Genomic DNA, 72,089 nt, shown 5'->3' with positions numbered 1-72,089 from the left:
AACTATTGTCTTCCCGTACTGTAATTCGTCAAATTTGTCCAGCATGCAACGACCTCAACTACAAAACCAACCGTTAAAACTCCGACCATCGCACAGTGCAAGTGCGAGGTGAAAATCGGGATGAAAGATTGTAAATAAACGTTCAATGGAAGGTGGATAGTAATAATCATTCTTAATAAACAAAATTAATACAGCAAATACAGATTCAAAAGTCATAAATCGATTGAGAGAAACATCCGGGTTACAAACTCAAATCGAGGGAAACACATCAACTATAAGAGGAAAACAACGGGAAAAACAGAAACACTGAAGTGTAACAAAAACAAACGCTAATGCAACATACATAGACACTAACTATTTGATAGAAATTGACAATGAGGGTCGATTGAAAACAAAACTTTACGACAAAAGAGATGATTTCAGCTTTCCAATTGTGAACTTTCCATTTTCAAGTAGCAACATTCCAGCAGCACCTGCATACGGTGTATATATCTCCCAATTGATACGATATTCCCGTGCTTGCATTTCCTATCATGATTTTCTTGATAGAGAGTTGTTGCTCACAAGGAAGCTATTATATCAAGAGTTCCAAATGGTGAAGTTGAAATCATCTCTTCGTAAATTTTACGGACGCCATCACGAGTTGGTTGACCGTTATGGAATAACCGTTTCACAAATGATATCGGATATGTTCCTTACGTCGTAACTACAATACCCTTCCCTTTCATAAAATATTGAAAACAATAGAATTTAATTAAATGAAAATTAAATTAATTTATTGAATTAACATATACGAGGGGGGGCAAGGGGTTTAACTGTTATGCTGTTATGGGGCAATTTAATTCTTTGTTATCTGTTATTTTGATAATATATTTGCTGTTAGCTGTTATTGTCTTATTCTTTGTTAGCTGTTATTGGGCTATTGGTTTTTTTGTTATCTGTTATTGTGATAATGTATTTGCTGTTAACTGTTATTGAAAATTGGAATGTTAGCATTTTTTTTTGACAGCCAATATTCGGTAGAAATTGAAGATCATTGGACATTGGGGTCTACCACTACTAATATGTTTGTCCCGTATTCAGAGAAGGATTCCATTAACATTTACCCATCACAGAAGTGAGGTCCAGGACAATTCAAGTATATCTTATGATTATCCTTTGTAATAAATTCCATTTTTTTATGAATATGTATTTAGAATTATCTTAATTTTTTGTATGAGAATAATGTTCCTTGTTTCCCGTACGAACATATTAAATTAAAAATAATTCTTAATATGACAAAAAGGAAAACATATGGCCAGGAATATCTGACAAGGATCTCAATTAAGGACTATAGGTCCTAACAACCAGTTAACCTTTTATATAATATGGTACATAGACTCAGCTCTGATTCTTTTCAAAGCAGAACCAAATGCATTGTACAATGAAAGTACCAACCATGTACTTGGGTCCAAAGCTGCACATAACTCATTACAAACAAAGATTTCTTTTGTTTCAAGCCATTGTTTCCCTACTAAACTATGTATTCTACTTACTAGTACACTTGGTACAATCAAAAACCTCAGCTAATAAAAAATTGTTCAAATAAGGCTTTTGAAAATAGTGGAATAAATTGATTTTGGAGTGTCAAAATTCGTTCGAAGTACTTGATAAATTGCATGCTTATAATTGGTGCTTTTGATTTTGCTACCCTATATACCACTTTGCCTCATAGTCTTATTAAGAAAAATTCACACACCTCATTAAATGGTCATTTAAAAAAAGTCGGAATATTCAAACTCTTTTAGGTCATTTTTTTATTAGCAACAAAGGGAGCTTCAGTCAATATATATATAAACAATACACCAACGTTTCATGAGAATTGCTGAAAGCATTTTTGAGTTATTTTTGAAAACTAGAAAATACCACCTTTTTCTAAATGAATAAAATCCCTTAACTCAATAACATAAAATCTAAAATTAATAAAAATCGAAAGGGAGTTTATAACAATAGATATAAACATTTCAGCAAAGTTTCTTGAGAACTGCTGAAAACATTTTTGTGTTAATGTCTGAAAACTGGAAAATACCCCCTTTTTAATAAATAAAACCAGTTAACTCGGAAACGTAAAATCTAAAATTTATAAAAATGAAAGTGACCTCATGTTAATAGATATAAACAATTCACCAAAATTCCTTGCTTTGTGAAAGCATTTTTGACATATTATCAGAAAACTGAAAAAAAAACACCAATTTTATTGAATAAAAACCCATTACCCAGAAACTTAAAATCTAAAATTTATAAAAAAAAAAAAAAAAAAAAAAAAAAAAAAAAAAGGGGAGCTCACGTCAATAGATATAAACAATTTCCCAAAGTTTAATGCAATCTGGTTAAAGAGTTTTTTAGTTAATACCGACATGTTGACGACAGACGGACAACAGTATACCATAATACGTTCCGTAAACGAGCGTATAAAAAAATATTATAATATATTAAGTAGTATAAATTTAAACACATTCTAGATACATAAATTAATACTAAAAACATAGTCATAGAAAATGGAATGCATTACAAAGGATTATATCGGTAATAAGAAATACTGATTTGTCAAAGACTGAATTATTTTAATATTTCATTTACTGTTATCTGTTTTTGTCCATTTTAATTCCTTGTTATCTGTTATGAGCCAAATCAATTTGCTGTTTTGCTGTTATTGGGACCCCCCTTGCCCCCCCTCATATACATGTATTGAGACTCGACAAATCGAGTTGTCCTTTACTCTTATTATGCTAATTTGAGCATGTGACAGCCGAGTAGTAAAAGTCCGTGCAATTTAACGGTCTCTTTTACCTTGAAAACCGAACGGAGAGGACGTTAAAAAATTAAGAGAAATATTCTACATACACTATCAAGATAAGTATTGTTTTAATAAGTTTATGTAAGAATTCATATTCTAAATCTAATTCGGATTTAAAGATTTTATTTATATTTTCTTTTTTGTAATAATTAAATTAACTTATTACTTCGTCGAATTAAATATGCGGTTGAGCCACGCGGTATTGAAATTTTAAATGAATAATTTTTATTAGTACATGCATTGCCTAAACATGTTTAATTTCACAGTTTATTTTATCATTGATGCAGCATGTTAAAGTATACCTGTTATAATTCGTAGAGACAGGTAGGTGCATGTTTACAGGTTAAATTAATCATAAATAAATTATATATTTTACATATCACAATTCGTGATATACATGTACCGGTAAAAAAAAAAAAAAAAAAAAAAAAATAATAATTAGATAAGAGAAAATCAAAGGAATTAATTTATTGATTTAAGCTCAAATGATTGAGTTGATAGATATGAATAAAAATTGATATTGAAGTCGATGCATTGAAACTGTTACAAAAATAAATCAAATTAAAAGACAGAATACTAGCTATGTGATGTTAGTAAGTACTTCAATTTTTAACCTATTTCGTTTATACAAATGCCTAGAATTGGTCGACGAAGAAATGGGAATGGGCGCGCACGAGTGCCCGTTGTTGAAGCGCAACCACCAGAGAGACGACGCGGAAGGAGAAACCGTGCAGTTGCTGCATCAAGAAATCAAGATGTGGGGGCAATTGTTGGTGAAGTACAAGTACAAGCACCTCTTCCTCTACAAATCCAGGCTCCTTTGCCAATTGAAAGACAACCTGCCTTGCAAGGTCCCGTAACACCAGCAATGCACGTACAAGCGCCATTTGCGCAAGTTGAAATACCAGCTCCTGTGCCAATGCCTAATCAAAATGGTGAGATAAATAATGATCCTATGCTTATACCTAATCAGTCAGAATGTGATGTTTACGTATCTCAAAATTTGAAAGAAAAAATATGGAATAGAGAATTTATAGATTTGTCATTACTTCTTTATCAAAATTGTATTAGTCAAGTTGACAGACCTCAGAATGTTATAAGTTATGATAATGCAGCTGGTTCACTTGTAATTACATCAAACAAAAACAGCAAAGTTAAATCTATTCAAAACATTGAGTCATGGACTGATGCATTGATAAATTATATGAAAATATTTATTCAACGTTTTCCAAATTTAGCTAGTGAATTGACCACTTATATGTCAATCATTAGAGGTACACAAGTGTCTTTTGAGAAGATTTATTGTTATGACCAGCAATTTCGATTAAGAATGGCAAATAATCCTACAAGATCTTGGTCTTCCATTGATGGCATTTTATGGTACACCGTCATAGCTAATGGGGAACCGGAGGGTAATACAATTCAACAGACAAGTGTAGGTAATCGACCATGCTATGATTATAATTTTAAGGGAGCTTGTAATCGTCAAAATTGTTTTTACACCCATTTATGTATGAAATGCGGAATGGCCCACCCTTTCGCTGGCTGTCAACAAGTAAATAGCAACCAGGCATATGCTCGTTCTCAAAATGCAGCCCGAGGCACATATCAAAATACAACAAGAGTTGCTAGAAATTTTGCACCTAGAAGTCAAACACATTTTCAAAGAGGAGCAAATTCGAATCAAGGATTTAGACCTCGAGGAAGCAGATTCCCTGCCCTTCGAATAGCCGCACCACAAACATTTAACAATTAAATTTTATATTTTTCAGAATCTTTAATTAATCCGTTGGACATATGGTGTCTTGGCTTTACTCCGATCAATATCACAGAATTAAATAAACTTCTTTTCAATTACCCAAATCAACATGATGCAATGATTTTCTGAAGGTTTTAGGTTAAATTATTTTGGACCCCGATGTAGGATTGAATCAAAAAATTTACATTCAGTCATCCAAAATCCTGGGGTGGCATGGGAAAAAGTCATGAGTGAAGTAAAAAATGGTCGCATAGCTGGTCCTTTTTTGACTAGACCTATATCTAATCTAAGGTGTTCGCCTATAGGTGTAATTCCTAAGAAAACGGGTGGATTTAGATTGATTACGCACTTATCTTTTCCGCCAAATTTGAGTATAAACGACTTTATTGATGAAAAATTTACTACAGTAAAGTATTCGTCTTTTGACAATGCTATTGATATGATTAAAAGATTGGGTTCAAATGTTGAAATTGGAAAAAAGGACATTAAGTCCGCCTTCAGATTGTTAAAAATTTATCCAGGGAACTTTGATCTATTAGGGTTTAAACTCAATGAATATTATTTCATAGATAAATCATTGCCTATGGGGTACTCAGAATCAAATTGCTTATTCGAAAAATTTTCAACTTTCATTCAATGGGCTGTCATGAATGAGTCCAATTCAGATAATCTTGATCATTATTTGGATGATTTTTTATTTGCTGGTAAAAGTAATACTGAGGATTGTAAAAATCTGATGAATAGTTTTGATAGAGTATGTTGTCGTCTTGGAGTCCCAATTGCTCATGAAAAAACAGAAGGCCCAACAACAAAACTTAGTTATCTAGGTTTGCTTATAGACACAGAAAAAATGCTAATACAAATTCCGGAGGACAAAGTATTGGAGTTAAAGTCAAAAATTAAATGGGTATTGGGTAGGAAAAAGATAACTTTAAGGGACCTACAATCTTTGTGTGGGTCATTAGCTTTTTGTGCAAAAGCTCTACCTGCAGGCAGAGCATTTAGCAGACGAATTTATTTGGCAAGTAGTCATGCAAAGAAACCACATCATTATGTCAGAATCACAGAAGGCATGTATCAAGACTTGTTGGTATGGGAATTGTTTTTAGACAAATTTAACGGTATTAGTTACATGCTCGACATTGATTGGACTTCAAATTCAGTTTTACAACTATTTACTGACAGCGCTGGTGGTTCAACAAAAGGGTGTGGCTGCTATTTCCAAGGTAAATGGGCTTTTCTTAAATGGCCTGTAGAATGGTCTGGTACTGAAGTTCTCAGGGATATATCATATTTAGAAATAATACCTATTGCACTATCTGTTTAATTATGGGGTAACCTTTTTCAAAAAAAGAAAATTTTATTTAATTCGGATAATAATGCCGTGGTTGAAATTTTAAATAAGAAGACGTCAAAATCTATACGAATTATGAACCTTATTAGACACATAGTATATTGGTCATTATTAGGCAATTTTCACATTAAGGCACAGTTCATTCCTGGTTATACAAATATAATTGCAGATTGTATTTCTCGTAAAAAATTTCAGAAATTCAAAAGTCTGGCTCTAACAGCAGATACACATCCAGCTACAATTCCGGAGGAATTTTGGAAAATTTTAGACCAGAAATAGCAAAGTTATTGGACGCATCGAATTCTCAGAATATATGGAAAACGTATAACAATGGACTGACTTCATTTGTTTCATTTAGATTAAAAGAAGGTTTAGGAAATACATGGCCGCCCAGTATTTCGCATTTAGTAAATTATGTTGCTTATTTATCAAAATTAGGATATGCCCCTGCAACGGTTAAGGTGTACTTGTCAGGTTTAAGCCACAGGCGCTTGGGTCTATGATACAGATTTTTTTTTTTTTTTTTTTATTAAAATATTCAATTTTCTATATTTATAATACATATCTATCACTTCTGTGCATGTCTTACCAAGTTTCGAGTGATTTAAACGACCCAGAGAAAATACCCAATTTTACTATCCATGATTTGTTTCTTAGTATGGATAGTAAAATTGGGTATTTTCTCTGGGTCGTTTAAATCACTCGAAACTTGGTAAGACATGCACAGAAGTGATAGATATGTATTATAAATATAGAAAAATTGAATATTTTAATAAAAAAAAAAAAAAAAAAAATAAAATCTGTATCATAGACCCAAGCGCCTGTGAATGAAATATGGATTATTGGTTCTTCAATAATATGCAGTGCTCGTGATCACTCGGAGAACAGACCTTCAGGTAGTAATTTAGGTCTTTTGAAAAATAATAATTGTTTTTTGCGATGGGCAGGCAAATCTGGTATGAAATGGGACGATGTTGTTGGCACAGTTAACAGCATCATTAATTTTTGCAACAAAATTCCACATGCGTTGATATTGCATTGTGGTGGGAATGACATAGGAAATGTACCATGTGGTGCTCTGCTATATCACATTAAATTCACAATAGCAATTCTGTCTCGCATGCTCCCAAATTGTTCTCTTATATGGTCAAGCATTCTTCCCAGGCGTTCATGGCGTTACTCAAGTGATGACCATGCCATGGAAGTTACAAGAAAGAGAATAAATAGGGGAGTGAGATCTTATATACTCAAACATGGAGGATACGTTATCAAATATCCAGATTTTGATGATCGTCATCTAGCGCTATATTCTGACGATGGAGTACATCTATCATTTATTGGAAATGATATTTTCTTGAATCAAATTCAGTCAGCAATAGACACATTCATAAAGTATCCACATTGTGTTGTATTTCCTCACGATCACCTCTAATTTAAAATAAACACAGTTCATACTGATAATGGATGAAAATACATGTATTTTATGAAATTTGGTTGTTATATAAATGTTGAATTCGCAATATCTTTTATTATTTTGATTGTTTAAATGTTGTTGAAAAGTTGATTGTAGAATTGGAGATAACTGAATTGTCATGGGTAAATTTTGTGGCGGATTATCATTCTGTACTAAAGTCCGAATGATAATTTTGGCGAAATTTACTTCATTTTATGCAGACTATGGATAGCCCAGCTGCTAATTCTGAAATATTGCTGAATGGACCGCCCTTCAGTACACCAGCTTTGGATCGCCCAGCTGTGATACAATGATTAGTTCAATCGTCATCAACATTTTATTGATTGACAAATATTTTGGTTGTGTACTGTTGTTGTAACAGTTGTTGTTGTTTTATGAATGAATTTTGATTAAATGTTGCCATGACAATTCAATATCCAAACAAAATCAGTGTTTGTTATTTGTTGTACTGAAATACAAATCAAGGCATCAATGGCGTCTGTTCGTCAATTCTGATAATTGGTTAATTTACACCAAGTGATATTTTTGGTCAAATGAGATATTCAATAACACGTTATTAATTTCTTGCGTAAATGTGACCTACCGAATTAGACTATTTACCGGATTTGATATCTCATAAGCAACACGACGGGTGCCACATGTGGAGCAGGATCTGCTTACCCTTCCGGTGCACCTCAGAGCACCCCTAGTTTTTGGTGGGGTTCGTGTTGTTTATTCTTTAGTTTTCTATGTTGTGTCGTGTGTACTATTGTTTGTCTGTTTGTCCTTTTAATTTTTAGCCATGGCGTTGTCAGTTTATTTTCGATTTATGAGTTGAACTGTCCCTTTGGTATCTTTCGTCCCTCTTTGATAACAAACACATCTAAAAATATATGGTATCGAGACTACATAGTAAAGTAAGGTTGCACTTATTTATTCAGAATTCAAAATTCTGGTAAGTGCCTATACTCAAAGTATTTCTTAACATGTTTCATAGTATTCACAACCCAAGGTCCATATCTTTCAACAACATGGTCAGGTCCCTCCGAACCGTACTTTGACATAAAGTTGATTCCAATGTCACCATCGAATGATGGTTCGAGGAAAAATGGTACAGAATATCGATCAATTCCAATGTCTATAACTCGATGTCGGGTAGCCTTAAAACGACCACCCATCATTCTTGAAAAGACATCTCCAATATTCATTACCAGTGTGTTTGGCCTTGGTTCAAGTTCTACCCATCTACCGTCCGGCGCCAAAATCTCCAGTCCTTTATAATTAAATGTAGTCAATAAAGTTAGAAAGTTAGAGTCTGTGTGATCCGGGGTAGTCACTACCTTACCGTCCTCAATCACTGCATTTTCTGGTGGGGTTTTATTCCAAGGTGGATAATGGATCAACCTAAACGTTGACATAGGCCTGGTAGAAAATATTGGTTCAAAGGCATGTTCGTCTATACCTAAACCCATTGCTGCAAGTCGAAGAATCTCCATAGCAGTATCGTGCATATATTCGTAAGTCTCAAGCAAAATTTTTTTAAAAGGAAATGTTCCATCTTCGTTTGGCCATACACATTTTTCATAAAACCAATTTCCAGGAGCAATTGTTTTGTCATTTGGATCAACATCTCGTCCGAATTCAAATCCTTCTTTTCGACTTGGCTCATTCTCCCCTACTGGGAAATATCCTCGGTAAACATTACTACTTTCTGAGTTCCATATATTTCTTAGCAGTGTTTTCTTTGTCTCCATTGGTAATTCAAAGAACCATTGACAGCATTCATAAAGTTGATCATAGTTCAATCCCTGCACATTTTCTATAAACAGAAATCCAGTGTTTTCCAAACCATCGACAACGGTTTGAGCAACTTCTGACCTGTGTGTTTTAGCTTTAGAGATGTCAACAGTGGGTAATCTTAATGTCTGTTCTTCCATAGTTTTTTATTAATTAGTCTGAAAAAGATATAAAATTATGAATATAATTATGTATCACGAATAAATGAAAATCCTTTAAACAATTGTGTTAACCGAACATTCCCCTATCTACTTACACAAGCAACATTACGAATGCCACATCTGAAGCAGAATCTTCTTACTGTTCTGGAGCACCCGAGATCACCCAGTGTTTGGTGGGGTTCCTGTTACTAAGTCTTTAGTTTTCTATGTTTTGTTTTGTTATATGTTGTATGTCTTTGGGTCTTTTTTTCTTTTTTAGCCATGGCCTTGTCAATTTTCTTTATTATTGTCACATTAACCTATTATGTCTGTAAGAGTTGCTACACAAGTGTGTCAATATAACGGATTTATTAACATGGCATACAAGTGGTGGGATGTTCAGCTGGCAAAAAACGGGAAAAACGTCTGGAATATGGCACTCGTTTTTCACTTGTTCCATTGATTGATAACATTGATTTCATTAGTTTGAATTTGCTTTTGCTTTTTTATCGTTATTTCTAGCTTAGTTCAAGGAATGTGTTTTAACGAGGCCCGATCTAGAACGCGTTTTTGAATATTGCGCAACTCAGGGATTTTTCGGTAGTTGGTTTAACGGTTATAACATAACACATTAAATAAATATAAACAATACCTTTTCTGATTATTTTAGGAACTAAAATGATAAAATAAATCAATTTTTGATCGTAGTTTATATTTTATTTAAATTTATACTGTTATTATTGTTTACGACATAGTTTCGCGCCATTTACGGCAATGTAAACAATATCAGACGACATGCCTAGCAGAAAGAAGAACGGTCGGTTTTTGAAAAACTGTCAGGCAGAGACTTACAACAACAGATTAGACAACATATCTAGACCCGATTTATCCACAACTGATTTTGATACACCATCTACACTCGATTTTGATACTACTTTTACACCCGATTTTGATACTACTTTTACGCCCGATTTTGATACATCTTTTACACCATGTACACCAGGTTCTTTCCAACATGATCACACGTATCAATCCTCTGCATCGTTTGATGAGATCAATGAGTTCTATTTTTCTGGAAAATTAAAGCCAATAGGTTATACCAGACATGTGATTGACATTCAAACCTTTTTTGATAATATGAGATGTTCCAGATGTGACATTACATTGAAGTTAAAAGATGGAATTGGAATTTTGCCTGCTGGTTTATGTGGTCACCTGATTGTTCGTTGTTATAACTGTAATGACTTTGTACGTGTTGCCATGGGCAAAACCCACAATGCATCCCATGGGCCAAGGATATTTGATGTCAACACCAAACTTGCAACTGGTAAGTGCAAAAATAAAATCTGCACACCCTGTATATTTATACTTTATATTCACATGTAGCATGTTTACCTAGTACCAATTCCTGGACTGCAAATAATTATGATGTCTTGCGAGTGCTGCCTTGTAGTCGCATTAGCCTACTCTTTTTCGAAATCTACAAGGGTGTCTTTAACGTGCAAGAGGAATCCATGACAAGTCGCCCCACTCCTAATCGCCCCACTTTAAAAAAAAAACCGCCCCAACCTGGATTACCAAATCGGCCCACTTTTTAAAAAATCGCCCCACTTGTGAAATGTGTTAAATCCCGTTAATATTACTCCTGAAAACTTGCCCCACTGAATGGAAAACGATAAAATCTAGATTAATATATTATTAACCAGGATGAATTTAGTAAAGCCAACTCGCCCCACTTATGGAAAAAGATGTTATCCCGTTGTATATAAGTTAAATTCCGTGAATATTACTCCTGCGAACTCGCCCCACTATGGAAAACGATAATATCTAGATTAATATATTATTAACCAGGATGAATGTAGTAATGCCAACTCGCCCCACTTATGGAAAAAGATGTTATTCCGTGAATATTACTCCTGCCAACTCGCCCCACTTAAAAGAAAATGATAATAATCTAGATTTATATTATATTTAATATTATTAACCAGGATGCCAACTCGCCCCACTTGTAGAAAAAGATGTTATCCAATTGTATATAAGTTAAATTCCATGAATATTACTCCTGCCAACTCGCCCCACTTGTAGAAAAAGATGTTATCCCATTGTATATAAGTTAAATTCCGTGAATATTACTCCTGCCAACTCGCCCCACTTGTAGAAAAAGATGTTATCCCATTGTATATAAGTTAAATTCCATGAATATTACTCCTGCCAACTCGCCCCACTTATGGAAAAAGATGCTATCCCATTGAAAACCTTATAGAAACTTCTTATATTATTCCCTTTTTTTAATATAGCAGTAAGAAGTGAGTATTAATATTTCCACTTATGAATAGTACAAGTATGAATAGAGTTAAAATAAATATTTAACATGATTAAACCAATTTCACATGTGGGACGATTTTTTAAAAAGTGGGGCGATTTGGTAATCCAGGTTGGGGCATTTTTTTTTAAAGTGGGGCGAGTTGGTGAAAAAGTGGGGCGATTAGGTGTGGGGCGACTTGCCAGTGGGGCGACTTGTCCTGCTTCCGTACAAGAGATATGACTCTCTCTTAACACGGGTCAGCCAATTTTCGTCCCCTTCCAACGGACTATCATCGTTACTTTAGTTTATTGCTTTTGGTTGGTTTTTTTTCTGTCGGGCAAGAATGTAAAAAATACAAAATCAAATTTACAGAACCAAAATCTTACATCATCCAGTGAAAAGGTACTTTACACAGTAGAATAAAATGCTTCATTGAGCGCTTATCAAACCCTGACAATTGGGGCAATATTGGACACAATATTCCAGCTTGATACTGTCTGAATTGGGATTGTGATTAAATTTGTTGACATAATTATGATATAGCTTTCAGGGCCTTTTGAAGCTACATGTAACTATGCTGAATGGGCTTTGGCTCACTGTTGAAGGCTGTACAGTGACCTTTAGTTGTAAAAACTGTCTTGTGAACAGTTGTCTCATTGGCAATCATACCACATCTTCTTTTTTATATTCTGTACATGTACATTTTAAATTTATTCTGTACTATGCACCAAATACTCAGACTATTGCCCTGATCTTTTTTATGGAACTCTGGTTGTGGCAAACCAACATTTTTTTCAATGTGGCCCCACATCAAGGATATGATATAGACCCAGAAAGAAGTCTGTAAAATGTATAAATTTTGAGCAATAACTATTAAGAAGTCATATTTTTTATTGATTTAATAAAATCTACCAACCCAACACGCATCGTTTTATAAGTTGTATTTCGTCACATTTCATTATCTTATGACACAAAAAAAATACATTGCATCCTGGACTCATCAAAATCTTTTGGGACTCACCATTTCTAAAAGTGATGAGTCCCAGGACTCACCATGAAAAATTCCTAGTGAGAACCCTGACTCTTATAACAAAACCTTTAACATCATGTGCCGCAATGTGGATATATCCAAAATCAGTGAAAATTTTGTGTCAGAATGAGGCCACACTTAGAAATATTTTGGTTTGCCAAAACCCTTAGTACCCAATCTATGCATCGAGAAAGTGGGTATATTTGTTGCTACAATGTAGGTAGGCTATTTCTTTTTCTTTTGGCTATGAGAAATTTAAGTATCAATGTTTATAAATCTTCATGTCTATCTGAATAAAAATAAATATTTTCACATTAGGACAATAAAAGATTTTTAAGTAGGTAGTATTTTCAAGGAAGGTACATGTAGCATTAGGGCAAACAAACCTATTCTTTTTTTAGGGTCTGATATAGTCTCCTTGTTCTATATATAGAAAACTGTTTAACCAGACTTTTTATATTTATATTATTTGTGTATTGAAATCATTAAATACTTTTGTTTCTTTTAAAAAAAAATAGCAATTAATTTGACAGATCAGTTGTCCAGATATATACTGATCATTAAATTGCTAATTGTTAATGAAAAAAACACCACATAAAAATTAAATTGTCTATCAGCTCAAGGCAAGATTTTAAGTAAACATATAAATTAGTAAAAAGGGCTAAGTTAGCTTTTCTCATCACTTTGCGTCCATCATGGTTTTTACAAAAATCTTCTCCTCTGAAACTATACTAAGAAAAATTTAACCAAACTTGTCGACAGTCATCATGATCATTGCGTTTATCATTATGGTATCTTGTTAAAAAGATGTGTCCCATGACCCTCCCCCCCCCCCATGAATCAAGATGGCAGCCATGGCTAAAAATACATAGGGTAAAATGCAGTATTTTTTTGTTCATTACATGTAGGTCATGTTTTATCTGCCCTTTAATTTTCAGACCATTCGGGCAACTTGTTGTTGGGCTGCTGCCCCGGAATTAGTAATTTTAGGAAAATTTTGCAGCCTTTGGTTATTATCTTTTGATGTCTCGAAATATCAATGTTATCTGTACAAGACTTACAACATGTAGAAGCAGATAGAAAGCGAGGCTGTGGCGAGAAAAAGTTTTTTTCCAGCCAAGTACAAATAAAATTTATATTTCGAAACAAGGTATGCTGTTTCACTATAAACTGCAACTCTTATAACTGATCTAATTGATGTATTTAGAGTAGAAACTATCATTTCTTACTTATAAGCCAAAGGCGTAAAATTTCCGCCAACCTGTATATTTTATTGACGTCATCAATTAAACTGTACAGAAAACCATTGTCTACGTCATATACAAGGGGATATATACATGTACGATCACTGACTGTTTATCACAGATGAATTATAGTCGATGCAATTTGACTGCTCATATAGCACAGCTGCAGTATGTCACCTTATATTAGTACTGTTGTTCAAATTTTTAGTTTTAAAATATATATATGTTAGATATAGGAAGATGTGGTGTGAGTGCCAATGAGACAACTCTCCATTCAAATAACAATTTATAAAAGTAAACCATTATAGGTCAATGTACGGCCTTCAACTTGGAGCCAACGGTCTAATCTATATAAAAATGAGTAACGAGAAACATGTATAAATTACATAAACACATGATAACTACTGTACATCAGATTCCTATATGTACATAAATGTATTGACACATACAAATACTGCAATTTTTTAAATGAAAATTAATATTTCAGGTATGTACCACAGTGGAATAGGACCAATACAGCTTAATAATTTATTTACATCACTAAATTTGCCAAATGTCAGTGAAAGCCTGATAAGAAGACGTTGTGAAGAGGTTGGGCCTATTCTTGAAAATATAGCACAACAGTCCGTAGACAATGCTTTGTTTGAGGAGGGATTGCTAACAAAAACTTGTGAGTAAATCAATGATGACTCTTTAATGACAGATTTGTGTAAGCCTGATATTTTCTAGTATTGAATATCAATCTACAAAGGATTGAACCACTCTACACATGTCATGAATATTAATGTGAATGTGATTTGTTGTGTGAAAATGAGCACTATTTTGAATGAGCATGAAATGAAGTTTAAATCATAATTAACGCAACATAAGTTTTTATATGTCAGTCTTTAAAGAAAAATAGAACTTTATTCATATGATAAACAAGAGGCTAGCTAGATCTGGCTTTGTTCACATGTAATTTGTCTATTATTTGAGTTTGTTAACTTTCAAAAAACCTGCTATGAAACAATGAACACCAAACTAAGTCTAAATTATCCTTATTTAGTACAAGGTTTGTGTTTTATTTTCTCTTTTGTAAAAAAAACATGGCTGCCATTGCTATAAATAAATCATAGGGGTGAAATGCAGATTTTGGCTTATAACTCTGAAACTAAAGCAATTAGTATATATTTGACATGGGGTCAAGATCTATATTCCCTTAAATTTTCAGGGGAATCAGACATTGCCTGACCTGTTGTAGGGTTGCTGTCCATATGTAGTGCTTTTATCTTTTAACTTGTCAATCATTTTTTCATTTCAGGTAATTTACAAGCCGATAATGACAGTGATGCAATTCATGCCATTGCTAGTGGGTCAGAAACTGCAACAAGCAGTAGTGGAATAGCTTCAACAGATAACACTAATCCTGTGTGTGGCCCTATTAGTGTAACTGGAATAACAGCATCAGCAGACGGAGCTTATCAGAGAAGGGGCTCAGGAAGGTGTTACAATAGTTTGTCTGGTAACTATATCTTTATTATTTACCTATCTTAAGATGGAAGTATTATGATCTGTTTACATGTCATACTAAAACTAAAAAAAAACTTATTTTATTCTTAAAACTAAGAAATATTGAACAGATATATCATTCTTGGAAGCAGGGTTTCCGTTGGCAGCCTCCATTTTTACACATTTTGGAAAAGAAAAAAAAATGTTTGCAATGAAAGATTCGTCGTTTGCAAAAGAATTTGGCTAAAGAAATTATAACAATTGGATTTTATCCATCTTGTTTACCTTTTACGGGTTTCTTGGACAAAATGAATACTTCATCAGACAATATTGATTTATTTGTCACTTAGGGGCCTTTAACAGTTGACTATACTGTATTGGCTTTGCTCATTGTTAAAGGCCGTACAGTGACCTATAATTGTTAATTTCTATGTCATCTTGGGCTCTTGTGGAGAGTTGTCTCATGTGCAATCATACCACATCTTCTTTTTTTTTCTCTTTTGGTTTTTTTCTAAGTAAGGAAAATTGTATGTAAAATATGTTTATGTTTGTTGGCAAAACTAAATTGAAAAAGGCATAGAGGTAAAAAAGAATATTTTCCACCAGCAGAAAAACATATGTGTATAAAAATGAACAGGGTTATAAAAATGAAATAAATTTGAATAAAAATACATTAAAAATACTCCTGGTATCAACTATTTTTATGAAGGGTACAATAATGTGAATAATATATATGAGGAGCTAGATTCCTTTTGACATGAAAGTGGGTGTAACACGTAATTAGTGAAATCCAGTAATTTAAAAAAAATATTCAATGGAAAACTTTTTTTGTAGGAACAGCTTCCATGATTGGGAAAAAAACAGGAAAGGTTGTTGGCTATAGTGCTCGATATAAGAGATGCAGGAAATGTGATGTGGCAAAATTTAAAAAACGGCTACCAACAAAACATAAATGTCGTAAGAATTGGTGTGGCTCAGCCAAATCTATGGAACCAGACATGATTGTGGAAATACTAAAAGACGCCAAAAAGAAAGATACCCCGGTAATAACACTAATAGGAGATGACGATTGCACAGCATTCAATCGGGCAAGATGTGAAGTCGACTCATGTTTGGAAAAGGTCAGTGACATCAATCATGTAAAGAAGAACATATCAAATAGGCTCCACAAAATAAAAGGCAAATATAAAGAACTCTCTGTAAAAACAATTACTGCTCTCATTAAAAGTTTTTCTTTCATGTTAGCCCAAAACAAAGGTGACTCAGACAGAATAAAGAACAGTTTACCATCTGTAGTGCTACACCAGTTTGGTAATCATGATGGATGTGGAGACTGGTGCCAAATGAAAAACAAACCCACAGCAAAGCACAGAAATCTACCATGGGGTGCAGATCTCAAAGATGAAAACTTGAAAAAAGATCTTTTAAAAGTGTTTACAGACCTTGACCCGGGAAAGATGAGCAAACTAGATTCCAGTAATCCTAATGAAAGCTTTAACAACACTGTTCGATCAAAGGCCCCAAAAGACAAGCATTACAGTGAGAGTGGAAGTTTAGCTCACAGATTGTCTGCTGCTGTTTGTCAAAAAAATGAAGGCTACAAATATGTTGCACAGGTACTAATAATTTATTTAAATAAAGTATAAATATAAAAACATTCATCAAATTATTTTTTTAAACAGAATATGGTTTATAAACTTGAAAAACTGTAAAACTGGTTCACTAATTAGGTTAAGTTGAAAGATAAACCATAATCACATGAAACTCATAGATATAAAAAAGAAGATATGGTATGATTGCCAATGAGACAACTCTCCATGAGACAAACTTGACACAGAAATTAACAATTATATATATAGGCGACTATATGGCCTTCAACAATGAGCCAAGCCCATACTGCATAGTCAGCTATAAAAGGCACGAAATGACAATGTAAAACAATTCAGACCAAACTAACCGCCTTATTTTTATAAAAGAAATAGAACAAAAAACAAATTTGTAACACTAACACATAAACAAACAACAACCACAGAATTACAGGTTCCTTACTTGAGACAGGCACATACATAGAAAAAAATATATCAAAAAGAATAATATAAATGTTGTTTAGGATGGTAGCTTTGTGAAATGTTATCATACACAATGTAAGACACAGCTCCCAAGTTCTTGTGTGTTTTTTTAGGTCCATGAAGAGCTTGGTCTTAGTCCTGGAATTGCCACAACAGTAACAGCTGCAATAAGAGACAAGGATGTTAACAGGAAAAGGACTGTAGCAAAGACTAAGGAATTTAAGGTTTGATTTAAAAGCATTTCAGAATTTTCATTCGAACACAATCTTTATACATTAAATGACTTTTAAGGAGATTGATAAATTCTAAACATAGTTTTATGCAGCCTTTTGAAATTTCTTATTTTCATGATAAAAAAAATTAAAAATCCCTGTTTAGTGGGAGTTACATCCCTTTGATCATATGATAGAAAGTTTTAAATGAAAAAAAATCCTCTAAATTGTTGGTTTTTTTTTAAATTTTATATAAAGTATTATCCTATTGTATCATTATAACTATGTGAATAAACATTAAATTTGTCATGCTTTAGAGTGTGTAGACTTTATTTTACAGTTACAACGTTTAAAACTTAAAAGTCAGAGATCTTCAGAAACAAGAAGTCATGAAATCAGGGAAGGGGACACTTACTGCTCAAATGTCATTGGTATGTATAAATTTTATCTGTACGTTTTCAATAAGAATTTAAAAAAACAATAATTGTTCCTACAACATGCTATCAAAGCACTACCCATATATAAAATATATTTCAAAATATTTGATATAAAATTATAGTTATATTAATTTGGGATTTACTATTTTCTAACAAAGAAAGATAATTTTTGTTAGAGTTTTTTGACAACATAGATGTTTGGGGAATATGATTGAACTTTCATGATGAACAACCTTTTAATATAATTTTGACAATGAAAGAACATGACTAATTTCCATTAATGAAATTGCCCTGCTAACACTATTGGTAAATTATTTATAATACTGTTACTCTCTTTTGTGGTTTCTATTTCATATAACTTATATTATGTTTTTTTTTCAAATATCCAAATATACAATTTTCAAATATACAATTATCCAATATATAACAATATCAAAATAAGAAAGAAATTTGAAATCAAAATGTATTTTGAAGATTTAACAAAAAAAAAGTGTTTCCATTACTTTTTCATATGACAGTGGATTACAACACAAAAACCGAAACAGTGTTATTACATCCCTTCTTTCTAATTTTATACATTATATTGAATTTTTCCAGATAGGTCTTCTTACAAGATATAATTTGACCTCAATTGTATATTTTAGCTGATGCAGAAGAACCTGATTTGACAGTTATTCCAGGACCATCAGAGGACAACTGTGAACATATTGAGAAAGTTGTCGTTTTTTATGATTTAGAGACCACAGGACTAAGTATGATATAAATATGAATTGGAAATAGGAAAGCATCAAGTTTATTTGTACAAGCTTTAGGAGTAAGGGAATATGCCAGACTTGCCAAACAATTTCACCTATCAGCCAAGTATTCACAATAAAGGGCTGCGCTTGAGCACATGATACGCCCGTTGCTCTTTTAACTTGTTTTTTATGCTTTAAATGAATTTATATGATCAACTAGAAATATATATACAAATCAAAAGGGATGTTACATTAAAAGTTTCATAAAATCCCCCTTTTTTAAGTATAAAAATTCATTACTTAAGAAAAACGTAAAATCTAAAATTTAAAAAAATGGAAAGGGAGCTTATGTCAATAGATATAAACAATTTATCAAAGTTGCATAAAATTTTGTGAAAGTGTTAGTTATTGTCCCAAAATTGGAAAATCCCCCCTTTTTAAGCATAAAAATTCATAACACGGAAATGTAAAATCTGAAATTTATAAAAATTGAAAGGGAGCTTACATCAATAGATATAAACAATTCACCAAAGTTTCATGGACATTAATGAAAGCCTTTTTGAGTTATTGTCCGAAGTGTTGAAAATCCCCCCTTTTTTATGAATAAAGCCCCATAAATCCAAAACTTAAAATCTGAAATTAAAAAAAAACGAAAGGGAGCTTACGTCAATAGATATAAACAATTCACTGAAGTTTCATGAAAATTGGTAAAAGTGTTTTTGAGTTATTGTCCGAAGTGTGGACGACGGACGGACAGACGGACAGACGGACGGACGGACAACGGTATACCATAATACGTCCCGTCTAAAAGACGATGGGCGTATAAAAACTTGATATTTTCTGACAATATTATATACTTATTGACTGACAGGCTATAAGGACAAATCATTGAATGGATAAAGAGTGGAAGCATAGTTAAACTTGCTATTGTTTAAAAAAGCCAGTCAATAACTATTTTTTTATAAAGAAAACCATGGCATCAGATTGATGTATTATCAGACTATGATGTCACTTTTATCCAAAGACAAAAGTTCAGGAAATGGTTAAAAACTATTTGCTGGTTAAGTCTTTTTTACTATTAGGTAAATAGTCAAGAGAAAATTTTCTAAAAAAAAAGCTTGTGTTCGTTTATAGTTCTATTGTAAAAAAAAACACACTGTCGTATAACAATGGTATTTTATTCGGAAAAAAGTTCTAGACAATCAGGAATTCATTAGTTGAGCCAAATAATGTCCTTAATGACATTGGTGAAAGCCTTTTTGAGTTATTGTCCGAAGTGTTGAAAATCCCCCTTTTTTTTATGAATAAAGCCCCATAAATCCAAAACTTAAAATCTGAAATTTATAAAAATTGAAAGGGATCTTACATCAATAGATATAAACAATTCACCAAAGTTTCATGGACATTGGTGAAAGCCTTTTTGAGTTATTGTCGGAAGTGTTGAAAATCCCCCTTTTTTTATGAATAAAGCCCCATAAATCCAAAACTTAAAATCTGAAATTTATAAAAATTGAAAGGGAGCTTACATCAATAGATATAAACAATTCACCAAAGTTTCATGGACATTAATGAAAGCCTTTTTGAGTTATTGTCCGAAGTGTTGAAAATCCCCCCTTTTTTATGAATAAAGCCCCATAAATCCAAAACTTAAAATCTGAAATTAAAAAAAAACGAAAGGGAGCTTACGTCAATAGATATAAACAATTCACTGAAGTTTCATGAAAATTGGTAAAAGTGTTTTTGAGTTATTGTCCGAAGTGTGGACGACGGACAGACGGACAGACGGACGGACGGACAACGGTATACCATAATACGTCCCGTCTAAAAGACGATGGGCGTATAAAAACTTGATATTTTCTGACAATATTATATACTTATTGACTGACAGGCTATAAGGACAAATCATTGAATGGATAAAGAGTGGAAGCATAGTTAAACTTGCTATTGTTTGAAAAAGCCAGTCAATAACTATTTTTTTATAAAGAAAACCATGGCATCAGATTGATGTATTATCAGACTATGATGTCACTTTTATCCAAAGACAAAAGTTCAGGAAATGGTTAAAAACTATTTGCTGGTTAAGTCTTTTTTACTATTAGGTAAATAGTCAAGAGAAAATTTTCTAAAAAAAAAGCTTGTGTTCGTTTATAGTTCTATTGTAAAAAAAAACACACTGTCGTATAACAATGGTATTTTATTCGGAAAAAAGTTCTAGACAATCAGGAATTCATTAGTTGAGCCAAATAATGTCCTTCCACCTTTTTAATCTGCAACTTTTTAGAATGCCTCATCAAGGAAATGTTATGAAACTTGCACAAAATTTAAGTCATAGATGCACATTTATTGGAAAATATAAAGAAAAATAATCCTGGTCTAAGAAATTCCAAGGGAGATAATTGATATAATTTAGTTAATCAAATGTGGGATGTGGAGGTATCCTTTAGTAAGTTGAGTCATATTCCTATGCAATACTCTCAGACTGCTAAGTACTATCCATACTGATCTGTGTCCACTATTGTTACTCTTGGTTTAATTATACAAAAGAAATTTGCAATTGAACTTTTACCATGACAATCATTCAATCTACTTATTTTCATCAATTTATTAAGTTATTTTCTTTTTTATATAGGTAGACAAAGTTCAATTACACAAATCTCTGCAGTTTGTGAAGAACAGGAATTTAACAGATACGCAACTCCTACTCAAGAAATTTCAGAAGATGCATGTAGAGTGACAGGATTAAAGTTTAATACAGCGACAAATGAGCTCCTTTACAACGATGAACCAGTTTCACATAAACACCCACAGCAAGTTCTTTTAGATTTCATACAGTTTTTAATGTCACTTTGTGCCAGTGACAAACACATTGTGCTTGCTGCTCATAACAATAGGCGATTTGACAGTATCATACTATTTAATCAATTAAAATTTTATAAATTATGGAATCATTTTTCAAGATATATTGTTGGATTCTGTGATACTTTACCTTTTTTCAAAATGTTGTATCCAGAATTTGAAAATTACAAGCAAGAGTATATTGCTCAGAAACTGTTGAATGAAGCTTATTCCGCTCACAACGCTTTAGATGATTGTAGAATGCTTATGTCTCTTGTAAAAAAGACGGAGAAAATTGATGTTCTCCTATCTGACTATTTTTACAGCAGTCACCAAGTTACATTTCAGGGTGTGCAACCGAATAAAGAGTCATTAGAACACTTGTTAAGAAATAAGGTCCTCTCTAGAACAATTTTCAAGAAACTTGAAGATTCAACATTGACTTACAATCATCTGAAAATTTCTTATCATAGAGATGGATTTGATGGTCTATTTTATTTGTTGAGTGAAAAGACAGGCAGTGGAAAGGCCAGAATTAGTAACAATCGTCGAGTGATCCAAAAGATAGCTGACTTTTTTTCTAATGAAGAATGATGTTATTACTGTATACAGTGACTATACACATGAACATGTATTGATAAATAGGGCAGCATTTAATATTTATACATGCGCTTTAAACAAAATAGGGGTTTACTGTTCTACCTCTGTCTGTGCCATAAATATATTTTGTTTAATTTTTTGAGGAACTTGAAGACGAGGATTTCTGATATTTTATTTCAGGGTTTATAAGTAAGCTTTAACCTGTGATGCATTTTAAGATTCCCCACTCAACAACTTCCTGTTTAACAAAATTAGTATGATTTTACATATTATAGCCAAGTTGATATTTTTTTTGTCACATTTTTCTCAGAAACTACTATATAAGTCAGCAATACCATGTGATTCTTTTTCAGATTCATCAATCAACAACATCCCATTTATCTTACACTTGTATCATTTCACACATGATAGCAATGTGGAAAATTTTAGTTACATTTTTCCCAGGAACAATTTCAATTTACCAAGATTTCTGAAATTTCAACATCTTTCTGTTTTATAAGGAAATATTCAGGTGGGGGTATCATTTTACCTGCATCACGGTATGTAATTCTGTCTGTCTATTAATCTTTCGACAATGATTTCTTCGCTTCTATGAGAGGGAATGATTTTATATGAAGCCCAGAGCTTGATCATGGAGAGTTGTAAGCATTTTTTTTATCTGGTATGCAGCCAAATTAATTACTCAGTTTAAAGTATGACTGCTGAATGTACAAGGAAATTATTTTTGTAAAGTTTTCTTGGCTTTTATGAAAGGGGATGATTTTATATTTGGCCCAAAGCTTGAAAATATTGAGTTGTAACGATTAAGCAGTTTTTAGATCTGAATTCAGCCACTTTGTGTTTGCTGATAGTTTGAAATGTAACTACTCATTGTACAAGGTAAAAGTTTGTCTTCAAAATTGTCTAAGCTTCTATGAAAGGGAATAATTTCATATTTGGTCCAGAATAGACTCCAGATCTTAACATGTTGAGTGCAATAATTAGATCTTCAGTACAGGAACTTCCTGTAAGAGGGTAGTTTGAAATTTTACTACCAATTGTATTTGTGTATAAGGAAAATTTGTGAACAAAATTTTCTTGGCTTCTCTACAAGACAATCATTTTATATTTGTTAACCTTTTGTAAATTTGTGTAATACTAATGGATATCTTGGATAAACCAGTAGGAAAACTTGAATCACATTTTCCTGAGTGACCATCTGTTCAGTTTATATTGATAAGGTATGCTTGGAAGGATGGGTACGTCAATAAACGCCTTTGCCAAAACTGCTTCCCTAATATAGTCATGCGCAGTACACATGAAAAGAATTTGAGGTCTGAAGAAAGATAAAATTTGGAAAACAAATATTAAAAATGTATCAATTAATAATTATCAGAATTTAGCACATTTTTTTAGAACGTGGTTGCTTTGTAATCTGGTCTCAGACTCACAAATTCAACATAAAAGCCCTCTTTTTTGTTTGTAAGTTTAGGACTCCGTCCAGTAAATAAGTTTAATCCTATAATGTTGCACAAAAATTACAATTTCATTTGATTTCAGTTATCAACCTTATGTTTTAGGGACTTTAAAAATCTGTTCATAAACATATATAGTTACCTTGTTTTCATTGTTGAATTTATGTTATTTGTTATATTGTTAATATTGAAATTATTAAATACTCAATCAGTAAGAGATTGTTTTTTTTATTATGTTTATCTGGCCTAGAAACCAAAGAATAGATCAGGGAGTGTTAGTTCTGTCTGTAGTAATGAACATTGTTGAAACAAATGCATGAAGTCATCACCAAGTCTCCCGGGTGCAGTAGATATAAACAAATAAGAAGATGTGGTATGATTACGAATGAAACCGATTCAGCTATAAAGGCTCACAATATGATCTGCACTGAATGACATTGGAATTGACTACTGACAGTCTGCTCCATATTGCCTCAAAAACATTTTAAAAAAACAGTTGAATACAATGGCTCAGCAAAATTTCAAGATAAATGATATGACAGAAAAAAAAAGACTCGTCATTCCAAGAGAGGAGTTCACACGGCCTTAAAAGTACCCAAGCCTTCAGACTATAAAGACCAGCTTTTAATGATTTCAACAGGATTCTGTATGAGATGTCTGTTTTTATAGTTGAACCCTCACAAGTTTATATATATACGTCTACTAAAAGTAGGGGATTATAGTGTAAAGATCTCTGTGTCCGACAGTCCATTGGTACAAAGTCTGGTTGAACTGCAGGTAGAAGTTATTTTATTTTACCATAAAGGATTGTGCTATGATATCATTATGAAAACTTTATATAAACCTATAGGCATCAGAGTATAAATAATATCATTTTGGTATTTAACCCTTCTAATCAACTTCACGGTTCATTGATTATGTAAAAAAGGTATTGCATTACATTTTATTTTTTTAGATATTCAATTTGTGTTTTGAGATGTTCCCCATTAAGATTTTTAACCAATATTTCCATTTGCAAGTCTTAACTAGGAATCTACTTTATTCAAATAAAGTGCAATTCAATTCCTATTGATATTTTCTATTTGTAAAATAAATAAAAAAAAGTTTTGAGACTCTCCCTTCAAAAATGTCAAACCCAATAAACCAAGTTTTTTTTATTTCTTTCAACTCAAATGCATTCTTTTATGTATGTATTATAAGTTTGTTTTATTTACATTTACATATTTCTTTTCAATTATTTTTGATTATTAGATTTTTGCTTGTGAAGATATGATAATAAATGACTTGAAATTTTGCACCCCCCCCCCTTCCACCCCCCTCCTTGTGAAATTTTACCTTTTAAGTATGTTTTTTTAATTAATAATTACAGTTTTGTTGATCCAGGATAACAAAGAGACAACTTATTACATTTTTAAAAATTAATTTTGGATATTTTGAGTGATATCTTGATTTTCTTTTAAAAAAATGGTAAAATGTAGGTTTTGAGAGCCCCCCCTATAAAAAATTTCCCCCGCAACACCTGGTTTTCTGACTTTGAATGGAAAGAGTGATGTTTGATGCATGTCATATGTGAAAAACAAAATTAGTTATTGAACAGTTTTTTTTTAAATTCACTTTTAGTTCATTTCAGGGCAATTTTTACTATATATCCATTATAATATTAGCCCTATTTTAGCATGTCCCTCCCGTTACTACAATAAAGGTAAGGTATATATTTTTTTAGCTTAATCCATTCATTATACATATATAGGAATTGAGGAAAAAATTCAGACATAGTTATTGGTCAGATTTTTCATAATTCTTTTAGATTGGGCCTCGTTAAGTCTTATCTCTTTGTCAGTCAGTGGGCACACACATGTCGTAAATTATAGCAACTATAAAACAACAAAAGAACTCGTCTTCTAATGTATGATACATTCTATTTGTCCGTTTGCTTGTTTCGTTTTGATATATCAAAGTCATATTGTATAAATCATTATTTTGTTTTGCTTGTCTAGTTTTCACTTGAACATTGAATGATATTGTTTTCTACTGTAATTGGCATGTCAAGGCAATGTCATTTTCAATCATATAGCTCTTATACCAGAAGACCGGAATTATGTGACATTTACTCTTAAAATGGTTATTGTGGAATACACGAACATTAAATCTGGTTTTAAACTCTGTTTTAAAGATGTTTTGTTGTTAAGAAAGGTAAAGATCATGTTGATTATTAGACTGAAATGAACACACTCTTGAATGCAAGAAATTCTATTGATTTTTCTTACCTACATAGAAACAACTTTCAATGAACAAATATATATTCACTATGGAATAAATACATACATTTCCTTAATGGTGTGTGCATTTAAACCGAATACCTTTGAACCTGTTAGATTTTAAATAAGCAAATGTGCTGATAACACATGTTACATATTACCTATCTACAGTAGACAAATATCCTAATCAAAGGTATTGTGTGGTAGATTTGATATGTTATGAATCTGAATAACGCCACACATGTACCTTGAACTATTTCTAATTTTATGATTGCAAAAATATAAAAATAAAAAATAATTAAATCGTATGAACCTTAATGTGTGATTTAATTTGAATGCAAAGCACTGCTCACAATCTGGACTTGAGACAACTATTTATCCGTAAGTCAAACTTCTGACAGTTATAAACGGTTTATGTCAATCTTCTGACTTAATGCAAACGGTTTCTCCAAACAGTTCCGACATACTGCCCACGGTCTGATGATATCTGAGCTGGTACTAGCGATGTCAAGAGACAGCTATCGATCTTTATAAGTCATACTTCTGACTCGGTTCAGATGGTTCAGATGGTTTACTAAGACATACTTCTGACTTGGTACACACGTTTTTCTGATATAACTAACAATATTTATAAGTCATAGTACACACGTTTTTCTGAGATAACTACCAATGTTTATAAGTCCTACCTCTGACTTGGTACATTCGGTTTTCTGAGATAACTACCAATGTTTATAAATAGTACCTCTGACTTTGTACACACGTTTTTCTGATATAACTTACAAACTAGTTAAATCGTGCTTCTGATTAGATGCAGTCTGTTTCCTGTGACAACAGTTTATGGGATTGAACATTTATCATGGAAGCAAACCATTTGATGAAAGTCGATAGGTTTTTCTAGGTAAAATGATTAAAACTCATTATGTATTTAGTAGTTTCTCTTAAAATTTCATGGTGAGTTTTTTTTCTCTCATCTGGAGTCATAATTCAAGATTCACGACGAAAATCCCAATATTCAAATACAAGGCGATAATCAGACTACTAGTACTTGAAAGATATTAACGATAACAAAATATTTCTAGAGTTATGATTTAAAAATCTTAATTGGTGAAACATTTATTCCAGGTTGTCATGTAATTCAGTGTACTTCTCAAACAGCAACTTAGCTAACCGTATGTTATGATTTCAATGTTTTTATTAATATTTTGTTACATATGCATACCATTGTATTTCAAAAAGTCAAAAGTAAATTAGCAAAAATACCGAACTCCGTTGAAAATTCGAATCGGTAAGTCCCCAATCAAATGGCAAAATCGAAATCTCAAACGCATCAAACGAATGGATAACACCTGTCATATTCCTGACTTAGTACAGACATTTCCTTAAATAGAAAATGGTGGATTAATCCATGTTTTATAGATTATTTGCATGACCTTAGAATTTATTCCTCATGTACAACCAAACGGACGCCTCACTTAGCAATTATTGGCTGCCGGAATGATGGAAAGTTCAGCAATCACTTATATTGGGCTAATAGTGAATAAAAACTGAGAATATGTCAAAGAAATAACAGCCCAACCCAAAAGCAGAAAAAGACCAAAAAGCCACCAATGGGCCATTGGCTAGAATTTTAACAATAGTGTATTCGACTTTAGTTATATTTTCATTATTTTTTTTCTCTCAGTAATTAAATGTGATTTGATATTTCGGTAAGGTAATAACCAATGTATGATACCCCTCCATCATTCCCCAAACCCGAAATATTTTTGTCCTAACAAATATAATCATAAAAGGTAAACGTTAGTAGACTTATATAAAAGCGCATGCAATATCAATTCAAAATACAGTTTTCTTTCATGAATTTTTATACGGATGATTACATATTTTGCTACGTAGTTGCGTCTGGCCTATTTTGAGCGAGATAATCATTATCATATGTTAAAAGATTATCGGACAGATAAAAATGTGTACGTGAATTTATAACAGTAAACTAAGTAAACAATATATACAATATTTAAAGGTAAGGATTCTTCAATCTTTAAAAAGTAAAAGAACAGACATACCGAACTCCGAGGAAAATTCTTTACAAAAAGTCCTAAAGCAATTGGTAAAATCAATAGTACAAACACATCAAAAGAATGAATAACAACTGTCATATTCCTGACTTCATATTTACACCACTGGGTCGATGCCACTGCTGGTGGACGTTTCGTCCCCGAGGGTATCGCCAGCACAGTAGTAAGCACTTCGGTGGTGACATGATTAACAATTATATGGTCATTTTTTTTATAAATTTTCTGTTACAAAACTTTGAATTTTTTGAAACACTAAGGATTTTCTTATCGCAGGCATAGATTACCTTAGCCATATTTGGCACAACTTTTTTTTTGTAATTTTTGGTCATCAATTCTCTTCAGCTTTGTACTTGTTTGGCTTTGTAACTATGAAAATGCTGGATTTAATCTGGTTTAATAGCTAGCTAAACCTCTCACTTGTATAAAATAAATTGAAAACAACACGTTTAATAATTTCATGCGTCCGAAGCGCTTTTCTGCATTTACCTTCATCAAGAACGCTCAAAGTCAAACATTTGAAATCCGAGGGATGTATAAGTACCGAAACCGTTGAAGAGCTATATGACAAAAATACCTAAAATAAATACCCAAATTCATTTAAAGTCAACTTTGCCTGAGGGAGTTGAAACCTTAGTTTCTTTATAATTTCAAATTTTATTAACGGACAATTTTAGAAAAGTTTGTTAAATCATGTCAGTACTGTCTACTGAGCTGATGATACCACGCATACAATTCTATTATACTGAAAAAGATGTGTGAACAAAAAAAACCATACATAATAGGTAAAAATGTAAAAAAAGGGGTACAGCAGTCATCATTGTGCTTTTATCTTAATCACTATAAAAACAAACAAATGCGTCAACAAATAAAACAAAAAGACATATCGACAAACCATATTAGCGAAAACGTTGACCAGAATACCAAATTTAACCACAGCACAATAACACAATGACGGGATGTACAAGTACCGAGTAACGTCAAAAGGATATTACCAAAAAAGACTAAACAGTAAAAGTAATAATCTATAAACAGTGTTGGTCCTTTTTCCTTAACAGTCATGGTTTATCATTTTGAAAAAATAAATACGATTTCGATTAATATTGCGCTTGTTTATCTATTGTTGGTATTCATGACGGACGTCCACACACCATAGATATCATAGGTCGTAGGGTGATAATAGCTTGGAATGATCACATGACCTCCAACATAATATAATCATCTACAGTCGGTTTCAATCATAACCCCATGTAGGACTGTCAGAATATATATCATAAAACAGTTCTTAAATGTTCTAAATTATATACTTAGAAGTTCTACCGTATTGTGCAAGCATCACTCATTAAGCCTTTCTAATGTTATTATTTGTCTCCGTAGCATTGTTCTGACTAGGAACTTAACAAAACCTGTGCGAAAGAGTCAATAGGATGATGTTAAACAAGTTGAATCTATTAAAAAATGAGCTTGAGGCAATATTTGTTATTATATTATTTTCAAGTTTTTTCTGTGAATTTCATATTTTGTCAAATTTCACATTCGATTTTAATTGTAGTACAGGAGTGTCTTACTACCACAATGATTACAGAGAGCACCAAACTTAACTCAGGTTTGTGATATTAACCATAGTGGTAGAAAAACGTATGCCCAATTCAAATCTTTAAATCTTTGAATTGGCATACGTTTACACAAATACTTATTATCATTGTATCTTTATCCAACTATGACAAAACTATTGGTTATTAAAATATTGATGTTTCTCTTACAATAAAACTATTGATATTAACTGATATATGTATTCATGATTGAAAGTATCGAATAATAATGAAATATTAGCTACTGGACGTTTAGCAAACAAAAAACTATCATATATATTTAAACGTTGCAACGTACGCGACGAAACTGCAATGTTCAAGGTAGAATAACGAGGCATAATTGACCTTATTTAATTAAAGACAGACTAGATATTAGAGTGAAAACAATGACATCTACCGGGGAAACGTCTTTTGCTTAGCACGCATTCATCGTTTTTCGATTTAAGACTTGTGTCTTGTGGTTTAATGTCACAGAATATGACAAAATTTTGCAACGAAAATCCGTGTTTGAATTTGTTTATGTAGACATATTTCAAATTTCTAAATGATCATGAAAAATCATGGAACGCTCTTTAAAAAACACAAATGCTTGGTTTTGTTGATCAATTTGATTTAAGAGACGCTTATTCATTACTCATTACTTGCCTGTATCAAGTCACGAATACAACAGTTATTTTCCATTTGTTTGGTGTGTTTGATCTTTTAATTTTGCCACTTGATAAAGGTTTTTCCGTAGTGAACGTTTCTTGGAGTTATGTATTTTTGCTATTTTTCACAAATTGCTGTCCGGACTGTATTGCTATATTTTGCATGACATCAAACTTTTATTTTGCAGAATATCTTTTTCATCGTGATGACTTCCAAGTAACACCAAAGATTCAACAAAACTTTAACAAATATGGTTACATTTTAGTGAGGTAAACGGTTTTTTTATGAGCGAATATATACATTGGAACAATGGATTATAAACATAATAAATTAAACGATATCGAAACACAAACTTCAAACACAATATTCCATATTCGATTTCATTTATTAGTGCATTCCAAGAGGTTTTAATGTAATCATCACAAAAACAACAGTCGTGAAAGACAAAGCTATATAAACCGCTACACAATATATAGGCTGCGATTAGAAAATAAAAGATAAAACACAAAAAACGGTGTTATGATGATGGTGTAAGGTAAAAATGGTTGAACATAACATCTTCGGGATATAAATTTTCAACTTTTTGATTTGCAGGAGTCTACTTGATAACGAAGAGGTTGAAAAAGTAAAGAAAGTATTCGAAAATGCCACATCAGAACAGATTCTTGAAGACAATGAAATGAGGGTAATATTGATTTAAGAATGATATGGAAAAAACTGCGGTAATATTTTTTGTTGTTTGTGTAAGTAATAGTTTCTACTAGCTATTTTGTCCTTTGTGGTTTTGAATGTTAGAATTTGTAACTGAACCACTTTATCTACTTGATTAGAATATCATTGTTTTCCCTTCAAAATCGATTCACAGACAATATTTGGGTATGCATCAATTAAGAATTGTGGGGTAATTATAAAATAAACAATATCATCATTTTAACAAGTGAGAGGTGTAGCTAGCTATACAACCTCTATAGGTTGCACTTTGTAAATACAGCTATTTCTCAAACCACCCCTCCTTTGGGGAGATTTAGAATATTCATAGAAAATTAATTTTGTTTACATACTGGTTCCCAGTTATGCTCTCTGTGTACCATCTCATAGAGACATAACTTGGGAATGTTACCAGTAAATATACATGTGCATATTGTTTACATTGAAATCTGTGGTAACCCTTCATTCGAGGAAGAGGTTGTTAAGAAAATTAGTGTTAGTTTAAACTCTGAAAAGTTCAGGGCATATACACGTTGAAAATATGCCGCACAGCCCTATATTTTGACCTTTGAAAAAAATTGTAGTGCAAATGAACTTTCAATTCTAGGATAAGATTTTTTTCAAAACTTCATAGTAAAAGTGGAACAGTTTTAGCCGTAACAGGAGTTCCTATGGGAAATTGCATTGTCAATATTATCAGAAATGCAACCTAGCTTTCCGTTCCAAATTTTACACGGAATTCGGTATTTTTACAATCAAAAATTACAGAATAGTCAAAGTTTTTAAAAATCTAAAAAAAACTTAAAATTGTTATTGCATCCCCCCCCCCCCCCCCCCCCCGCCACGAAGACGAAAAAATCAATATCTACAAATCTACAATTTTATTTATTAGAAATTGCTTTCTGTCCCATATACCGTCCACGAAGTTTTAATATTTACTTAAGAAATCATATCATATAAGGTTTTTATCATCAATATGAATTTGTTTGGGATAATCATACACGTTTGTGCTGACATCCGTTTTTGGTTTAGACACAGTGTTGACTGCTGTACATGTACCCCTAATTTTGACATTTTTTCCTTTCATGTCTGTTTGTTTTGTTCACGCATCGTTGTCCTTATAATGGAATTTGATACGACTGTCATACAAGTGCGAGATTAAACTAGCTATAAAACCAGGTCCAATCCACCATTTTCTCCATAGGAAAAGTCAGGAATATGACATTTGTTATCAATTCGTTTGATGTGTTTGAGCTTTTGATTTTGACATTTGATTAGGTACTTTCTGTTTTCCTCAGAGTTCAGTATTGCTGTGATTAAATTTTTATTTTTTTCACCTTCTTTGAACAAATTCTTGGGGCAAAAAAAGTTATATAAACAGTTTAAGGCTAATGTATTGAATAAATATTTCACAACGCAGTTGTTTGTTGTTTTCATGTGTTCACGTATTGATTATTTAAATAAATAACCAAGTATTAATTCTCTATATTTGAAGATATCCGATGGTCAAGGACGAGAGGCCAAGTTAATAGTATGGTCACACCCTGGAAATGATGTCAGTGGAATTGTTAGTAGGTCACAAAAAGTAGCAGGAACATGTGAAAAGGTGAGTTTGCTTTGGGTACTTACAGTTAAACAATATGTACCCATATTTTGACTATTTTATTTATTGTGTCTGTTTATTTAACGCATCAATGTAAATATAACGGAATTTGATGAGACTGTCATTAAAGTGAGAGGGTGAGCGCTATAGAACCAGGTTTAATCCACCATTTTCTACATTTGAAAATGCCTGCACCAAGTCAGGAATATGACAGTTCTTGTCCATTCGTTTTTGATGCGTTTTGTTATTTGATTTTGTCATGTGATTATGGACTTTCCGAATATTGATTTTCCTCTTAGTTAAGTATTTTTGTGATTTTACTTTTTTTTTATGTATCAGCAATCAATAAAATCTATCACTGAGACCATTACCAAAAATAACACAATGCTTATATTAAACATTTGTCGAAAGTCTCATTTAAGGAACATAAACAGCATGAAATTCTGTCTTAGCGCTGACTAAAACAATTAACAACTCGAAGTTAAATCATTTATCTTTTTAAATGAATAAATCAATGGTAAATGAGTTTTATAAGAGCATTGCTCTTGTATCCTAATATCATTCATGAATTACTTATATATTTTGTATCTTCTTTCTCTTGCAGTCATAATTTGCGAATTCTTTCAAAAAATATTCATTAACAAAATATTAGCTATAGTTCCACTTTTCAGCTGATGGGAGAAGAGGTATATCATTATCATGGTAAATTAGTGAGTAAAGAGGCAAATACTGGGGGCTCATTCTTATGGCATCAGGATTATGGGTATTATTATTATGATGATAAAACACACTTAAATACAACAGATGTTAATAAACTTGTCATATATACCAGGATTGACTTTTTTGTGTTTGCGCCAGACGTGCGTTTCGTCTACAAAAGACTCATCAGTGACGCTCGAATAAAAAAGTAAAAAATAAAATTAAAATAAAGTACGAAGTTTAGATATAGGCCTAATACCAAAACTATTGTTATCAGGTTTTTGTCCTCTAAAAGTGAATGATTTTATCTCGCTACTAAACATTCAATAAGGTATTTATAATAGTTACACATTTGCGAGTGAGTCCAATCATTAACATATAATACCACAAGAAAATTATATTTTATGAATGATTACAAAAAATGAAGCCGTCATCATCGTGTTTAATTTGTAGACGCATATTCACTAGTATTATTCTATATGATATGCATGAATTGAAATACACAATGTATTTGCTGGATGGCAAACAATCAGAATATAAACAGTCCCCTTATTGATCGTGTCATTTTCCAGATATTGGTATCAAAATGGTTGCCTGCTACCTAATATGATGACAGTTTTTATTGCTCTTGATAAATGCACGAAAGAAAATGGTTGCCTTCAGGTAAATACACTCAAATGATATGTGTTTCAAATGCCTCACACATTTAAGGAATAGTAAAAAAGAAAACGATAGCAATTCATTTATTGCATTTTTTTCTCTATAGAAACCATACCATTTGTCTCAGTCATGTCATTTGTTTATTGCCTCAAATCAATAATAATATGACTCATTTTCAGTATACTCAATCATTAAAATCATTTATCATACATTTAGTAGTAAATACAGTAGTTTTGAATATTTTATAAATAGCCTGCTGTGTAATCCATATCGCGCAACTTTGATGCGCACCCTTTATCATACCCTTTATCACACCCCTACTCATTTTTTTTTCATTTTAACATAAAGTCCGTTTTAATTTATGCAAGCTTCTTCAGATTTTTTCCCCTCATACTGGATCCTAAATGAAAGGTCATTCGGGCGTGACGCAATTTATTGAATGACGTCATTGTTTGGAATGTGACGTCAGAAACGTCGAGTTTTCATATTTCTGACACACGAAATGCAACTATAAAAAGAAATCAAAGACATACCATACAAAACACACAAAATAATACAACAAACAAAATATTTCTAAAACAACAGCACGCAAATTGTAAGGTAACCCATGTACTTCGAATGAGTAGTTGAGCAGTTCTTTTAAATCTTTAAGAACAAGACAAAAGAAGAAATGAAGGTAACCCAGGTGCTAGGGATCAGATAGCAGTTCATATATACTCTCCTCTTGAAATATATGATAAAGCGTATAAAACATGGCAAATCCGGATCAAATGCCGTATCACCCTCGACCAATATCATCCCTCGGGCCTAAAGCCCCTCTGGCTGATATTGGTATTTCGGGATGATACGGCATATCATACAGATTTTGCCATGTTTTATTCTCTATTTATCATCGATATTAACATCCATTTAAACAGATTATAGAATTGTTCCATTTTTGCATTTCCAGAATGTACAGCAAGGCTATATCATTATATGTCATCCGTTATAAAAATAAGAACAATTGTTGTTTAGTCTATACAGTTATTTGCGACAAGCAACTTAAATCATTCATTTTGAAACTAAACAAATAGCCAACGCCAACGAAAATACACACAAATGTATATTTCATTTAGAGTCAATTTTTGCTATTTCTTTGGTCTTTTCTTGGCTAACACCTGCAATCTATAACGATTTATAAAAACTAAATAATGCTAATTATACAGTTGTTGTTTTACTAATTTTGTAGATTTCGGAGTGCATATTTCCAATTCAACAATCTTCTTTAAGTTCTAGATGATATTTGAAATATTGTATATATAAATATGTCATACGCATCCTCTTCATAATGTAAAACACAAACTGCTCTCTTAGTCTAGTTATGTTTTCATGTTTTGTCACTGTAAGCCTCAATGTTGTTGTGATATTCATTATATAGTATATTTCCAAAAATTGCAATCTTTTCAAACTTAAAAAGCAGACGCCATCGTATTTAAAATGTTCTCATCAAATCAAACAAAAAACTTTACATTGAATATCATTCCCCAACCAAAACAAAATGAAACTGAAAATTGTTACATTATTGTATTCAAATGATTTTCACATTTTGCGTTAGTAGATATTGGAAGGTTCGCATAAATGTGGTAGACTCGATCATGAACTGGTGCATGGACAACAAACGATACCAGACACTAAAAGAGTTGACCAGATAAAAGAACGTTGTCCACTGATATGGTGTGAAATGAATCCAGGTTCGATTACTCAATTTCTGGGTTTACATGATATATCAATGTCTAACGTCAAAAGTAAAATAATAAAAATACCGAACTAAGAAAGACATTGAAGAGATATTCAAAATTAAGAACTAACAACACAGAGACCGGAGCTAAAACTTATAGACCGTTAGTCGATATAACACATAAAACAAAAGATTGATAACATATCCTAAAAAAACAATATTACACCCTGGTGCCTAGAAAACATGTCATAGTTAAAAAAAACTTCACTCAACCCGTAGTCTTGTTCACAGAAAGTCACACACATTAATTCTTAGACTCACCGTTGGCTGCTAGATTTGTTATCAGACAACAAATCAAAATAAATCATAATGATGACAGAAAGCGATTAATTATTATTCAATTTAACAATTACCTATCAACACAATTAATGGAAATGAGGAATTTGTCCATGGGATACTGATGATGCCCCGCTTGCATGTAATGTTATGAAGGGAAATAGCTCTAATTTGGTATTAGCGAGGACACCAAAAATCGAACTTGAACTGAGTATTGTTGTAATGAGCATCGTGTATAAGTTTCATAACATTTGATTGAGACGAACTAAAGTTTGAGAGCGGAAACAATTTTTTTAAGTCGAACGTACGGGCAGACAAGTTTAAACTTTAATGATCCCCTCATCAAGGCGGGGGAATATAACAGAGACCATTGATTTCAGTTAATTTAGAAAGTTCAATGTATACGATTTATTACAAGACTTTTGTTTAAAATAGGTGATGCGTTATTCTTTCACTCCAATATGATGCATACAAGTGGTCAGAACAGTAGTCTAAATAGAAGATGGGCTCTCCTGACGGCTTTCAATACAAAGTCAAACAATCCAACCAAAGAGCATCATCATCCATGTTATACACCACTGACCAAGGTAGTCAAAGTCAGTTATCATTTCAAAATGGAAATATGAATATAGACAAGTATGCTATAAGTCATCGAGACAGCGTATTACAATTATATCAAATTATGCACAGACTAACTATATGAAACAATCATTGGTATATGTTGTTTTTATATTCAACACTATTTGTTTATTCACAAATACACATATTAACGGACTACCGAACTGTAACATTACATCTTTGTACTATTTCAAAAATGTTCACGAATTAAACATTTTCATAATGACTATGCAAATATTATTGATCGTGGTATACCGATATTGGTAGATTTTGCAGTGTGCAGCAGCCCGAAATATTATTCGTACCCTGTAAGGTAAACAAACCAATGGTAACCTAATCAAAGTATATGTTATCTGCCTGTGAAAGTAGTAAATGACAGAAAGTAAATCTACTGAATTGATAATATTAGAAACTGTCACAAACTTCAAAAATTGCTATCAAACGAAAATTATCCTCTTATTTAACAAAAGATATACGTATATATCAAATATATGGTTTTAAATTTCAGGTTGCGAAAATTCCTTAAGACTATATCTTACTAATCAAATAAACATACACACATGTACGGAAAAGTAAATATACACACATGCATGGAAAATAAACATACACACATGCACGGAAAATAAACATACACACATGTACGGAAAATAAACATACACACATGTACGGAAAAGTAACATACACACATGTACGGAAAAGTAACATACACACATGTACGGAAAAGTAACATACACACATGTACGGAAAAGTAAATATTTTAATTTACAACAGACTAGAAGAAGATTTCATTATTTCAAGTACTGGGTCATCAATCTGTTTTGTTTTGGTGCGTATCAAAGTAAGACTATTTCCCGTTCAACCAAAAATTGAATAAAATGATTTGAGTTATCTACTTCAAAATGAAAATAAAAATGCCTCTCTGTGTACGTTATCCTAAAAATAATATTAACATAATTCCCTAATCAATGACTTGATTTACATCATTAAAATTTCTTTATTATCGTACGTGTATAAATGATAATCTACAACAATCTACCTACAGGTTCCAGACGCCGCCATCAAAGAATGTGAAAACTACACTTTTGATCTTTCACAGATGGAATTTTTACATCCAAGTAAATCACAAACTGTTCGTCCGAATCTGTCCAAAGAGCAACAAGAAGCAGCTACCACAATTTAACATTTACAGACTTAACTTTTATATTAAGTCAGTTTTAAAAGAAGTTTTTGAAAATAAATAAAAAATAGTTGATATTGATTTATTTTATTTACGTTCCATTATCTATTTGAATATGAAATCAAGGATAACGATTATCGATTATCTTCTCATTTTTTAATACCATAATTACGATTATCTTTTTTTTTCAGATTATCATCCCGAATTTTTCAACGGCAATTGTCAAAGCGTTCAGACAATTCCAGTGTACCGTTACAACTCAAATATGATGTAATGGTATAGAAATACCTTGCAGCTGAGTGACTATTGACAAAAACATGCTACATTTGAGAAAAATGACTGTAAAGATTTTACCTATATCGGCTGTCGCCATATTGGGATAGTCGTAATTCCAGTTACGATTATCTCTTTACTACCAGTGAGCCATGTTGATTATTTAACCCCGAAATTTGCATTCACAAAAACAACGTTTGTTGTTCATACGTTTGTGAAATGTTCACCAACATACTGTCGGTCACATTTAAACTGTAGAAGATACACAGCAATCGCTCTAGTCTTGCAATCAACATCAAATTTGATGAGGCGGCATGAGAAGTAACACTATTATACTTTACAACCCTGGATAAAGCCAATGAGAAAAAGTCATGCTCGATCAAAATTTATATTTTGATTTAGCCTGGGTGGGTGAGTGGTTTTATGGGGTTGGAAACGGTAGAGGTGGTATTTCCTCGATGTCAAAAATATAAGAGTTTGAATCTCGATGAGGGAAGATAAAAAAAACTTGCTTAAGCACATTTGAAGATATAACACTGTTTTGAAACGAACTAATTATATATTATATTTTGGTGGTAGGCCTGTATATTAACAACGTCTTGTGCGTTGAGAATGTCTGTTATATATATAAAAATGTACTGGAAATTGTTAAAGTAACTGTGTTTACCTAGTGATTATGTATGATTCATAAAGATTTTAGAAAAACACCGTTAAATATTATATATAAACAATATTTAAAATTTCGTATAGGGATATGCACGTTTTTTTTTATACTGAATTTATGTTTTGGATGCCTTTTACTATTGCATATGATAATAATAATATAACTCAAAGATTTTGTCCTAAAGTAAGCAAACGAATCATCAGTTTCAAAATATGTAATGCCCTTTTTAGTTCACTATGCTTCTATGAATTTTCCGCTGTGGGGAAGGCAATAAGGTGACCTATAATCAGAAGCTTCTATGTCATTTGTTTTCTGGTTGAGAATGTTTGCCTTTTTGGCAATCATACCACTTAATACCTTGATTTAATTCTTCCATAGACACAAGATCACACAAAGACCAAAATGAATTCATAAGTTATACCATGTGAGATATTTGTTGTCTACATTTTGGATGTAGGGGGTAAAAATGTGTGCCTTTGTGGATTATTAATTTTAACTCTAGTGCGCAGGGCTTGTTTACGTTTGTGCGCATTCATTTAACGGGTAACACAGATAAATATAGATATAATTTATAACAAAAAATGTAGAAAGTTATTAATTGTGAACATTGTGCACAAAGGTGTCAGTATTCACCTCAGAAACTTACAAAACCTTTGAATAGACTTATTAAGAAGGGATATAATTACGAAACTGTTGTCAAGTCATTAAAGATTGCATATTTTGGCGTTAATATTGAGTCACTGATAAGGTCTTTGCATAGGAACTAAACACATTTATTCTAAAAACAGTTGTTGGCATGACACGGGTTATGTTCTTCTCATATATGTTATGATGGTATGATACTAAACCCCTAACGGGAAGGATTGTGCCTGATGTTCATATGATGAAATCATAATCTTTCAGTCAGTTTAATTGAAGTCTGGAGCTGGCATGTCAGTTAACTGCTAGTAGTCTGTTGTTATTTATGTATTATTGTCATTTTGTTTATTTTCTTTGGTTACATCTTCTGACATCAGACTCGGACTTCTCTTGAACTGAATTTTAATGTGCGTATTGTTATGCGTTTACTTTTTTACATTGGTTAGAGGTATAGGGGGAGGGTTGAGATCTCACAAACATGTTTAACCCCGCCGCATTTTTGCGCCTGTCCCAAGTCAGGAGCCTCTGGCCTTTGTTAGTCTTGTATTATTTTGATTTTAGTTTCTTGTGTACAATTTGGAAATTAGTATGGTGTTCATTATCACTGGACTAGTATATATTTGTATAGGGGCCAGCTGAAGGACGTCTCCGGGTGCGGGAATTTCTCGCTACATTGAAGACCTGTTGGTGACCCTCTGCTGTTGTTTTTTGTTTGGTCGGGTTGTTGTCTCTTTGACACATTCCCCATTTCCATTCTCAATTTTATGTTTATTCTCTAGAAACGACATATTAATTTATTATGCATGCATTCTGTGTTCAGGACTTCTCTTCGAATTTTCCATGGTTTTAAAATTAAATTCTCACCTGTATGCATTTCCAGGTCTTGATGTTATTGCATTATAACACGAACTTATCCTGCTCTAAAACTCTCTTCATTATCTTCGTTAGTTAACAAGTGACTTAAACTTACGGAAGTGGTACTTGTAAATAGTTAACTAAATGAATGACAGTGAAATAAATAAATATGATATACTGTTTCCGTATAAGAAAATGCCTGCACCAAGTCAGGATATGACAACTGTTTTCCATTCGTTTGAAATATTTGATTTTGCCATTTGTTGAGACTTTTGTTTTGAATTTTTCTTAGAGTAGGGTATTTTTGCTATCTTTCTTTCTACCTGTGTTTTCCAGAGTTTACCTTTAAAATGAATACGCGCAAAAATAATCAAAGGCTGCACCAAACAAAATGACTTTTTTAGCGCGCAAATATAATGGTGACGCGCGTAAGGTATTGCACGCAGATGGAAGAGAGCCTTCATTTTGGTTTTTTTTTATGACATATTAAAAATTTCGTGCGGAAGGGAAACTAATATTGAAGTTGTATCTTTGATGATAAACCTGCGTGAAATTTCATGAAAACATACTTATAGGCGAGTGATATGAGAGCCAAATTTACATTTTTAATGCACCTACCTAACACACGGCTAAATTATATATCACTTGAAAGCTAAGAATGTGTACTTTCTAAATATCCCGGTCGTCAAAAGAAATTATGGTGCATTTGTTTTTAAATCGAGGTCAAAGGTCATGGGTGCAATTTCAATCCACGGATACTTCCAGTAGTAAAATCGAGTCAAAACAAATGCAAAAACGAATTTTTTTTGTAGGAATGCTGTATTACTGTTGGGAAAATATAATTCTATCATAGTATTAATTAATTTTGGTTGATTTTAACGGTAACGCATGTTACGTAACGTTTTCTCCCGGAGTCTTTGAAAATCAATCATTAAGTAACACAAATGTTTCTGTTGTCGCCCTTGCATTATCTAAATCTGATAATACCCCCATATCATATGATTGCACGTATTTACAAACATATATCTGCAAATTTGATATAAATAACCCGAAGCAAAATATTTGATGCAAGGGAAAATATAGCATATGACGTATTTTTGATTGTTTAGAAAAGTCCCACGATGAGCTGTACATTAACATTTAGGAAGCGTATGGTCTCCTGTTAGTTTGAAAGCCTGCCAACCGCTTCAAGATCAGACAACCATAGGGCAGATTTTTTTTATTATTGTAGTGCAATATGTTGAGTATGTATCATACTGCAATTTCATTTACATCACTGAATCAGATATGATAAGAGTACTAACTAACATTACTACAATAAGTAAAGTGCTACTAGTATATTTATATCAACAAATTGACCAATTTTAATATAAAACATCACAAGGAAAATAAGATCACTCATTGTAAGTCAAACTGTGTTTGATTTTACTTTAGTCGGCCGCCGTGTATTTTGAGATATCTAATTAATCAAACAACACTTGACAAAGTAGTTTGTACTTTTTTTTAGATAACGCTAGTGATGACTTTCGGCTACTTTGGCACTTATTATTACTTTTTTATATCTTGTTTCACCGCTTCAAACGGAGGACAAGGTTATCCTAATATTGAACCTTTCATTTGGCTTCCTTATGTTAAAATCCCGTTAGCGTATAACCTAAATGATCGAAACGTCGGACCAATGGGATGTTGAACCATTTAGGTGTCGGAATATTGCGATATCGGCATATTATAGCTTCATTTTAACTTCTAATCTCATCGTTCTTATCGGTTAACATATCCATACACATACAACTTCCTTGGCATGGACATATATTAGTACAGCAGAGGTTTTGCTCAAAGCGGACACAAGATCTACTATATACAGATTGAAATAAAAATTGGGAATGGACAAGAGGGATTTGTCAAAGAGACACCAACCCGTTCAAAAAGCAGGCAACGGCCGAAGACCACCACAGGGTCACCAATGCAGCAAGAAACTCAAAAACCCGGAGGAGTTCTTCAGATGGCCCCTAAACAAAAATGTACTAGCTTGAAATGATAATGAACGTCATACTAAGCTTCGAAATATACTCAAGAAATTAAAATAAAAAATCATACAAAACTAAGAAAGGCCAGAGACTCCTGACTTGGGACAGGCGCAAAATTGCGGCGGGGTTAAACATGGTTTTTTGAAATCTCAACCCGCCCCCTATACTTATACCAATGTGTGAACAGATAAAATCTTGTAGAAAGTTGGATGACATTATACCGGACGGATGTTGCCTTTTAGCCAACCAACGTCATACGGAGAACTTTTATTGTTTCTGTAGTTAGGTCGACATTGTCTTGGATAAAATTTTGACCCCCAGAAGAAAAATAATGCCATGTAGAATGTATGTCCCATTTTCAATTTTTCTAATCTCCTGATCAGTCAAACTTGTTGATAGTTATCAAAGGTGTGTCCATAAATACGGTGCATTTGTAATGATAAACCTAAATGAAAAAGTGTAAACAAAATATTTATAGATAATATACATTCTACTAAAGCCATGCATCTAGGAACTTTGTCAATAGGTATATCGTACTCTTTATTAACTGCCGCGTATACGCCATCATCCAAAAGACATTCACAGAAATGTTTTTAGAGAAGGTGGAATAATTTCAATTGAATAATCCAGTGAAATGTTTTTAGATAATGGATATTCATCTGATTGGATTACAACTTTACCCTATATCTGCTTCCCTAAAATACTAGTAGCTGCAAAAAGTGCTTGCAACCAATTTCGCAGTCACTGCTCAAATCTTTAAATTTGACAGACTGTATATCACAGTCATTTTAAACGGGTAATTTTCCGTCATTTAATACGGCATAAGACAAAATTTAGAGCTACTGTATACAATATTGGACGTAGCTTGACCTTGTTGAGGCTGTATACATGTAACTATAAATTAAGCCCGGTTAACTGTACAGGCACGTCATCTTTAATCGTCGAAATGTTAGTAAAAGCTGTTTTATGTTTAGAATTAAATAGCTCTTTACTTTCTGGTTTCAAATTTTGTAGCAAATATTTAGCGATGCAAGCTCGATGGTATAAAAATTTAATAGTAAAATTATCACGAGTTATTTTGTAAATCAGATCATTGTAGGAGATAATGTAGTAACACTCAATACAGCTTGAGTTTGCTCTTCAGAGGATACCTTATGAAGTTGTGTAACTTGCTCATAGGCTTTATACATTTGCAAAATATACAACTTGAACAGACAAATAAGAATGAGTTGTAGATCTACTGCATACCCTCGTTGATATATGAGAAGAGACTGGTCGGTAAAATTGGTACATGTAGTACAAAGTCTTTGTACAGACAAAACAGAAGATGATAGGTTGTGCTTACTTTTGAAATATTTATAGCAACTCTTATGATATTTTGTATTTTCAAATGGGATGTTTTAATTTTTTTGTTCATATTCATCGACCAGTCTTCTGTATATTTCATCTTTTCGTTTTCCCACTGCGGCGATACAACTGTATTTTCATTTAAGTGTTTAACTACATAGTTTCTATGTAGTGAATACATACATGACAGACTATGCATCTGTGTCAATCAATGGATAGTTTTTGCTTTTTAGCATAGGAAGGGTTTCATTGTGAACTGGACTGTGAAAATTTGACACGACTCGGAAGAGTTTCGACAATTTTCCGATACGATTCCTTATTTAGAAAGGGGTGAATTCTACAGAACTCAAAAACTATGTTTTACTTCGATTTGATCTTAATTTCGGACGATTTTATATCTATTTAAGCTACACCGAAGTTAAAGATAGAAATAGAACCGTTTAAATATGATTTATCGTACTCTTATAGCACTATTAAGTACACGGAAATCGACTAATATATTCAGTAAGAAAACGATAACGAAATAGATAAAGGATTCCGGAAACTATAGTGATTTTACCCAACATCATAAAATTACAGAAATTCGTGATTTTAAGAAATTTTAAGATAAAGTCTTGATCTTGAATGAAAAAACGATAACTGATGAGTAATTTGGTGTGTTCTAAAACGGATAGAGTGCAAAAGCATTTAATACAAATTTAATTGTAGATCCGAAAAGGTCAGGATTATGAAAATTTTCGTACAAAATGTCAAATATTTAGAAGGAATGCAAAAGCATGCGGACTTACAGTTGTAAATATTGTTTTTCATCATTTTAAGAATCTAATTCACTTAATTATTCTGTCTAAAAGAAGAGATACAACTAATTTCCTTTGCTTGAAAAACATGTCGTAATTTTATAATTTTCAGCTAATTTCTGAAATAAACGTCAATTTTACAAAAACAACACCGTACGATTTTGTGACGACCGGGCAAAAATCAAAGTTAAATCATTATTCTTTCATTTAAAAAAGAAATTAGCCGTGTGTTAGGTGGGTGCATTAAAGTCCTTAACTAGACGTCTTTTTCAAATATTACACTCGCCTATTACAGAGTATAGTCAAAAAGTTTTTTAGTTTACAAGTGTATCTCAAGTCTAAATGAAAATATACAAACGGATCATTATTGATGATGTTCAAAGGAAACTAAAGATTCTACAACTGTGAATTATTGATAAGGAATCGTCAAAATCTACAATAAAAAGAAGTGAAAGATACTCAAGGTATATACCAAAATGTATTATAAAGACATCTATAAAAAATGTTTTGTATGTGCATAAACACGTTTATAATGTTGGAAGAGACTCAAAGTACATACACATTACTTCTATTATTAACTTATTAAACTATAGTAAAGAGTTGAAGTTGAAAATGGCCATGGAGTTAAACAATGATAAGCCATGTTTCGCTTAGGTGAATACAAATTTATTTAACCCCTTCTTTCCTTCCCAATCCGAGAAAAAATATTCTTACTAAAATAATCATGATAGGTATGATATCTTCTTACTTTAGAAATAAGTACCAATATAACAGCACACGCTTTATAGATCAAAAATATAATTTTCGATGTTGAAATTTTGTAGGAATGATAAAAAATTTTGCTACGTAGTTGCGTCCTATTTGTACAGAGATAATTATCGTCATAAGTTGACAGGTTATCAGACATATACGATATACGAATGTGTGTATGAATTTATTACATTTATCAAAGTAAACAGTATTAACAACATTTAAAGGTAAGCGTTACCCACTCGGTAAGTTGGTGTAAGTCATTTTCCTTTAATATAAATAGCATTAATTTGCATTTCAATAACATAAAAGTTAATCAAAATTAAAACATCAATTTCTAAATTTCATTAGACCGTATCAACTCTCTTGATTTATCTTCATCAGGAACTCTTAAAACCGATTACTTGAAAGCCAACGCTAACGGTGCAATTCATTATTGCGCTTGTTTACTTCACGACGACACGAATGAAATCATTCCTTTTTTTTAAAAACAATATAGTATTTGTAAAGATATCCCAGGTCTTATCACTTTTTGAATTTGCCTTGGAGTTTGGTATTTTTGTTTTACTTTTATATGGTATCAGTTTAGATATCGACGGTCCAAGAGTAACTAACAAACAGAATAATCAGATAAATTTTGATCAGTCGTAATCCCCTGTACGATTGTCAAACTATCTAACATAAAACTGCTCTCAAATGATCTAAAACAGTTCTACCTTGATGTGCATGCTTCACCTAAGGTTTTTCTAGTTGTGTTTGGCAAATATTTCTCGGAATTATGATTCCTTAAAGCTCATTAACTGCGTTCTGCACTTGGCCTTTTTTACTGTTTTGATTTGACCTCACTGATGAGTTTTATGTAAACGAAAATCGCGGCTGGCGAAAATGCATGAACAGGAACTGAAATAAAAAAAGAATTGCATATGTCAGTAGGCGGATATTAAAAAAGCGAAAACTATTTACATGAGATAACTGCATAGGTTTTTTTTATATAGAGTTTTTATGTTTGTTTCCTGTGCATTTTAATTAAACAAAAGATTTAACTTTTTTTATTTACTTATAGGAGTGTGTCTTTCCAGCAATGGCTAAAGAAAGTACAAAGCTGAATTCTGGTTTGTGTCCTTAACAATAAGTATTTGTATCAATGTTAAGCCCAATTTTATTTTCAAATATAGATTAAAAACTGTAGCATTACAATACTCAAACATATATCTGAAGTCTATAGTATTGAGGAAATATCTCTTAATATCTAGATCATGGTAATTAGATCAATTTCGTAAATGTTTTGTTTTTCGCAGATATATTCAATTTAATATGGGCTCATTCCTTAGTAATTTGACCAATTGCGGTCCTGCTTGTATTTCTCATCACAAGCTATAAATGTATATTAATTTTGCAGAATACCTATATAACCGTGATGACTTCCAAATTACACCAAAGATGAAACAAAGCTTTGACAAATATGGTTACATTTTAGTACGGTACGTGCTTTATGAACGAAAAGATATAGGCGAGTATGGAATAAAACCATGAATAAAAGACAACATACTAAGTAACAAAACACAAAACTACATTGATAACATACACATATTAAATTTAAATAAATTCTATTGGTACATTCCAAAGTCGTTTTTATCATATCAAAACCAAGGGTTTTGCGATTCGAACCTATTTAATTTGCAACATCTATTTTTATTTTTTTGCAAGGTATATAATATAAATCGTCATATAGAACGAAGTTGAAGTTGAAAACTATTCGATTTTATCAGCTGTTCAATTTTTTTTTACATAGATTTGGGTTGTCAACGAGTTTTGGCCTCGAGTACAATTGATAGGAAACTGATTGTTGGAATATGCATCTGCTACAGTAAAATTAATACAGTTAATTTTATTTCAAAAGTGAAAAGGTAAATTTTTGTTTAAAATCATTAGAATATATTTTTTTATTTTTAGGGGACTACTTGACAATGAAGAGGTTGAAAAGGTAAAGAAAGTATTTGAAAATGCCACATCAGAACAGATCCTGGAAGACAATAAAATGAGGGTAATACATTAATGTTAGAAATTAAGTTTAAGGAACATTGATAGCAATATTGACTGTGGTGTAGAAAAAAAGAGGGGCGAAAGATACTAAAGGGACAGTCAAACTCATACTAGATCGAAAATAAACTGACAACACCATGGTTAAAAACGAATAAGACAAACAGACAAATAATAGTACAGAAGACACAACATAGAAAACTGAAGAGTATGAAAACTGAAAACTATGCTTTCCTTGTCTTTATTGTTCATTATCTATTATATTTTGTGCTTTGACGTCTTAAATACTTGTAATATTTAACATGATCCATTTGTGTACTTAGTTCAAATATTGTATTGTTATTTTTCTTTTTAAAACGTGTCACTGACAGATTTTTTGATGCACCTTGTAAATTATATAGAGGGGTGATGGGATGTAAAAAGTAAAATAACAAAAAATTATTGACCTACAATGACAATTGAAAATGGAAAGTACCTTATCAAATGACAAAATCAAAAAGTCTTAAACACATCAAACGAAAGGAAAACAACCGTCATATCGTCTGGCGTAAATACAAAATTTAATCCTGGTATCTATGATGAATCTATTTGTAATACATTATACTCGTAATTGATTATAATTGTCTTTGTGTCTGAGTTAATTATTGTTTATTTTGTACATACAAAAAATAGCAACAATTCACGTAAGCCTTTAGAAAAGTTGAATTTAAGTTAAAGGACGCTCAAAATCGACAGTTTTAATTTTCTGTAGAAAATTCATCAACGTGTTTGCTGATTTTAGTATTCACGTGGTAAATAAAAGGTTTTTGGCTTCATAAATATTTTGATATGAGCGTCATAGATGAGTCTTATGTAGACGAAACGCGCGTCTGGCGTACTAAATTATAATCCTGGTACCTTTGGTAACTATTTTGTAAACAGTTTTAAGGAAATGGAAATAAACATTTTACAACTAGTCAAAATCTTAAAGGAAATGTAACATATCTTTATCCACTCCGACATTGAAACAAATGGTAAAGGATCATTGTAGAATGATTTCACGTCCATAAGGAGAATAATCACCATTATTCTTTCACGTTTTACAATCCTGGTGATAACTTATTCATTCGACATAAATGTTTGACATGTTCACACGTTTTTCTCAAGTTTGAATTGGTAATTAAACATAAAAATATCATCAATATTTATCTATCATTGAAGGTTTCTGATGGTCAAGGAAGAGAGGCCAAGTTAATAGTATGGTCACACCCTGGAAATGATGTCAGCGGGATGGTTAGTAGGTCGCAAAAAGTAGCAGGAACTTGTGAAAAGGTTAGTTTGCCTTGTGTACTTACAACTTAACAATACATCAGCAATCTGAAAATCTATCAGTAAGGCCATTACCAACAATATACAAATGCTTACACTATTTAATTGTGGAAAGACTTATTTAACGAACGCACGTATGTCATTCTATAAAAACAACTTACTGAAAACATTTTACTCATAGTAGATTTATCAACTTAACAAATTACTTTACAATAACTATATTTGTCATATTTCCTCATTTCAGCTCATGGGAGAGGAGGTCTACCATTATCATGGGAAACTAGTGAGTAAAGAGGCTTTCACTGGTGGCTCTCATTTGTGGCATCAGGATTACGGGTAATTTTACCATTATATAAACAGTTAAAAACATTTCATCATGACAGATGTAACAAATATATTGTAACAAACCTAGGGTTACTATAAACTGTTTAATCATCATTCAGGAGGAGTGGAATCAACGGCAGTGTGAAGAATCAGATTTGTAATAAACATAACAATGATATTTATTTCAACAGTATTTTGACTTCTTCTTTCAATATAATAGACATCAAATACACATTCATCATTCAACAGATAAAGCAATTATAAATCGGGTGGTCAATATAAAAGGTAGTTGACGGTTCAAGAGATTGATTCAGAATGACATGTCTGTCTACAGGCTCCTATTTATGTCTTTTGGCACTTACTATGACGTTAGAGTAAACATCTAATCGTCCAATCAAAAGCAACGTTTCTTACGTCTTTTGGCTTGAAACGTTCAAGAAGACAATCAGATTTCGTTATTATTAAATAAAGACTCGTTATTGAGTTGTCCTCATTTTGTCCTTCTTGTCCGAATTATATTTAAAAGCAAATAAAACCAAAAGGACATTTCTACATAATGCTATTTTTAAACGGACAGTAAATTCCTTTCTCGGTACGGCGTATGAACTTGGGTGTAATTTGCATAACCTTACGCATTAGATATAATGCTTAGATGAGATCAATGAAAACCCTGTTCTATCATAAATAAAGACAATGTTAATGAAAAGGGAGGCACAAACATAATAAATACGCAATTTATCTGCATTGATAAAGTGTTAACTTAAACAAATAATAATATGAGATCGCAAAGTGAAAGTACAGAACGGTGTCATGGCAGATGTAAACAAGTTGAATCTCACGACGATATTTGTCAAAATAAATCACTATGACGGGATAATCAAAGTATTTCATAGGTAAACATTACCAAGATATACATATAAAACTGGCCCTTATCACTTGCAAAGTACAAATAGTTTAAATCATGAGTATGAAAGTCAATGCATTTACCAGTGTTTGTGCACACCCGAGAAGTTGACCCCCGGCAATATTCAAATAAATATATGTCATATACAATAAATAATACGTTAAATAATAACAATAATAAGTCCAGATTTGTCACAATTTCCCCCACCCAAGTCTTAAAATACTCCTGTATTTTCTGGAGGTAACAGTATGCCAGTACTTTTATTCTTCACTTATAGTCTCTATGTTCTTCAATCTTTAATGGAATATATTCACACTGTTTAATTATATCATCCACACTTCTGTGTCTTCAGGGAAATCATCTTTCTGTCATCTGTAGATAATTTTCACTATTACACTCATAGCAATTTCTGATAAGACATCGGACACATTTTAAAAACCATAGAGAAACACTAGAGCCATTCACGAATTTCTTCCACTTATCTACAAAAACACAGTATCACTTTAACATCAAATAATAATTTCTGTTGACGCTGCAACTATAATTATTAACTACCTTGGAAATATCACAATATTCCACCAAATTTTCTAGAAAACCCCCTCTTTTCAACCAACTCTGGGGTGATCAGTCCCTATAGGCAAATCTGGGCTACGTTTCTAGAAATATCATATAACAACTGGATGCATTCACAACACTGCACCAATACTTCTTCATATACACTATATCTCAACACATGAATAATCTTATTCATAAAAAAATAAAAATAACGAGTGATACACATTTAAACACATAAGCACAATAAATTTTGAATGGCGTCTTGTCCTCTTCTTTGGTTTTAACTTCACTTCTTGCTAGATTATGAGACACTTTCTTTTATCACTTTAAATCATTTTGTGATATCATTTCCATTATATTCTGCGAGTCTATCTATGTGAAATACTTTTCCTGCTTTCTTTGTCACATCAATATTCCGTAATTTACTGATACTGCACGAATTTAGATAATAAATCTTGTTTTAAAATTTTATCAAGGTAATATCACAAATAATCACATTATTTTCATAAAACATATTTTGCCAAAGTTCTCTTATGTTTGTCCATAAACGGAACCATGCATATAAAATCCATTATCTATTATTTTGTTTGACCCCCTATTTGATTTATTCTGCTATTTATAATTTGAGTCTGAATTTCATTTCCAACACATTTAAAATCATTTAATTAACACAAAATACGATTTCTGTAACCGTCAACTCCCGACCTATTGAATAAACGGAAGGTTGTCTCCCTGAACCGTTTCCATAGTTGTATTTGGTCTGAAATTTCTAAAATTCTGTGAATTCGGGTGTTTATTCTCCCTAAATTCATGACCATTAGACATAGAACATTGTCTATAAAAATGATCAGGCGAGTCACAAAGGAAGCAGGTCCTTTGATTCTGTGTATTGCCCCCATTTTGGTAATTTTTGTGGCAAAATCTAAAGTTGGATCGGTTGTTCGTATTCCGAATCTGATTTTCTAACTTATCCATTCTACTTAAAAGCATTTGAATGGTTCTGTCATTATTTGGCTGTTGGGAAATTAATCTGACATTTTGGTCACCATTATTTTGCCATTCCATATCTAATCTATTTTCACTATAATTTTCACAAGAAGCAAAGCGGACACTAGTTTTCTTTTGACTTGACTCCCCTAAAAGAGCCTCATATCTTTCAATTATATCTACAGCGTCAGCGACCGTTTTACATTCTCGATCTACACATCGACATTTCATTTCTATAGGAATCGACTTGTATAACTGATTGAGCGCCAACACTTCTTGTGCCAATGAATCTAAATTACAATAAGCTTTTTGTACCATCTGGCGGAGGTCATCACCGAGAGCAGCAACTGTTTCACCAGAATTTCGCTTTCTCATTTCAAAACGAGATAACCATCTGTTTTGTTGACGGGCACTTCCGAATCTTTCTTCTAAGCGTTGCACAAGTATACTATAAGGTCGGCGTTCATGGGAAGGAAGGCTCATATAAAAAGTTCGTGCAGGGCCCTTTAAACTTGCAGCAAGTGTCAACACTCTATCCTCCATGCTCCATCTGCCTAGTTCTGCACAATCTTGAAAATGCGAAAAATATTCTTCCCAATCCGATCCACTATAAGCATCTGGGCGAATTGTAGCATGATGTCCAGCAATCGGCAACTGTTCACGGCAAAATCGTGGTGCATTTCCCCATTTTCTTTCATGACCGCTATTATTTTCAAAATACGAAACACCTGGTTCACCTTCAAAATTCCTTTCCATCTCTACTGTATTTCTCTGTCTAACCATATTGTCTCGTACGTTGTCATTGAATTCACTTTCCATATCACCTTGACCTTGTTTTATTGTATTTAATGCAGAGTCTTCATTATTTTTCTCGACCGTTTCACGTTTATCCATATTCAACTCGATTTCTGAATCAGATTCGTCAGACATTGAAAATTATTACCAGTTCACTAAAATCGTTGAAAATTTAATATTATAATCAAACTTAACAATCACAGGCGAGGTATTCGATCACCGGATGACAATTATTTTTGTCATCCCACTTCTGACACCAAACTGTAACAAACCTAGGGTTACTATAAACTGTTTAATCATCATTCAGGAGGAGTGGAATCAACGGCAGTGTGAAGAAACAGATTTGTAATAAACATAACAATGATATTTATTTCAACAGTATTTTGACTTCTTCTTTCAATATAATAGACATCAAATACACATTCATCATTCAACAGATAAAGCAATTATAAATCGGGTGGTCAATATAAAAGGTAGTTGACGGTTCAAGAGATTGATTCAGAATGACATGTCTGTCTACAGGCTCCTATTTATGTCTTTTGGCACTTACTATGACGTTAGAGTAAACATCTAATCGTCCAATCAAAAGCAACGTTTCTTACGTCTTTTGGCTTGAAACGTTCAAGAAGACAATCAGATTTCGTTATTATTAAATAAAGACTCGTTATTGAGTTGTCCTCATTTTGTCCTTCTTGTCCGAATTATATTTAAAAGCAAATAAAACCAAAAGGACATTTCTACATAATGCTATTTTTAAACGGACATTAAATTCCTTTCTCGGTACGGCGTATGAACTTGGGTGTAATTTGCATAACCTTACGCATTAGATATAATGCTTAGATGAGATCAATGAAAACCCTGTTCTATCATAAATAAAGACAATGTTAATGAAAAGGGAGGCACAAACATAATAAATACGCAATTTATCTGCATTGATAAAGTGTTAACTTAAACAAATAATAATATGAGATCGCAAAGTGAAAGTACAGAACGGTGTCATGGCAGATGTAAACAAGTTGAATCTCACGACGATATTTGTCAAAATAAATCACTATGACGGGATAATCAAAGTATTTCATAGGTAAACATTACCAAGATATACATATAAAACTGGCCCTTATCACTTGCAAAGTACAAATAGTTTAAATCATGAGTATGAAAGTCAATGCATTTACCAGTGTTTGTGCACACCCGAGAAGTTGACCACCCGGCAATATTCAAATAAATATATGTCATATACAATAAATAATACGTTAAATAATAACAATAATAAGTCCAGATTTGTCACAATATCAAGAAGACATTCAAAACATATAAGTTGAGATAAATCGATAACACGACGAAATGACCAAACCTGAAAGGAGAACAAAAACGACAAAATAAGTCCACAAATCACTACATAGAATTTTAAAAAGAGAGCAACTCAAAATATACTAAAATTAAGGGGTGAGTATATGTACTCTGGAATAAAAAACAGACCCTGATCCACTATGATTATGTAAGATATGATACCATCGCTATACAATTGAAAAGGTAAATCACAAAAGTACTGAATTCAAAAAGGAATGTTCCTAATCAAATGGTAAAATCAAAAGCCCAAACATATCAAACAACTGTCATATTCATGACTTGGTACAGGCATTTTCCTAGGTTTAATAATTTTAGAGCCGATTGACCTTGTCTGACCTTTGGTCATTCAATAACGAACCAAATAACGCATAACATATTTTGATAAGTCCAATAAAAAGTAAAATCACAAAAATACTGAACTCAGAGGAAAATCAATTCGGAAAGTCCATAATCACATGGCAAAATCAAATAACAAAACGCATCAAAAACGAATGGACAAGAACTGTCATATTCCTGACTTGGTACAGGCATTTTCAAATGTAGAAAATGGTGGATTGAACCTGGTTTTATAGCTAGCTAAACCTCTCACTATAAAAACTATATCATAATTTAAGGATGTACTTAGGTGAGGGTTTGTGAAATCAAAAAAATCAGGAATTTTAAATTAATACTATAAGTCAGAAGAGCATTAATAAAGGAACAAAATAAGCTAAAAATAATAATAATAGGTAATGGCGCTCATTTTCGAGATTTTGGGTTTTTAAAATATGGCGGGAAAAAGCTGACTCGGACTTTTACCTTTTTTTTGCATTGGTTTTATTTGGTTCTCAAATCATAAGAAAAAAAAATCTGCAATAATTTTGGCAAATGACTCTTTATGACCTACATGTATTAAGTCTTGTAAAATTATAAATAGGTGTTATGGGGCAAAATATTTTACATTGTATTGTATTGAAAAAAAACCAAGGAGTCCGAACATTTGACACAAATTCGAAAACCTCACCTAAGTACATCCTTTAGATGCTAACATTTGCACGCATCGAGAGGAAAACTTATCCCGAACAGGTTTCATACAAGGAAACAAACTTTATGAGTATAAATCCCAAATGATAAAATGTAAGCCGACATAGGGAAAATAACACCCATCTATCTGCACAGTAGCATTATAAAACGAAGTTCATAATGTACAGCGAAAAGTCAAGCAACCCTTCCTAGCTTAACACGCAAACGATGATTATGTTATTTTCATATTTTAGCTATTGGTATAAGAATGGCTGCCTGCTACCTAATATGATGACTGTTTTTATTGCTCTTGATAAATGCACAAAAGGAAATGGTTGCCTGCAGGTAAAATAAGAATTTATTTTTCATATACATCCACTCAAGTGAATAAATTAGAAACATTTAATTTATTGACATTTGACTATTGTTACTTCGATTTAAAAAAAAAAAAAAACCTTCATTGTGAATTTCTTATAATTTTTTCGTTTTATTTTTTTATATCTTATATTGCTAGTTCATAATATTGAATATGACAATTTGCTACCTTAAAGATATTGGAAGGTTCGCACACATGTGGCAGACTCGATCATGAATTGATGCACGGACAACAAGCGATACCAGACATTAAAAGAGTTGAACAGATAAAAGAACGTTGTCAGCTCGTATGGTGTGAAATGAATCCAGGTTCGATTACTTAATACTCAGTTAATATGATATGGCATTTGCTTACGACCAGTATTATGTCTTATGTGATGCAAAAAATCAACTGTCATATTCATGACTTGGTACATTTAATTATCGTGGATTTAACTGGCATTAAAACTAGCTAACCTCGCAATTGTATAAGTATCACAAAATGCTACCATATTGACAATATGTGTGAACTATACAAACAAACACAATCTTAATCACAAAAGACTTAATATATGTCAAGGGGTATGATATTAAGGAGGCATTCAAAACTAATGATGACTGAAGGACAACGTGAACACAGTTGCACAAAAGAGACTGAAAGAAAGAATGTTCTTCAAAAATAGGGACGAAAGATACCAGAGGGACAGTCAAACTCATTGATTGAGAATAAACTGAAAACGCCATGGCTAAAAATAAGAAGAAAAACGGACAAATCCTTATTTTTACGGAAATGTTGTTAACCGTGCCCGGAAATTTAGAAATGATCCATGTAAACTTATTCTAAAAGGTGACCTATTCAATACTGTAATAAGATAATTGAATATTGTTTTTATTGGTATAAATATTGATTTTGTTATCAGTAAATTAAAAGTTAACTAAATATACATATTCATGGAACTACAATCTGTCGATACCTGTAACTTGGCATTGCACAAGCTTATGTTTTTCTCTGGCTGTTTATGACGTCTTTACACTAAATCCATTGGATGTTGGATGTGTACGGATTGATAGTTTAGTCTTAGTTGCATGCTTTTTTTTTATTAGTTGTTAGTGGCTTTGAACTTGCTGTCAGATAACTGCGAGTACTCTCAGATCTGTTCATTGTGTCTTTTTGTGTCGGGATGTATAAGTACCAGGCCACGTCCACTGTATTTTTGTCCATCTGATGAGTTAAGCCTTTTTCAACTGATTTTTATAGTTCGTTCTTATGTTGTACTGTTATACCACTGTCCCAGGTTAGGGGGAGGGTTGGGATCCCGCTAACATGTTTAACCCCGCCACATTATTTATGTATATGCCTGTTCCAAGTCAGGAGCCTGTAATTCAGTGGTTGTCGTTTGTTTATGTGTTACATATTTGTTTTTCGTTCATTTTTTTACATAAATAAGGCCGTTAGTTTTCTTGTTTGAATTGTTTTACATTGTCTTATCGGGGCCTTTTATAGCTCACTATGCGGTATGGGCTTTGCTCATTGTTGAAGGCCGTACGGTGACCTATTGTTGTTAATATCTGTGTTATTTTGGTCTTTTGTGGATAGTTGTCTCATTGGCAATCATACCACATCTTCTTTTTTAAATACTAGTACAGAAGACACAACATAGAAAACTACAGACTAAGCACCAAGAACCCCACCAAAAACTGGTGTTGATCTCAGGTGCTCCGTGTTTAACATACAACGTGTATAAAAATAAAGATTAATTATCAAAAATCACTTTGAACTCGAATCCTTTGGAAAGATACGTAGTCATGGTGAATAATATTATATGTTTAGTGGCACCATCTTATTATTTATATAACATGCGTAAATCGATTATTACATTAACAAAATACCATTGGATCTTTAACAGTAATCACACAATGACATAATATCTTGAAGTTAAATGTAGGAAGATATTGGTTAAACGTCATTGAAAATTTACTAGTCAACACAAATAATCGTTAATGAAGTCTATATGTTTCGAAATGTGTTCTCGAACTGATCATGGTTTTAAATCATGAATAAATAGGAAAAATTTTAACAATGTGAACTCTAATGTATTCATTTCGTTATTAGGAGATGCTTTATTTTTTCACTCCAATATGATGCATACAAGTGGTCAGAACAGTAGTCCAAACAGAAGATGGGCTCTCCTGACGGCTTTCAATACAAAGTCAAACAATCCAACCAAGGAGCATCATCATCCATGTTACACACCACTGACTAAGGTAGTACTAGTGTAAAATGAAGTTACTTAACAAAATGACATATTGGCTAAATGTCTATTAAACAGTGTTCACATAAAATGTCTAAACAATTTGCCTACTATTCCGAAGTACTTTAAATCATTTCAGTTTTAGATTGGGTTTGTCGAACTCAGTATTTGGTTTTGGTAGTGGTTTATGAATTTTGTTTTAATACCGTATTTGAAAACTAAAAAAGTTTTCTTCAAAGACAAAGCATAAACACATTATGTATAGAAAACTGACGACAAATTAATGTTTAACAAAATACAACTCAGAAAAATAAAAGAATTGTAAACTTCGGGTGGTTGCTCAACGCACCAAGTGGGAGGATATATCATTTATGCTGGAACTTATAATATTTGACCGACTCATTTACGCCAACGTTATGTTTGACAAAAGTGCTTGTTCAACTAAACACATGTTTATTGGCAATCTCAGATATACATGTAGCTCAATACGAAAATAATAATTTCATTGTCTGTAACAATGACATTTATTTTACTTGACCAAATTCATTCATATCTTCAGTGGTGTTGCATTACTATTCAATAATGTGATAGGTATATAGATATAAGAAGATGTGTTATGATCAGTGCCAATAAGTTCAAAGTAGGTCTTTAACACGATTCAGACCAATTCAGACTAGTCGAGTTAAAATCAGTACAGTCGAGTATAGAAATAGGCCATTTCAGACTTTATTGGTTTGTAGTGTGAGTGCCAATAAGTTCAAAGTAGGTCTTTAACACGGAGCCTTGGCTCACACCGAACAGTAAACTATAAAGGGCCCCAAAAAGGACTAGTAAAAAACATTCAAACAGGAAAACCAAAGGTTTAATCTATATAAAAAAATGAGAAACGAGAAGCACTTATGAATCACACCAACAAACGACAACTACCGATCACCAGGCTTCTGACTTAGGACAGGTCCAAACAAATGCAGCGGGTAACAACTTTCACCCTAATCTGATAAAATAGTGTATATATATCACAACATAGTCAGACACACAATAAAATATCAATTGAATCACCAAATTCAATTAAAAAAGACATATTAACAAAAGTGAACTTGTACTGAACGAATATATTTTATCTATGCAAGATACTATAAATACAAAATCATTAAAATAAGGGCTGAGATGTTGAACAATATCAGAAAGACAGCCATAACCTTGGACAAAATGCTGAGTGACAAATAAAATAATGTACACGGGTAAATGAAAATAATTTTCTTGTAAGGTATACAGTAATGGAATACGGAAATATTTGTATTACTTAATTTCCATGAATTTGATTATATGCGACATAGTTTTCCTTTTAATAACATCTACACCAATCTACCTACAGGTTCCAGATGCTGCTATAAAGGAATGTGAGAACTACTCTCTTGATCTTTCACAGATGGGTTTTGTGCATCCAAGTCAATCCCAAACTAGTCGTCCAAGCCTAACAAAAGAGCAACAAGAAGCAGCAACGAGAAGTTAACGTTGTTGCATTTTACTCGTATTTCAAATACGTTACATAATAAGATTATGATAATTTGAATTGTAAAATGGTAAATTCATTTTACTTTATCGATGTAATTTATCACTAGATGAAATAATAACGTCGAAACAATTTGCTTTTTACATATTTTGTACTTATTGCAAATAAAATATAAATGATGAAAAACATATCGACAAAACCGTAACAAATTTGTTGTTTAAAAAATCAAAATGTCTTGATAATGTCAGTTTTTCGAGTGATTTCATATGAATCAAATAGTTTTGTTTTACAACTAAAACTCTTAAGCGATATTTGAAATCCATGAATGATTTTTAAAAAAAGTTTTCTCTACGTGAATTCTTTTTAATCCCTTCCCATACTTATAAAAGTAAAAATATATTGCATCTCAATATTGCCGGGACTGGGCAAAAAATATCTCAATCAGACAGTAAGAATATTGCAGGTAGGTAAATGTGAGAAAAAAAATCATAAAAATACTAAACTCAGAGGAAAATCAAATCGGAAAGTCCCTAATCACATGGCAAAATCAAATCACAAAACACATAAAAAACGAATGGACAAGAAATGTCATATTCCTGACTTGGTACAGGCATTTTCAAATGTTGAAAATGGTGGATTAAACCTGGTTTAAAGCGCGAAACCTCTCACTTTGTTGACAGTCTCATCAAATTCCGTTATATTTACAATGATACGTGAACTAAACAGACACAATAAATAAAATAGTCAAACTATGGGTACAGCAGTCATCATCGTGTAACAACTTTAAAAAGAGCAATTCAACAGAACACAAAACATCTGTTTACAAACACATTTATTGCTTCGTGTGTCTGACGGCAGAAAACTTTATACGTCACATTATTTGTTGTTCAATGTTTATGCAAACAATTTTAAAATTGCTAGACAATTTCACGTCAGCAAAGTAGAAAATGAGAATTGATTTAAGTAATCTAGTTTTGTGTTTTAATTCAATCAGTTTATAAATCAAATCTGTTGAAAAAGAGATCTATCTCCAATGTCATTTTCCTTAACGAGCTCATCATAGATTCTTCAGTGACTGTTAATGTAAAATGTAGTGACAACAAATAAGGCCATGCCAGGTTCATATTGTTCCCTTTTATAAAGAAATCTGTCTGTTGAAGCTAGCTATTATTGATGTTTAAATGAGCGGTAGAGGATAATTTGCTTTCATTTTGATTTAAATGCACTTATCATTGATACCAGAATTGAAATGTTTTATTTGCGCCAGATGCTCGTTTTGTATACAAAAGACTCATCAGTGGCCCTCGAATAAAAAAAATAAAAATAGGCCAAATAAAGTACGAAGTTGAAGAGCATTGAGGACCAAAAATTCCTAAAAGTTTTGCCAATTTGGGTTAAGATAATCTATACCTGAGGTAGAAAAGCCTTAGTGTTCAAAAAGTTTAAGTTTTGTAAACAGTTAATTTATAATATCTTTTTTGTCGAAAGTAAAAAGAACTAAGTCTTATAGTTTTTATATGATGGCTGCTGTAGATTTGTTTTTCCTTAAAGAGGTTTTGTTTACATGAAAATAAGGCTGCATTGGTTTACCGAAATTCAAATTTAATAAGTAAATTTGACACATTCCCCATTTCCTTTCTCAATTTTAAGATATAAACAATGTTAAAAACAAAAACCGAGGTTATCGCACACACTTGTAAAGGACACAGACAAGATACGTCGAGAGGTTAAACATTTTCTGCTATGCATGTCAATCAATACTAAAAAATGTAACAATTGGGAATAGGACGAAACCATAATCCTCAGATCTAAGAAATCTGAAAGCAAACCGCTAGTTACCACAGACACCCCCTCACTTCAGGCGCGGATCCAGAGGGGGGGTTCCGGGGGTTGGAACCCCCCTTTTTTGGACGATCAATGCATTTGAATGGGGACATGTAATTGGACCCCCCCTTTGTTCTGGTTTAGAACCCTCCTTTTCAAAATGGCTGGATCCGCCCCTGCACTTAACACTCTTATTGTATCGGTTCACCAGTTCGTTTGTAACTATATTTCTGCTAGAGCAGTAGTTTTGGTGCCAGGAGCGCATCCTTGTTAATGAACCTTGATTTCATGAAATAAAAATTAAATACAATTTTATGACTCTTTTTTAAACTTCGGAATTTTATTCTGACCGTTCTGACAGAAGTTTTCGCTTTCAGCGTTGAGTATTAATTAACATCGTAATCCTTATAAGTTGAAGTAACTATTTAAAATTATTTATGATCAAATGCTTGAAGTTTATATTTTTTATATATTGTCATGATCTGTCATACACCACAAAATTTTACAAACATTAATAAACGTTATAAACCGGAAGAGGAAGCAGTCATATAATTTTAGAAAATTTCGGATCAATATTTTATTGACCGGAAGATTTTAACTTGTAAAAGTTTAAATGGTATTGTACAGAGGTATGTATATTTTTCCTCAATTGATACACACATTTTATTATACATGTTATAAGATACTCATGATACTATGGTTAATACATTCATGTTTCAAAAAGGACTTTTTCATTGTGTGTGCATCTCTTAACACTTATATTCACCTGACGAGTACATCATTTTATGTGATTCTTATAACACTAATTAATACACTCCATTTGTTTTATCATACCAAGGATAAAAAGATTCACGTATCAGTCACAGATCAAGTAAAATATTTATACATCATTATCAGTGATATTTTTAACATGGAATCAGAATTGTATCAAGGAAAATACCTTTTCTATAAATAGATTTTATCTATTTCGCCGTCGAATAAGACTTCTGGAAATCTATTAATGACTTACTTTATACAGTCAACCACATCTTTGTTGATAGATAAGGTATGGGAAGTCCATTTTTGTCCAATAGAATTAAAATTTACAAAGTATTAAAATGAATCTGCCAAATAATACCGTTGAGATATTAGTCCTTAAAATATATCATTATGTATGTTAAAGTCTCGGTTAAAGTTTACATTCCATGTTGTTTCAAGCCTTCAAACTACTAAAATTTTAAATAAGAATGCATGAACTAAGAAAATGTCCACTGATATGCCTGTTCTAAATGTACCATATTTCAACTTTTTTTTATATAATGTATCAATAATGTAAACACTCCTTTAATAGTTGATGGAGTATTCGCCCATTTTTGCATTGTCAAATGCTGAATAAAGAATGTTTTATTATAATCCCTGTCTGTCACAACCGGTTCCTACACTTTTCAAACCAAATTTAAAGTTTTATTTTCTCACAGTAGAAGAGGGTTGGTACCACTGCTGGTGGAATGTAGGTCCCTGAGGACATCATTATCGTGGTTGCGTCGATACTGAATCAGATACAAATGATAAAATAACCATGCTTGAATTTTCTGTTCCCAAATTCAGAAATAATTTCTGGACAAAATTAACAACTCTCAAAGCCAAAGTTAACGTGAGATGAATTATTTGTGAATTCTTTTTATGTTCCAATTGTCAATATATGTCATAAAAAACCAAAATAAACAATAGGATAAAAAACATAAAATAGCAATTTTAAAATGACACAACAGCGGAACCCCATCGAAATTATGTGCTTCATAAGAAAAATGACTAGCATTTCCTGTTTCAAAAAGGGGAACCTATTGTTCTTTGCATGTTAAGTAAAACAAGTCGTGTAATTAAATAGAAAAAGGAAAGATGGACTTGTGCCCCTGGAATATACTAATTATTCATCAAAATTGTAGTTTACTGATCCTTGACGACTTTCATAAAATATCCTATATACGACTTCAACTTTATCATGAAGAACCCTTGGTTTAGTAGCATAGTAGCTGAGTTTTAAGCAGCGTCGCCTTATCAAGTAAATTATTATATGAAAAGACATATAAGATCTTCACAACTTGGTGATACAGGTACTGTGAGAATGCTGCCAGACAATAATGTAAAGTTCACAAATGAAATATAGGGGAAAACCACGAACAGACTAAAACCGTCAACTAAACACTAAATAGAAACTCTACATTCAGTATAATTCATAATTAGAATCAACTCCAAACAGGCTCATTGATAACCTTGTTTATAAGTTCTTTTGTGCAGCCGCGAGCTTCCAACAATGTCACTTTGTGTTTATTTTATGCAGATGGCAGATAAAGCAACAGTTTTAACTAAATCACCGAAAGGACCTTACAAACAACTAGAGGAACTTGTTGCGAAAAATGGCTTAAAGGTAAATAAAACTAAGCAAATCGTGGAATTTAATTAAATACGAATTATTTTATTGAAAACTGTAATTGAGAGTAAAACGTAAATAGTGCTTCATTTCGTCGAATAATAACAAGGGATGTTTACAAGATTACATATCAAAAGCAAGTGTGAATGTTATATTTTGACTCAAAAGTTTTGGCTGTTTAGATTATGTCCTATCAATTCGTTTGCTATGTTTGAGCTTTTGATTTTGCCATTTAACTAACGGCTTCCAGTTTTTAATTTCCCTCAGAGTTCATTATTTGGTGATCTTGCTATTGATTGTATATGTCCCGAAGCGTTGAAGATGTAAATCACATTCCCGCTGGATTGCATGTTTCCATGGATTACATGAACTAATATATATATGTGTTTAGGGGCCAGCTTCCGGATGCATTGAAGACCTGTTGGTGACCTTCTGCTGTTGTCTGTTCTATCGGGTTGTTGTCTCTTTGACACATTCCCCATTTCCATTCTCAATTTTATATTTTATTTCTGCAGCAGATTCTTGTATTTTTTTCTTTTTCTAGGAATTACAATTTCATGATATCGACAATTATACATCTAAATAACCATAATTCGACGTTACAATCTACTACAAATAACTTACTTCAGTAATTTTACATTTTAAGATTGATCATTCAATTAAGTTGTCTGAAGTACAAAAAAGGAAATAATTAAAGCATAAAAAAACATATGATTATCGATGTACACTGGATTTGATTAAAGGCGACAGGTCAGGTTCACACTGTTGCTGCTCTTTAAGCTAGTTGCACCCGTCATGCACTCATGAAAATACTTATTAATTTTGAAACAGTTATTTCATTTTCTCAGTATTCAGTACTTAGGTATTGACATGATTGATGACATGCTTATCTTAAATTATCCATTGGTAGGTTTAGACATTATCTAAAATATAAGCTTCCAACACTCAAGTAAAGTAGAAATTGAATTAAATAGGCTATTCTATTTAGTTAAATTCTGTTTTATGATAGCCGTTTACATATTTAGCTAGTTGTACATCCTGTGCTTTCAATGGTTAGGTTTCAGCGTTAATTTGAATGTAGAAAACTCTTCGAAGGCACGACATTTATAAACGTTATTTTCATTTCGAAAAGGGAAAGAGAACATAACTGTCTCGTGTTACTTATTTTGTGTCGAGAAAATACAAGCTTTCATGCAATCACTGTTTTAAGAAGCAATCGACGTTTAGAAATTTGACACAATCATCGAACAATATATCTAATTATATGAATTTTTCAGAGGTGCACAATCATATCTCTTTTTGCAAAAAATTATAGCTTTTTAACAATTATACATTTGGTTGAATTCCATATATTGATTCTTATAACTGTTCAGATGCAGTATGACATCAATCTACAAGAAGATGAATTTGTTGCCAAGCTTATCCTTGAAGATGAAGAATACTCTGGATGTGGGGCAACTAAGAAATCCGCAAGAGATAATGCCTGTAATGATGCCTTAATGAATACAAAATATCATAGCAAAACAACATATATTGATAAAACACCAGTTTCTAAATTAACCGAATTTTGTCAAAATAACATGCAGGTAAGAACTTTTAAATCAGGTCAGTATATATTAAAAGAACAAACATTTTATCATTTAAATGATATTGCATCTGTAATGTATTGTCTTCCATTTCTCTGATATTTTTTTTTATCATTTATGTATCGATAAACGTGTTTATCATTTTTAGAAACAGAAAGGTAATCAAAGTGCTTGTATGCACTGAGGGTAAAGATTGCTTCAATTTATCAGCGAAAAGGAGTGAAATTAAATATTGCATTGGTTTTAGTTGATTAAACAGCAATTCTAGACAACGGAAGATAGCTTCATCAATAACTTCATTTATATTTATAGATTCTTGCACCTTGCAAAAGTTATGTAATTTTCTTGATAAGTGTATCATCATTTTGTGCCTTGAATATCTGAGCATATATTACATTGATAAATTACTGGAAAACTTCATGGATAGGATGTATAGAATGTTATTATCAATGCACTATATGTTGTATAGCAAAAAAGGTAGTGTTAGTCTTGAAAGATTTAGATATCAAGTCAGTCCAATAAGGTTTTTATTGCATTTCATGCAATCTTTACCTAAAATTAAATATTTGTTTTATTAATTTGAAGAACGAAAGTATCAAGACACGATTTCCCTTTAAGTTATTAGTTTGTGTCAAATAGTTACACCGTAGATCTAATTAAGTCGCTTGAGAAAAAACAAACAAATTCGGGTTACAAACTAAAACTGAGGGAAACACATCAAATATGAGAGGATAACTACGATCGTTGATTAGGGAAAGATGTTAGAAAATAGATGCATGTCAACGAATCTATGTCACTAGTTATAAGGCTAAAGCTTGATTATTGGAGTTTAAAACTGAACTAAATATACAAAGGACATACCAGGGGCGGATGCAGGAATTTTCGAAAGGGGGGTGCTAACCCAGGGCACCCAGGGCAAAGGGGGGGGGGGTGCAAAACATCTGTCCCGATACAAATGCATTGATCGGCAAAAATAAAGGGGGGGTGCGCACCCCCGGGACCCCCCCCCCCTGGATTCGCCACTGCATACTGCTTGAATGCATAATTTGATTAATCTTTGTATCAATCTTTTAATTTTGCAGATAAACCATACCTATGAGGAAATTTACAAAGAGGCGGATGAATTCGTCTGTAAATTGATAATTACTCATGAAAATGATGGTACTGTGAAAGAGGAAGAGCATGTAGGAAGGGCAAAATCAAAGAAAGATGCAAAACAAGATTCTGCTTCCCGAGCACTTAGAAAAAGTACCATTCTTCTTGAATCTGCTGCCAAAGGTAACTGATCCTATAAACATGTATATGCTTACCTTTCCGGAGCAACAAATTTTTTTATTAGGAAGCGTGTTGCTCAGTATTTAGTTTTCTATTTTGTTTTGTTCTGTAATGTGTCTATTGGTATTTTTCATTTTTAGCCATGGCGTTGTCACTTCATTTTCGACTTATACGTTGGGTTTCCTCTCTTTTATACATGTATATCTTATGACAGGAAGATAATTTCATAATGAGTATTAATGAATGGGGAAATAATTGTATGTACTCTATCCCTTTTCAGGTATGTTTTATTTGTGAACGAAGGAATATGTATATTGAAAACAATACTAACATTAATAACGAACACTTAGGTTATTTCAAAAAGGATCTGACACAATTAAATGTTGAACTATTTCAACCAACGGGACTAATGGACAACTCATGTTGGTACCTTTGGTTGAAATGGTAAAGTTAAAATCTTTACATCGAAAGTTTCAAAATAGATATACTGATCTTGTTAAACGTTTTACCCCGATTTTGTTTTTTGTCCATGGATTTATGAGTTTTGAACAGCGGTATACTACTGTTGCCTTTATTTTTCATCGATTGTAAAGTCTTCAAATTGACTTATCGACCATTAGCATAATAAGGTTCCATTATAAAGACAAGAACTGTTATATCTGGCGTAAATACAAAATTTAATCCTGGTATCTGTGATCAGTTTATTTTCATCACCTCATTTAACTTTAGTTGTTTGTAAGGTTTCGTATTGTTCAATCTGTACTTTTCTGTGAACTTGTATTTTGTGGACTTATTTGACTTTTCATCATTTCACTAGTAAATGATTTCAGTCTTTAACAGCTGTTTTGATCTTGAAAAATCTGTAACGTCTGAACAATACATCATTATATCATGATTAGTCTTTCAGACGATTTAGCATGTTTTTCATATGTACAGGTAAATATTAAATATTTACAGTCTGATAAAAGACTTAACATATCTCACTTGACTACAAGCTAATTATTTGAACAGTACTGACTTTACCGCAGTGGATAAATCTTAACTACACTGAACGACTGAAAATTATTTAATAATTTATAGCACATCCTTTTACGAAAAAATTAGATCAAAATGACTGTCTTAGACCAAAATAGGTTTACAAGTGTATTACTTTTTGGTCACATAGCATTGTCTGTTTTTGAACAGTGGTATACTACTGGGTTTTTTTCGTTTTGACCGTACGCTTCCCTGAACATGTCTTGTTACATCTATATGATGGACCGTTTTATTTCTATTCATAAATATTGTTACCTTTTCTGACTTGCGATTTTGATGACTATATTATTGGTTTAGTTGTCTTTCAAATATTATTTTTTCCAGATATGGCTTCTGTGGATGGATCATATGCATGTATAGGAAACCAGACTGGTTATGTTCTTATAATAAACTTTAGGAAAGATAGAGATTGTAAGTTAAGTCAGTATGGGGGTTAACACAAAAATACAAAATTTATAATCATTGAGAAAAGCGTTGTTTCTATCATGCTATTTTAAGAAACAATTGTGCTATTCCCAAAAATGTAGTTTATATTGTGTTGTTTAAAAAATGTAGTTAATGTCATTTTATATTCTAAAAATGCAATTTAATGTATAGTTGATCGATTTTGAAGCTACAGACAACAATTTACACAGTCTGCAAGGATTAATTTATACAGTGAAAAAGTATAACAGAAAAAAAAAAGAAACGATCTTAATAAATTATATTCTTTATTTGTAAAAACAGTCGTAATTATAGGTTAAAATCACATAATATGTTTCAATTTAAATGAAAAAGTATTTTATATTAATTGCATTGCTTCCTTAACATATGCTATGTTCATCAAAAACCCTTTAAAAACACGATCAAAGACGGCAGAAGACTCTCATTTTACTTTAAATATGTGTGTGCATGAATTCCAAACATTTATAAAATGATAACTTGCTATGACAAACCTTTTCAATGATTAATCAATTCAGTAATTCTTTCCCATGGTATTTCTATGTCCTTTGTCTGAGTTACCACTGACTTCTACATCTTAATAGTATCTTTAACAAAAAGAAAAAGATATAAAGAGTACGATCAAAAAACGCAAAGGAAATAAAAACAGGGAACACCATTCCTAAAAGTAAACATCGAACAAGTGTGAGCTTTCTTAAAAGCTGTGGACTGCTTCGCTGTGTCATTATTTAAGGTAATATGTGTGCATGTTGTTGTTGATTTACAATGAAGTTTGTAATGCTGTTGATGTATCTCAGTCGCATCGTAAAGCAACCAATCAGAATTTATCTATGATAATTAATTTATTTCATGACTGAAACTAGAAGCTCCGCACCGTAATGCAAAGCGAAAAACAAACAATAGAATAACCACAATTCAACACAATAACCTTCTAGTGCCAAAATATGTGTTCGCGTTCAGTCTTCTATCTTTAAAACAATGTTCTAAAGAATTATCTCTACTGTTCGTAATGTGGCATTAAATTTGCTGCACAGCTATATTGAAGTGACTTATGTACTACTTTATATATGCATTATATGACGTTGTATGTATGGAAATAACCACTATGTTTTTCAAAAGAGATTTCAAGCAGACAATTTCTTTTAACCCTAAATGTTAACCAAAAGACTTTTTTGTATTTTTAGGGGCAGAAAAAGACGAAGAAAATATAATTGAATTAATGAGCGGTATATTAAAATTTGAATATTTGGTTGTGGCAGACCCAACAAAAGCGGAGCTGGTTGATACTCTAGAAAATATTTCAAGCAATCTAAATAGGAATTATAAATCATATTATTGTTTTATGGTATTTCTAATGGCTCATGGTAGTCAGGTATGATTTTTTACTTTTTTTTCTTGATAAACATGTCTATTAACTGGCATAAAAATGCACACTTGTATATGGGCAAATGAGACTAGCATTGGTCTAAGGTAGATAGGGGTCTGATATAAAAAAAAATATAATTATACTTACAATAATGTAGTATCATGCTGTTTAAATATCGTACAACATATGGGTCACATAGATCTGTACTAAGCTATAAGTTGTGTAAAATTGTAAAATTAAGAAAAGAATATACACGGAGAAGACATTATTGTGTATACAACTAGAAAACAAAATAAAAGAATTCTGAAATAAAAAAATGAGAAGATAGCTCGTATCATGTGTTTTAATGATATAAAAATATAAACTTAGTCTGAGTACTCTAAGCATAGGGACGTCATATATGAGCTTTTTGTACACAACTACCTACATCTATTTAAAAAATGTCTATCAACTGAATAATTCAAAGTTCCATGGCAATGTTAATCGGAAATATCCTATGAAACTTGAGAAACAGGATAGCACAGATAATGTCAATTATGTTCAATATCTTGACCTATATCTAGAAATTAACAATGAACTTCGGTTAAAAACAAAACATTACGACAATGCATGATGAATAAAGGCAACATTACCGCTGTTTAAATATGTTAAATATGTCCCAATTGTCGTAGTCGGAATTTTAATGTGTAGTAGAACAAGAGCTTAATTTATTAGACAGTAGGTGTTTGGTTACCATCTTGGGATATTCTACCTTTTTCGTAACCTCTGAAATAGCATTTTTCGTAAGAAACGTAGGAAAAAATGTATGAAATCAGAAGTTACCGTCTCTGTTAAGTAATATCAATATCCTTTATTTACATTAGTTTGGAGTCATAACTGCTGATAAAGGTAAAAAGAAGATAACAATTTCTGTGGATGAAATAATGGAATTGTTTAAAAATGATAAGATACCAAATTTTGTAGGTAAGTAAGAAAACACTACGATATCTCCTAATTTTAGTAATAATACATGAGACTGCCATTGGACTACACCCTCCGAGGGTATTGATAAATCAGTAGCTTATGTTTTATTTATATTGGGTTTAATTCATTCCCGGACAATTTCTATAATACTGGTACAGTTCTGATACAGATCATCCATATAGTTAAAGTCAATTGGGCATATAAAGTGAAATTATGGTAGAGAAAAATAAGTATAAACAAAGGACTAATTCCACCAGAACAATCGCTATCAAGCGTTTATAGACATAAGAACTATATGTATCATGCTTTTATAGGTAAGCCGAAAATGTTCTTCATCCAAAGCTGTAGAGGGAAATCAATCCAAGATACTTTTGTTCAGCCAGACGATGACGAAGATGACACTTTAGAGAGAATATCAGCACCCACTGATGCAGACATTCTTATTGCTTATGCAACTACTGAAGGTACAATGTTATTTTATAATTATATATTCTGTCGTTATTACTCTGCAATAAAATCGAAAAATGTGAATATAACAAGTATGTAACCAATGGATATCCATGTACAACATACATTACAAAACAAAATATAACAACATACAACAACAAAATCCGAAGCAAAAGCAACACCAACGCTACGATATTTATAAGGGTGAACTTATATATTCCAGACCTGTTATACCGGGAAATTAGATTAAAAATCATTAATCTTAAATCTCTATTATGTCATCTTAGGGATATGTGGGTCGATAGTTTTTCTTAAATCATTTTGAAAAACACAAGGTTATAATGTATGTTGCACAAGGACATTGTTTTGTGGGTTCGTTTAATTCACATTTAAGTTGCTATTTTGGCATATTCAACTTCAAGCGTATTTGAGTACATCTGCTATTTCTATTTTGGAAATCGATTGAATACGGATACAGAGCTTTTTAAAAAAAAGCTCATAACGCTATGTTTGTTATAACTTTCTTACAATTTTACTTCTTTTGTCATATACTTTCAGGTTATAAAGCTTTTCGACACAAGAATTTTGGATCTATGTTTATCTATGAATGTATAAAGAAGTGCAGGGAACAATATACTAAGACACATATAGAAGAAATTATGATTGATGTCAAAGCAGCCCTTGCGATAGGCTCTGCTGACAAAACAAAAAGGCATGTACAAATGCCCTGTACATGGAGCACTCTTACAAAAAGACTTTTTCTAGTACCCACCGAGTCGTAACCTAGAAAATGCTTATAACTAATGAAACGGATTATGATATCCGTCTTTTTATGAAATAGCCTAACAAAATTGTATCGAATTTAATAATATTTAAATATTTGACTTTTAACGCAAGGAACATTCGCTTTTCAAGTTTACTGTATATTAAAATATAAATAAAAACACACTTTGCTTATTCGTTGTTGTTTTTTCATTTATTAGCTTGGAACTTTGTAGAATAATTAATAATGCTTTGCAAAAATCTTCTTGTGAAGGTTTAATAATTCTGTTGAGTTTATCTAGAATGATACTTAAGTGCCCAATGCTCATTTCACTTATGAATATTCAGTCTTTTCAGAGCCGACCTTGTCACCACAACTCCTCCTACATGATTGATCGTATCTACATGTAGATTGGTGCATTGTGAGATCTTGATTTGCAGATGTGCTTTATGGTACTACTAGTATGTTCCAGTCGGTTTTAGAAATATGCCTGAAGCTTGCCTCTGTAAGCTTTTGTTATGTCTAGCACCTTACTTGTCATCGCAAATCAAATTTTATGTTTTATCATTATCCATATGACAGTTGGAACATTGTTAGGTATGCTTATGAAGTGGGATATTCTAGTCGTTGCGGTTTCTAGAGTTATGACCTATTGAAGTTTGAAAATATTTGCCCGGTTGAAACTCAACCTAAAATCATCGAATTTTTCAAATATGTATATAATATTTTCCATATCATATATCTATAGGGAACTTATTATATTGTCAGATTCTGATATGGGTATTTGTATTTATGTAAGATGTTCACATCAAATTAAGAACTTAAAAGTACAAATTTATGAAATCAATAGAACAGTTTGGCATACAAATAGCTTGTATACTATGATAAACAAAACACCTGTATCATATCATTCGTTATATGAGATCCTATGGTCTTTAATGCTCTTCAACTTTGTACTTGTTTGGCTTTATAACTATTTCGAACTGAATGATCGTCACTGATGAGTGGACAAAATGGAGGTCAAATTTGATATTGATGATTTTCACTTTCACCATTCATCAGTAATGGTTCTTGTGATATTGCCAGGACACAAATAAATGTAAATAAATCCGATTTGCTGTCGTTGTGACAGCCTCTTGTTTGTACATACATTAGGCCGCTAGTTTTCTCGTTTGAATTGTTTAACATTGTCATTTCGGGACCTTTTATATATCTGACTATGCGGTATGGGTTTCGCTCATTGTTGTAGGCCGTATGGTGACCTACAGTTGTTAACTTCTGTTTGATTTGGTCTCGTGTGGAGAGTTGTAAATATAAGCTGCAATATATGAGTGTTGTGTAGACGAAACATGCGTCTGGCGTATTAAATTATAATCCTGGTACATTTGATTACTATTTACACCACTGG

The 72,089-nt window shown here is 32.2% G+C and overlaps 5 protein-coding genes and 1 long non-coding RNA gene across 7 annotated transcripts; 5 read left to right on the top strand and 1 right to left on the bottom strand.

The window, feature by feature from the left end:
• Positions 1-6,776: 6,776 nt before the first annotated feature.
• Positions 6,777-7,849, top strand: LOC139511334 (uncharacterized). Its single transcript, XR_011662001.1, has 2 exons — positions 6,777-6,845; positions 7,624-7,849. It is a non-coding gene; the product is annotated as an uncharacterized lncRNA (long non-coding RNA).
• A 497-nt stretch (positions 7,850-8,346) lies between these two features.
• LOC139511333 (uncharacterized) lies at positions 8,347-9,351 on the bottom strand. The gene has a single exon (XM_071297977.1). It carries the CDS (start codon positions 9,337-9,339, stop codon positions 8,347-8,349), a length of 993 nt encoding a protein of 330 aa, XP_071154078.1. The 5' UTR covers positions 9,340-9,351.
• A 656-nt stretch (positions 9,352-10,007) lies between these two features.
• Positions 10,008-23,967, top strand: LOC139511330 (uncharacterized). The gene is made up of 8 exons (XM_071297973.1): positions 10,008-10,666; positions 14,406-14,588; positions 15,219-15,419; positions 16,241-17,022; positions 17,589-17,699; positions 18,028-18,118; positions 18,769-18,876; positions 21,491-23,967. The coding sequence occupies exons 1-8, from the start codon at positions 10,135-10,137 to the stop codon at positions 22,288-22,290; spliced, it is 2,808 nt and encodes a 935-aa protein (XP_071154074.1). The 5' UTR covers positions 10,008-10,134; the 3' UTR covers positions 22,291-23,967.
• Positions 23,968-27,133: 3,166 nt separating this feature from the next.
• LOC139511332 (L-proline trans-4-hydroxylase-like) lies at positions 27,134-37,910 on the top strand. Its single transcript, XM_071297976.1, has 10 exons — positions 27,134-27,177; positions 29,630-29,683; positions 30,505-30,586; positions 30,912-31,002; positions 32,521-32,631; positions 33,300-33,391; positions 33,900-33,990; positions 35,585-35,717; positions 36,476-36,627; positions 37,701-37,910. Exons 2-10 carry the CDS (start codon positions 29,653-29,655, stop codon positions 37,836-37,838), a joined length of 921 nt encoding a protein of 306 aa, XP_071154077.1. The 5' UTR covers positions 27,134-27,177; positions 29,630-29,652; the 3' UTR covers positions 37,839-37,910.
• Positions 37,911-45,408: 7,498 nt separating this feature from the next.
• On the top strand, positions 45,409-58,752 carry LOC139511331 (L-proline trans-4-hydroxylase-like). Its single transcript, XM_071297974.1, has 10 exons — positions 45,409-45,432; positions 46,251-46,299; positions 46,587-46,668; positions 47,141-47,231; positions 48,428-48,538; positions 48,780-48,871; positions 54,707-54,797; positions 55,004-55,136; positions 56,920-57,071; positions 58,434-58,752. Exons 2-10 carry the CDS (start codon positions 46,269-46,271, stop codon positions 58,569-58,571), a joined length of 921 nt encoding a protein of 306 aa, XP_071154075.1. The 5' UTR covers positions 45,409-45,432; positions 46,251-46,268; the 3' UTR covers positions 58,572-58,752.
• Positions 58,753-60,901: 2,149 nt separating this feature from the next.
• LOC139511329 (caspase-14-like) lies at positions 60,902-70,875 on the top strand. Of its 2 annotated transcripts, XM_071297971.1 has the most exons (9): positions 60,930-61,024; positions 62,716-62,802; positions 64,179-64,391; positions 65,474-65,669; positions 67,026-67,112; positions 68,327-68,514; positions 69,372-69,471; positions 69,786-69,935; positions 70,477-70,875. In XM_071297971.1, the coding sequence occupies exons 2-9, from the start codon at positions 62,716-62,718 to the stop codon at positions 70,698-70,700; spliced, it is 1,245 nt and encodes a 414-aa protein (XP_071154072.1). In that variant the 5' UTR covers positions 60,930-61,024; the 3' UTR covers positions 70,701-70,875. The 2 variants fall into 2 exon arrangements, with proteins under 2 accessions (XP_071154073.1, XP_071154072.1); XM_071297972.1 differs by lacking the exon at positions 62,716-62,802 and having other exon boundaries at positions 60,902-61,024.
• The last annotated feature ends 1,214 nt before the right edge of the window (positions 70,876-72,089 follow it).

Source organism: Mytilus edulis, chromosome 2 (assembly GCF_963676685.1).
Source record: "Mytilus edulis chromosome 2, xbMytEdul2.2, whole genome shotgun sequence".
NCBI lineage: Eukaryota > Metazoa > Mollusca > Bivalvia > Mytilida > Mytilidae > Mytilus > Mytilus edulis.
The sequence above is the reverse complement of the archived record's forward strand: the minus strand, read 5'-3'. Positions and strand labels throughout refer to the sequence as shown.

Excerpts from the sequence above, each read along its gene's own strand:
- LOC139511333 (XM_071297977.1), bottom strand. The coding sequence starts at position 9,339 with ATGGAAGAACAGACATTAAGATTACCCACTGTTGACATCTCTAAAGCT.
- LOC139511330 (XM_071297973.1), top strand. The coding sequence starts at position 10,135 with ATGCCTAGCAGAAAGAAGAACGGTCGGTTTTTGAAAAACTGTCAGGCA. Across the intron at positions 17,700-18,027 it reads CAAAGACTAAGGAATTTAAG|TTACAACGTTTAAAACTTAA; the intron begins GTTTGATTTAAA and ends TTTATTTTACAG. Across the intron at positions 18,877-21,490 it reads TTTAGAGACCACAGGACTAA|GTAGACAAAGTTCAATTACA; the intron begins GTATGATATAAA and ends TTTTTTATATAG.
- LOC139511332 (XM_071297976.1), top strand. The coding sequence starts at position 29,653 with ATGATTACAGAGAGCACCAAACTTAACTCAG. Across the intron at positions 33,392-33,899 it reads TTATGGCATCAGGATTATGG|ATATTGGTATCAAAATGGTT; the intron begins GTATTATTATTA and ends GTCATTTTCCAG. Across the intron at positions 36,628-37,700 it reads GTTATACACCACTGACCAAG|GTTCCAGACGCCGCCATCAA; the intron begins GTAGTCAAAGTC and ends ATCTACCTACAG.
- LOC139511331 (XM_071297974.1), top strand. The coding sequence starts at position 46,269 with ATGGCTAAAGAAAGTACAAAGCTGAATTCTG. Across the intron at positions 48,539-48,779 it reads TAGCAGGAACTTGTGAAAAG|CTCATGGGAGAGGAGGTCTA; the intron begins GTTAGTTTGCCT and ends TCCTCATTTCAG. Across the intron at positions 55,137-56,919 it reads ATGGTGTGAAATGAATCCAG|GAGATGCTTTATTTTTTCAC; the intron begins GTTCGATTACTT and ends TTTCGTTATTAG.
- LOC139511329 (XM_071297971.1), top strand. The coding sequence starts at position 62,716 with ATGGCAGATAAAGCAACAGTTTTAACTAAATCACCGAAAGGACCTTAC. Across the intron at positions 65,670-67,025 it reads TCTTGAATCTGCTGCCAAAG|ATATGGCTTCTGTGGATGGA; the intron begins GTAACTGATCCT and ends TATTTTTTCCAG. Across the intron at positions 69,472-69,785 it reads TAAGATACCAAATTTTGTAG|GTAAGCCGAAAATGTTCTTC; the intron begins GTAAGTAAGAAA and ends ATGCTTTTATAG.